Here is a 72,089-nt window from a genome sequence, read left to right as displayed (position 1 = left end):
AAAACTTCAAGAAGTCTGTGTTTTTGACTCTAAGAGGCCTAAGATGGAGTCTTTTACCTGCTGTGTGATGTGACCTTGGATGTCACTTAACATCTCTAATCCTGTCTTCTAATCTGTAAACTGAGAGTAATACTCATTCCTGTCTCACAGGTTTATTGCTAAGAAGGGCATGACTGCAATAACAAAAGCCAGCATCGATGGAACACTTGCAATATGCTGGGGATTATTCAAGGCGTGTTCTGTGGATGGGCTCATGTAATTAACTCAGACATAGGAAAAGTTGTGTACAAACATCCAATGAAAGTGAACTAGGAATAATGGATGATGGACTAAGAGGGGTGGATTTTATCAAAGAAAAACCTTTCTTAAAGCCCAAGCTGGACCAGATGCTGCAGGCTGTTTAGATTCGGAAGTAAGTCGTGGTTTCCCACCTTTACAGGTGTTTGCAAAAATGACTACAGGGATGCATAGAGAGGAGTTAACTTTTCATTGGGAAGTGGGGTAGATATGTACAACTGTAAATTCAAATGCCTATAAGACCACACAACTAATTGAGCAGAGTAGGCTGGGGTGGAACCATAGGGAATGATGGGAACCTGGAGAGCTGGAGGCATGTCCCTACCCCCTGCCTTTGTGTATCTTCAACCTGGAGTTGTCCTCCTCCAGATCTTAGCAGAGCTGCCTTCTGCTCCTTTGGGGCTCACTCACATAAACTGTTGCCCTGCTACTGTAGTCCCCATAGTATTTATCTGAAAGTTCTAAAAGTACACTGTATTCATTTATATGTTTTCTGTTTCTTTTGCTCATCTCTTTGGAATAGGCGTCTAATATACACTCAATAAACAAAGCACTGAGTGAAATCAAATAATGTACCAAACAACCCATTCTAATGGCCCATCAAGAAAAAAAATAACAAAAACCCTGCAAATTAGTTCTTGCTCTTTGAGGTCTGGTTTCAGGGTGTTTCTGTAGCAGTTCTAGCACATTTGCAGAGAATACAGAGACGCTAAAATCATCACTGGAAGGTTGGAAAGCAGTGGAGGTTCTCTATATCCTAGATTTTTCAGGATCCATAGTATAAAATAGGGAGTTCAGAAGGAATAGAGGAGAGAGACAGAGACATTTTTACTAGAGTAAGAATTGTTAAAAGAGTCATTGACACAAACCATTTCAAACTTACCATCGTAGCTCCAACTTATTACCCAAGAATAAATTACCTAAATTGGGGAAGAAATAAAGAGAAAATTAAACATGTAAGCCAAGGAGTTCATGAGATGTTTTTTCCAAACAAATATTTTATTTCTGTTTTTACTTTAATAATAATAAAATCTGTACAGATCTCAAAGCCTGACAAATTAATTAAGAAGAAAGAATATTTTTAAATTTATTTTTAGAAAGAATATTTTTAAAACGAAAGAGAAAGAAAATAATTGTGGATCCTTTTCTTGACAACTCCAGGTAACTTTTTTTTGAATCTAGGAGCCAAATAAGCCCCTTAATGTAAAGCATCACATATTTATAAAAGATTTAGTATATTTAGCCACATGCCATAGGTTACTTTAATGCCATTATATTTCACTGTAAAAAAGGTGGGAGATTGTGTTTCTTTTCATAGATGACAGGTTTTAAACATACACACTCAACTGGTGGAAGGAAACCAGGAGACGTTGGATGAGTGCCTTGCAAAAACCTTCATTCTCCTCCTGGCCCTGATACCATGTACCCTCCCAATAACTCATTGCTTCTTCTGTTAAGTGGGTGTTGTAAAACCCTCAACAATTTCAGTCCCTATAGGGACAAAAATTGGTCTTGAAGGGAGGGGAAAATGAAGAGTGAGCAAATATTATATATTATACTGGCTTGTTGACTTCCAAATTCCAGCTCTAACCAACCAATTCTTAATTCTCCATATTTAATTTCTTCTATGGTCAGGAAGCAACAGTTAGAACTGAACATAGAACAACAGACTGGTTCCAAATAGGAAAAGGAGTATGTCAAGGCTGTATATTGTCACCCTGCTTATTTAACTTATATGCAGAGTACATCATGAGAAATGCTGGACTGGAAGAAACACAAGCTGGAATCAAGATTGCTGGGAGAAATATCAAGAACCTCAGATATGCAGATGACACCACTCTTATGGCAGAAAGTGAAGAGGAACTCAAAAGCCTCTTGATGAAAGTGAAAATGGAGAGTGAAAAAGTTGGCTTAAAGCTCAACATTCAGAAAACGAAGATCATGGCAGCTGGTCCCATCACTTCATGGGAAATAGATGGGGAAACAGTGGAAACAGTGTCAGACTTTATTTTTGGGGGTTCCAAAATCACTGCAGATGGTGATTGCAGCCATGAAATTAAAAGACGCTTACTCTTTGGGAGGAAAGTTATGTCCAACCTAGATAACATATTCAAACATAGATATCACTTTGCCAACAAAGGACCATTTAGTCAAGGCTATGGTTTTTCCAGTGGTCATGTATGGATGTGAGAGTTGGACTGTGAAGAAGGCTTAGCGCCAAAGAATTGATGCTTTTGAACTGTGGTGTTGGAGAAGACTCTTGAGAGTCCCTTGGACTGCAAGGAGATCCAACCAGTCCATTCTGAAGGAGATCAGCCCTGGGTGTTCTTTGGAAGGAATGATGCTAAAGCTGAAACTCCAGTACTTTGGCCACCTCATGTGAAGAGTTGACTCATTGGAAAAGACTCTGATGCTGGGAGGCATTGGGGGCAGGAGGAGAAGGGGACGACAGAGGATGAGATGGCTGGATGGCATCACTGACTCGATGGACATGAGTCTGGGTGAACTCCAGGAGTTGGTGATGGACAGGGAGGCCTGGCGTGCTGCAATTCATGGGGTTGCAAAGAGTCAGACATGACTGAGCGACTGAACTGAACTGATGGAGAATTTAAATAACATGTTTTTCTTTATAGGACAATAATTTAAGAGAAATAAAAAAGAAAAGGACCACTTGTAAAAGAATGAAACTAGAACACTTTCTAACACCATACACAAAAATAAACTCAAAATGGATTAAAGATCTAAACATAAGACCAGAAACTATAAAACTCTTAGAGGAGAACATAGGCAAAACACTCTCTGACATACATCACAACAACTAATCTCAAAAATATACAAGCAACTCCTGCAGCTCAATTCCAGAAAAATAAACAACCCAATCAAAAAATGGGCCAAAGAACTAAATAGACATTTCTCCAAGGAAGACATACAGATGGCTAACAAACACATGAAAAAATGCTCAACATCACTCATTGTCAGAGAAATGCAAATCAAAACCACAATGAGGTACCATTTCACGCCAGTCAGAATGGCTGCTATCTAAAAGTCTAGCAATAAATGCTGGAGAGGATGTGGAGAAAAGGGAACCCTCTTACACTGTTTGTGGGAATGCAAACTAGTACAGCCACTATGGAGAACAGTGTGAAGATTCCTTAAAAACTGGAAATAGAACTGCCATACGACCCAGCAATCCCACTGCTGGGCATACACACCAAGGAAACCAAAATTGAAAGAGACATGTGTACCCCAATGTTCATTGCAGCACTGTTTATAATAGCCAGGACATGGAAGCAACCTAGATGTCCATCAGGAGACGAATGCATAAGAAAGCTGTGGTACATATACACAATGGACTATTATTCAGCCATTAAAAAGAATACATTTGAATCAGTTCTAATGAGGTGGATGAAACTGGAGCCTATTATACGGAGTGAAGTAAGCCAGAAAGAAAAACACCAATACAGAATACTAATGCATATATATGGAATTTAGAAAGATGGTAACGATAACCCTATAAGCGAGACAGCAAAAGAGACACAGATGTATAGAACAGTCTTTTGGACTCTGTGGGAGAGGGAGGGGGGATGATTTGGGAGAATGGCATTAAAACATGTATGCTACTGCTAAGTCACTTCAGTCATGTCCGACTCTGTGTGACCCCATAGACAGCAGCCCACCAGGCTCCCCCATCCCTGGGATTCACCAGGCAAGAACACTGGAGTGGGTTGCCATTTCCTTCTCCAATGCATGAAAGTGAAAAGTGAAAGTGAAGTCGCTCAGTCGTGTCTGACCCTCAGCGACCCCATGGACTGCAGCCTACCAGGCTCCTCTGTCCATAGGATTTTCCAGGCAAGAGTACTGGAGTTGGGTGCCATTGCCTTCTCCATAAAACATGTATAATATCATATAAGAAATGAATCACCAGTCCAGATTCGATGCAGGATACAGGAAGCTTGGGGCTGGTGCACTGGGATGACCCAGAGGGATGGTATGGAGAAGGAGGTGCCGGGGGTGGGGGTTCAGGATGGGGAACACGTGTACACCCATGGCAGATGCATGTTGATGTATGGCAAAACCAATACAATATTGTAAAGTAAAAAAAAAATTAAAAAATAAAATAAAAATAAAACATAAATAAATAAAAATGCACCTGTATATATATATATAAAAAAAGAACCAACCAAGAAAGTTATGTGAAATTGAAATCATGTGGAATGTAGGGTTATAGGCAGGTTAGATCAAGAATACTCTTGTGGGCATAGTCCTGAGGTGACTTACTTTTATTAATCATGAATACCAAAAACATGAGGAATAATACTGAGATTATAACAGATATTCCAATATAGACTCCCTTATTGATGCATATCCAAGTATCTTGTGTCAGTATCACAGCCTAAGGAAACATCAGCAGATTAAAAGAAAAAAAAGATCATGTTAGAATTATGAGTAGAAAACATTTTTGGAAACAATGCACCCTGACATATTTATCTTATTGGCCCTTGGCTAGTTTTGAATTATGAGGGGTGAGACCAAATGATCTGAAGTTATAGCCATATGGTGAAATTCTAAGACAGTTTAAAATTCAAAATGTATTTGGGATGGTGGAAATGTTGTATATTTTGCAACATACACAATACGTATGTTATATATACATATGTAAATGTACTTAAGTGTATGCATTTGTCAAAACTGAACTCTAAGCTTCAATTGAATATGCATTATTATATGTATTTTTAAATGCATGTTTTAAAAAATTGATAAGGTATTTCCATACTTCCCTGGTGTCTCAGACAGTAAAGAATCTGCTTACAATGCAGGAGACCCAGGTTGGAATGCAGGAGATCCCTGGGTTGGGAAGATCCCCTGGAGTAGTACATGACAACAAACTCCAGTATTCTTGCCTAGAGAATTCCATGAACAGAGAAGCCTGGAGGGCTACAGTCCATAAGGTCACAAAGAGTCAGACACAACTAAGCAACCAACAGTAGCCACTTTCATAAATAATCCTCTTATTAGAAAACAACAATTTCTGTTCCTATATAAACTGATGTGGTGTTATTCAATGTTAACTGAATGTGCTCAATTTTGAATTTGGCTCTTGATTCAACACTTTTTCTTTTCAGGAGAACTCAAGGTAATATCTATAGGTTCATAAATGGACTTTAAAGTGGCTGCTCAGATGTATGGCTCTGCTTAACAGTTAAAATGATGAGCAATTGGAGAAAATACAGTTTATTTGAATCTCCTAGTGTGGTCCATAAGTGATCATCACCTCCTGAAATAAACCCAAAATACACCAGGCATCATGCTCTGCCCCTTTATATAGCTTAACTCTAAATCTAAAGAGTTCCCATTAGATAGGATTTTAATAGAAACAAAGTGGATGGTCAGAGAAAAGTTTAAGTCTTGTGTCTCTTCCTGCATAAGAGGTTAAACTCTAGAGTCAGAATCCCAGCTCTTTTACTCAGTTGCTCTGTGACCCTGGACAAGTTATTTAGCCTCTCTGAACTTCTGTTTCTCTGTCTGTCAAATGCAAACTAAAGAAGGTACTTGGGTAAGATACATTAGATATTTCCTGATAAACACTAATAGGAATAGAGAAGAGGGTAACTTAGCATTTGAGCTGTCCTAGCCTAAAGGGGCGGAGAAGGCAATGGCACCCCATTCCAGTACTCTTGCCTGGAAAATCCCATGGAAGGAGGAGCCTGGTAGGCTGCAGTCCATGGGGTCGCTAAGAGTCGGACACGACTGAGTGACTTCACTTTCACTTTTCACTTTCATGCATTGGAGAAGGAAATGGCAACCCACTCCAGTATTCTTGCCTGGAGAATCCCAGGGACAGAGGAGCCTTGTTGGGCTGCTATCTATGGGGCTGCACAGAGTTGGACATGAGTGATGCGACTTAGCAGCAGCAGCAGCAGCAGCAGCAGTCTCAGTCCCTGGGATTCACACAGGCTTTCATACTCCAGCCAGTCATAGGAAGGGGGTAGTTTCTAGTTTTAGAGACACTCTTCCCCCATCCCACCCCCAGAACACACAAGAAGGCTCTCAGTTCAGTTCAGTTGCTCGATCATGTCCAAGTCTTTGTGACCCTATGGACTGCAGCTTGCCACATCTACATGCATATCCCCTTCCCTCTTGAGCCTCATCCATCCCCATCCCACCCCTCTAGGTCATCACACAATGCAAGACTGGGCTCCCTGTGTTATACAGCAACTTCTCACCAGGTCTCGATTCTCCACATGATAGTGTACATATGTTAACACTACTTTATCCATTCGTCCCACTCTCTTCCTCCCCAACTTGTGCCACAAGTCCATTCTCTACTTCTGCATCTCCTTTCCTTCCCTGCAAATAGGTTCATCAGTACTATATTTCTAGATCCCATATATATGTGTAAATATTCAATATTTGTTTTTCTCTTTCTGACTTACTTCACTCTGTATAATAGGCTCTAGGTTCATCCACCTCACTAGAACTGACTCAAATTCATTTTTTTTATGACTGAGTAATATTCCATCGTATATATGTATAACATCTTTATCTATTCATCTGTTGATGGACATCTAGGTTGCTTCCATGTCCTGGCTACCATAAATAGTGCTGCAATGAACAATGGGGTACACATTTCTTTTGCAACTGTGGTTTTCCTCAGAGTATATTCTCAGTAGTGGGGTTGCTGGGTTATATGGTAGATTTATTCCTAGTTTTTAAAGGAATCTCCAAGGTAGTGGCTTTTTAACTTTGTTTTTGCTTCCCCCTAATTCTCAAATTTATAACAGGATATAACTCTCTTTAGGAACTAAGAACAGGACAATAAAAGAAAATCAGATGATCAGAGTCTTCATTCCTCTTAAATCTGTGCAAAAGAATTCTTGAGCTTAACTTCTTTCCCTAGTTTGGGTCTTTGTGGGCATTTTTTTCCCTTCCCTGTTCCTATGACTTTACTTCCAACTATTACAGAAATATTTTAGGTAATTAGTATTGACAGATATACAGAGAGGAAATGCATGTAAACATAAATGACTCTGCACTGGATCTGATAAAATTCAAATCTAATTTCAAACTCTTCAGGAAACCATCGGTTCGGTTCAGTTCAGTCACTCAGTCATGTCAAACTCTTTGTGACCCCGTGAACCACAGCATGCCAGGCCTCCCTGTCCATCACCAACTCCCAGAGTTTACCCAAACTCATGTCCATTGAGTCAGTGATGCCATCCAACCATCTCCATCAGGATACATATAATATTCAATGAATTATATCCCCTAGGAGGTCACATGGACAAATACACTAACACTTTACTTCTGAAACTCTGCTTTAAACAAAGGCCATAGCTTACACATGTTCCCCAAACCAGGAGCACTAATCCATCCACTTCTGTCAGCACAAACTATTAAGAAGCTAAATCAATACTGAGAAAGTCAGCAGATGCTGTAGTGTGTTTGCTGCCTGGAACTAAGCTTTTGCCTTTTTTTTTTTTTTTACAAACTTTTATGACTCTAAAATCCCAGTTTTAACCTAAAGATCTTTCTTCCAAACTCTGTCCAAAATCTAATCCTTCAGATTTCTCAAGTTGAATACACACATGGTTGAACGGGAGTGAGAGGAAATCAATATATTCCATCAGACGTTTTTAGCTAAGAGGTTGTGACATTTCTGTTATTCCTCAGGATCTAGAGCCATGTCAAAGAGAGAGAATGTTCACTAAAACATTATCTTTTTAATACTAAAAATAGAATGATTGAATGTAAACATGTCCTCAGAATGAGACACTATTTTCCAACCCATAAGGGAAATTAATCTCCATTTATATTAAATTAAAACTTTTATCTAACTAAAATTTGAAGTATGAATCATGTAGCCTGAATTGAAAAAACAAACACATGGATTCTAAATTTCTAAAGTCCTTAAAACCGATGTTTACATTCTCATCAGTATAAATAATATTTCTATGCTACATAAATAAATTAAAGGATGCTAGCAGCCAAACTATATAAGTCAATGACACCCTGGAAAGACAGGGCTTTTCAGTGATGAAGTATGTAAAACTATGTAAGTTACTGACAACCTGAAAAGACAGGGCTTTTCAATATGAAGGCTTTTCCAGTGATGATGTCAGATCAGAAGTTCACTCAAATACAAGCTCTATGTTCATAATAGAAGGCAGAAAAGGCCCAACATTCAAACTAATGGGGACATCTAGACTCAACCATTTTTTAGTCACATGACTGTCAACAACGTGCTTACATTTCATTCCTCGGGACTCAGGGATACATAATAGGATTGAATCACACCTACAATTCATAAAGTTGTCCTAAGAATTAAGTGGCTTAATACTTGTAAAGCAGTTAGCATGGTTCCTGATACAGGAAACAAAGTAAAATTAACTTCATTGAAATTTTATCCTCAAGTGTTGGCTTCGGTTTCAAAATAAATTACCTGATCTCTATTCAGAACTCCTTGTAAGGACAGAGTCTCATTTACCTGAGCCTGTTCTGGGATTCCATATATTTTCCTCTGAAATCTATATTCAACTGGGCCAAATTCACTATCATACATAGATATCCAAATCAGTGGTCTGGCTTTCTTTAACTATTGACGAATTCCTTTGAGAATCAGATAATAGCCATGAGTCCCCTTCATTCTGAAAGAGCTTAGACATAAAAAACTGTGAATGTAAGAAGGGGCAGGGAGTTTTGGATTTTTGTGAAACCAGGTTTGGAAATGTGTTGAGCATCCTACCCTAGATTGTATTTCTGCCTTAACACAGTGCCCTTGCATGGTTTATATCTTCGCCTGTAAAGCCTTCTGGGCTGAGAAGCATAGCTGTTACCTGGTTGGAAGTCCTTTGTGGGTGATGGCATTAAAAAAGCAGAAGTAGAGGGCCTCATTTTCTCTGAAGCAGTGGTGACCACCGTGGTTGTTACAGCAGTGGTGTTCTTTGTTGGAGTTGTGGTGGTTGTCAGTTTTTGGAGTAATTGTGGTAGTTGTTGAAGTACTCCAGGTTGCAGTTGGAGTAATAGTGGTGGTCGTTGTTGGAATGATTGTGGTTGTTATTGGAGTAGTAGTGGTCATCGTTGCTGAAATAGCGGTGGTTCTTCTTGGAGTAGAGGTAGACATTGTTATTGGAATACTGCTGGTCATTGTTGGAGTAGTCATGGTTGCTTGAGTAGTAGGGGTCATTTGCTGTTGAGATCTTCATGGTAGCTACTGCTGTTGGAGTAGTAGTAGTGGTACTTGTTGCTGGAGTAGTGGTGCTGGTCATTGTTGGAGTAGTGGTGGTGGTTGTTGTTGGAGTAGTGGTTGTTGTATTCAGTGGTGGTATCTTTTGTTGGAGTAGTGATAGTGCTTATTTTTGGAGTAGTGGTGGTGGTTGTTGGAGTGGTGGTAATGGTGGTGGTTGAAGTAGGGATGGTTGTTGTCAGAGTAGTGGTTGTTCAACTAGTGGTGGTTGTTTTGGGGGTAGTGGTGTTTGCTACTGGAGTAGTGGTGGTGGTAGCTGGAGTAGTGGTGATGGTGGTTGGAGTGGTGGTGGCAGTTATTGGAATAGTGGTGGTTGTTGTGGGAGTAGTGGTGGTGGTTGTTGGAGTAGTAGCAGTCATTGTTGGAATAGTGGTGGTGGTTGTTGGAGTAGTGTTGGTGGTTATTGGAATAGTGGTGGTTGTTGTGGGAGTAGTGGTGGTGGTTGTTGGAGTAGTGGTAGTAGTGGTGGTTGTTGAAGTAGTGGTGGTTGCTGGAGTAGTAGTCGTCATTGCTGTTGGACTAGTAGTAGTTGTTGTGGGAGTAGTAGTGGTTGTTGTTGGAGTAGTAGTAGTGTTGGTCGTTGTTGTTGTAGGTGGAGCTAGAAATCAACATGAAAGCTGGGATTGATTAAGCTGCAGGAAACAAGAGACTTGTGCTGGGCCAGTAAACCAACACAACCAAGGAGACTGTCCCCAGGCAGAACTCGGACTCATCTCCCATGAACTCTGAGTTCTTGTCATTGGTGAGCTAGAATCTGTGACAGAGGAGGGAATGAAGACATGGTCATAACAAGGAAACACCTGCATTGAGAGGATGATATTTGGGGGAGGTGTTAATATAGAAAATGACATTTGGGATTTGTATTGAAGCACTTCATAAAGATTAGTTATGCATATCAGATTTATGTATCTTCATAAACATCTGTGAGATAGGGAAAAATGTCTAGAGCTTGAAACTGTCTTTGTCCTTTCAGTGGTGCATGACTAGGGCTTAAATAGTAATTCCCAAGAACTGGAATATTTATCAAATAAATAGCATTTACTTCAGTCAGTCCTCAGTTCAGTTCAGTTCAGTCGCTCAGTCGTGTCCAACTCTTTGCGACCCCATGAATCGCAGCACGCCAGGCCTCCCTGTCCATCAAAAACTCCTGGAGTTCACTCAGATTCAAGTCCATCGAGTCAGTCATGTCATCCAGCCACCTCATCCTCTGGCGTCCCCTTCTCCTCCTGCCCCCAATCCCTCCCAGCATCAGTCTTCTCCAGTGACTCAACTCTTCACATGAGGTGGCCAAAGTACTAGAGTTTCAGCTTTTAACATCATTCCCTCCAAAGAAATCCCAGGGCTGATCTTCAAAATGGACTGGTTGGATCTTCTTGCAGTCCAAGGGACTCTCAAGAGTCTTCTCCAACACCACAGTTCAAAAGCATCAGTTCTTCGGCGCTCAGCCTTCTTCACAGTCCAGCTCTCACATCCATACATGACCACAGGAAAAACCATAGCCTTGACTAGACGGACCTTTGTTGGCAAAGTAATGTCTCTGCTTTTGAATATGCTATCTAGGTTGGTCATAACTTTCCTTCCAAGGAGCAAGCGTCTTTTAATTTCATGGCTGCAGTCACCAACTGCAATGATTTTGGAGCCCAGAAAAATAAAGTCCTGACATTGTTTCCACTGTTTCCCCATCTATTTCCCATGAAGTGATGGGACTGGATGTCATGATCTTCATTTTCTGAATGTTGAGCTTTAAGTCAACTTTTTCACTCTCCACTTCCACTTTCATCAAGAGGCTTTTGAGTTCCTCTTCACTTTCTGCCATAAGGGTGGTATCATCTGCATATCTGAGGTGATTGATATCTCTCCCAGCAATCTTGATTCCAGCTTGTATTTCTTCCAGTCCAGCGTTTCTCATGATGTACCCTGCATATAAGTTAAATAAGCAGGGTGACAATATACAGCCTTGACGTACTCCTTTTCCTATTTGGAACCAGTCTATTGTTCCATGTCCATTTCTAACTGTTGCTTCCTGACCTGAATATAGGTTTCTCAAGAGGCAGGTCAGGTGGTCTGGTATTCCCATCTCTTTCAGAATTTTCCACAGTTTATTGTGATCCACTCAGTCAAAGCTTGGCATAGTCAATAAAGCAGAAATAGATGTTTTTCTGGAACTTTCTTGCTTTTTTCATGATCCAGTGGATGTTGGCAATTTGATCTCTGGTTCCTCTGCCTTTTCTAAAACCAGCTTGAACATCAAGAAGTTCACGGTTCATGTATTGCTGAAGCCTGGCTTGGAGAATTTTGAGCATTACTTTACCAGCATGTGAGATGAGTGCAATTGTGCAGTAGTTTGAGCATTCTTTGGCATTGCCTTTCTTTGGGATTGGAAGGAAAACTGACCTTTTCCAGTCCTGTGGCCACTGCTGAGTTTTCCAAAGTTGCTGGCATATTGAGTGCAGCACTTTCACAGCATCATCTTTCAGGATTTGAAAGAGCTCAACTGGAATTGGAGAAGGGAATGGCAAACCACTTCAGTATTCTTGCCTTGAGAACCCCATGAACAGTATGAAAAGGCAAAATGATAGGATACTGAAAGAGGAACTCCCCAGGTCAGTAGGTGCTCAATATGCTACTGGAGATCAGTGGAGAAATAACTCCAGAAAGAATGAAGGGATGGAGCCAAAGCAAAAACAATACCCAGCTGTGGATGTGACTGGTGATAGAAGCAAGGTCCAATGCTGTAAACAGCAATATTGCATAGGAACCTGGAATGTCAGGTCCATGAATCAAGGCAAATTGGAAGTGGTCAAACAGGAGATGGCAAGAGTGAATGTCAACATTCTAGGAATCAGCGAACTAAAATGGACTGGAATGGGTGAATTTAACTCAGATGACCATTATATCTACTACTGCAGGCAGGAATCCCTCAGAAGAAATGGAGTGGCCATCATGGCCAACAAAAGAGTCCAAAATGCAGTACTTGGATGCAATCTCAAAAACGACAGAATGATCTCTGTTCGTTTCCAAGGCAAACCATTCAATATCACAGTAATCCAAGTCTATGCCCCAACCAGTAATGCTGAAGAAGCTGAAGTTGAATGGTTCTATGAAGACCTACAAGATCTTTTAGAACTAACACCCAAAAAGATGTCCTTTTCATTATAGGGGACTGGAATGCAAAAGTAGGAAGTGAAGAAACACCTGGAGTAACAGGCAAATTTGGCCTTGGAATACGGAATGAAGCAGGGCAAAGACTAATAGAGTTTTGCCAAGAAAATGCACTGGCCATAGCAAACACCCTCTTTCCAACAACACAAGAAAAGACTTTACACATGGACATCACCAGATGGTCAACACTGAAATCAGATTGATTATGTTCTTTGCAGACAAAGATGGAGAAGCTCTATACAGTCAACAAAAACAAGACCAGGAGCTGACTGTGGCTCAGACCATGAACTCCTTATTACCAAATTCAGACTTAAATTGAAGAAAGTAGGGAAAATCACTAGACCATTTAGGTATGACCTAAATCAAATCGCTTATGATTATACAGTGCAAGTGAGAAATAGATTTAAGGGCCTAGATCTGATAGATAGAGTGCCTGATGAACTATGGAATGAGGTTCGTGGCATTGTACAGGAGACAGGGATCAAGACCATCCCCATGGAAAAGAAATGCAGAAAAGCAAAATGGCTGTCTGGGGAGGTCTTACAAATAGCTGTGAAAAGAAGAGAAGTGAAAAGCAAAGGAGAAAAGGAAAGATATAAACATCTGAATGCAGAGTTCCAAAGAATAGCAAGAAGAGATAAGAAAGCCTTCTTCAGCGATCAATGCAAAGAAATAGAGGAAAACAACAGAATGGGAAAGACTAGAGATCTCTTCAAGAAAATTAGAGATCCCAAGGGAACATTTCATGCAAAGATGGGCTCGATAAAGGACAGAAATGGTATAGACCTAACAGAAGCAGAAGATATTAAGAAGAGATAGCAAGAATACACAGAAGAACTGTACAAAAAAGATCTTCACGACCCAGATAATCACGATGGTGTGATCACTGACCTAGAGCCAGACAGTCAGTCCTAGGAGTACCCTTTCAACATACCTGAATCCTAAATGCAGATTAATTCACACCATTGCCATTTGTAGAAAGGTGGATGAATCTAGAGTCTGTCAGATGGAGTAAGTAAGTCAGAAAAACAAATATTAATATAATATATTAAAACATATATGGAATCTAGAAAAATGGTCCAGATGAACTTATTTGCAGGATAGGATTAGAGATGCAGACGTAGAGAGTGGACAAGTGGACAGAGAGAGGGATGGAGGTTGGTGGAATGGATTGGGAGATTAAGGTCAACATATACACACTACCTTGTGGATAATAGATAGCTAGTGGGAACCTGCTATGTAGCACAGGGAGCTCAGCTTGGTGACATAGAGAGGTAAGATGGAAGGGTAGATGGGAGGGAGGACGAGGAAGGATGGGTTATATGTATACATAGAGTTGACTCATTTCTCTGTACAGTAGAAACAAATACAACATTGTAAATCAACTATACCACAATTTAAAAGAAAAACAACACAACACACACACACACACCATATGCTAGATAATAGATGCCTTAGGCTTTTGGATAGAAAATGAGCCAGACATTTTAAGGTTCTTTTCTACTGGAGAGATAATAACAATAGGCAATAATTTAGACTCTTTTCAGAGTTAGAAATGGTATAGGATTCCAAACCACTTACTGCAGTCCTCAGAGCTGCCCAGGGAAAATTGAAACTGGGATTAAGCCAAAAACATTGTGCCCGCTGCCATAAAGGCAAAATTGCAGGACTGAATCAAGAACGTGTAGCTTTTACTCACCAGACATCGTTTGTTGCCTACAAGAAGTATTTTTTAATTTCAACCCTATAAACTATAAATGAGAATCCCAAGTTTATTGAACAGGGGACAATGGGTATGAACAGCTTTTGAGGGATCAAGTCAAATTAATTTGGAAACTAGCTAATTTTTGCCTTAAAGAAGAAAAACTTTTTTTCAACAATTATTTGTGCCTGTCTGTTGTGTACAAGGCATTAGTAAATGCTTTAGGCTTTGGGGGTCCTGTGATCTCAGTGGTAATTGCTCAAATCTGTCAGCGTGAAAACAGCCATAGACAGAATATAAACAAATGAGTGTGGCTGTCTTCCAATTAATAAAACTGTGGGTGGAAGTGTTTTGTAATATGATATGGTCCTGGGGCTACCGTTTGCTGAGCCTGTTCTAATAGTGTAATCAAAAGTTTTTTAAAAAGTGTGAAATCCAACCCCCTCAGTTTGAAATAAAATACAGAGAAAAAAAGGAACCAAGCAAAAATCTTATTAAAGGACTATAACAATGAAAAAACCTAATCAGCTTCTTTAATTTGTCTTCCTAGGTGGTAAGTATTTCCTGAGAAAGAAGCTAGAAAGCTAAGGGTAGAAAAAACTGCTGAGGAAGAGCCCTAACATAAGGTTGAAAAGAAAGCTCATTCTGTGAAAAGTGCAAGAAAACTTTAGCAAAGAATTGGGTTGGAGTTAGAGAGTCACTTTGACTCAGCTATGTACCTGTTTCCTGAACAGAGCAGTGGCTTTATAAATATTCATCTACTAAAGAATTTCTGAGCACTAAAAGCCTCCTCTTAATTTCTTTCTATATTATTTTTTAAATATTCAGCCACAGCAATCATATAATTTCACAGTTTCAAAAATATTCTCCTCTTCACATGTGGCCTCCTCCTGCCAGCCTTTTTTGGCTTCCTTAAAATGCCCCCTAGATGTAGTTTCCCCAGAGTCAGTTATTTCCTGCATCAGAATTGACATTTTACTTGCCTTCATCAAGGGCACAAGCCAAGTACAAAAGTTGGGAGATCACAATATCAAGTTCATTAAATTAAAATTGAAACAGATTATGAAGGCCAAAAATATCATGTTCTGTTGTTAATAGAAGACTTTAGGGAGAGAACGTTTATTAGGAAAGAGCACCAGAAACCAGGAAATCCTGAAGAACCTGCACCTTTCATCAAGTGGTAAGGATAATTATGCTGTCTACATTAGGATGGAAAAATGTAAACTTCACTGATTTTTTTATTTCACAAAATTATTAAAAGCTACAAGTGAACAATTATTGAGATGCAAATGCTTTAATACTGCAATAAAGCTATTTTGATTTTTAAACAAGCAATTTAGTGACGTGGTGTGACATCTGCTTCAAAAAATCGAAGACAGGGCAGAGGAAAGGTTGAAACTATATAGGCTCATACAAAGTATATGCAACAAGATGGAATTGACAATTGTTAAGCAGATGATACATATACTTGCTGTTGCTCTTTAGTTGCTAAGTTGTATCCCACTCTTTGCCACCCCATGGACTGTAGCCTGTGGGATTTCCCAGGCAAGAATACTGGAGTGGGTTGCCATTCCTGAACCAGGGATCCAACTCTCATCTCCTGAGTCCCCTGCATTAGTGGGTAGATTCTTTACTTGACAGGGCTTTATATTATCTATCTATCTATAAGTTGTAAAATGTTAAGAAAGGACATATAAAAATTCTCCTAAGACATAATCTCAGAGAAAAGGACAATTCTTCAAGTGGAATATATTAAGTTCCATGAAAATATTCACTATATTTCAGTGTGGAACAGTGAATGCTTTTTCATGAACCATACAGCACTCCTGAAGATAGTTTGCTGACTGGAAATATTCTCTTGACTTTGGTTTCGAGTCAAGGTTCATCTTAACACTTCATTCTACACAAATACAAGTTATTCTACTGAACAGTTATTAGAAAACAAGATTATAGGAACCTCCTCTTTCCCTATTAAAAAAAGAAAAAGTTAATATCAAGCAGGAAACTCTTATCTCTGGAAACTCATAGGAAGTAATCAAAGGAAGTAAGAAGACAACTCACCTGGTGTTATACGCAGCTCTAGGGTGACTCTTGTGTCATTGTCCCACCCTCTCTGCTCAACACGGCAGCAATACAAGCCACCGTCAGATTGGACAGCATTGTCTATGGTCAAAGAGGCATCCCTTTCATGGTTATTTCCCTTTAGATGAAAACGTCTGTCTCTCCGATCAATGACTCTGTATCCATCAGTCCAGATATGTCTGCACGGAGTCCAATTACATGACCCTCAGCCCCAACACATGGGCATGACATCTCCAGTATAGGTACAGGGTAGAGTGAGACTGACCCACCACTCCAGTCACTTGTTCGTAAGACGTTACATCATCTATAGATAAAAAGAAACCAGAGCATGAGGTCTCAATATTTTACCTTTAATTTATTTTCATTTTGTTCTTTATGTAGCTTATGTGGTTTGAAATCATCTGATTATCTTGAACTTTTAAAATTTAGTATAAGCATTTTTCTATGCTAATATATTATTTGGTGGCATTACTATTTACTTGATATATATTAGTATACTATTTACTTTATATATGTGTGTGTGTGTGTGTGTGTATATATATATATATATATTTATAGATCGCAGAAGGCAATGGCACCCCACTTCAGTACTCTTGCCTGGAAAATCCCATGGATGGAGGAGCCTATTAGGCTGTAATTCATGGGGTCGCTAAGAGTTGGACATGACTGAGCCACTTGACTTTCACTTTTCACTTTCATGCATTGGAGAAGGAAATGGCAACCAACTCCAATGTTCTTGCCTGGAGAATCCCAGGGACAGGGGAGCCTGGTGGGCTGCCATCTATGGGGTCGCACATAGTTGGACACAACTGAAGTGACTTAGCATAGCATAGCATATTTATAGATGAAACTTCTTATAAATGTTTTTCTGTATTCAGGATTACTTTCTAATATGATAGATTTCCAACTGAGAAACTATCAGCATAAATGGCAGAAATATGCTCAGTCTCTTGGTATATATGATCAGACTTCTCTCCAAAAGATTTGAAACAAATGACACTGCAGCAATGCATGAGTGTGTGTATATTTCATCCTGTATTTGACAGGTATCTACTTATTAAATACGTAATACTTATACGTGGTTTTTCCTTTTCCCTTGATTCAATCACTGTCTCAGTTGAAATCTGCTTATAAACTATTGAATTTAAAGTTTTGATTTTCAATTTTTATTGCAATTTTTAAAATAGCTATTGCAAATAATGTCACCTCACAACCCCTCTCTTATTTAAAAAAAAAAAAAAAAAAGCCGAGCTAATGTTTTACTTGGATGCTTCCCTGATAGCTCAGTTGGTAAAGAATTGCCTGCCAAGCAGGAGATGTAGGTTTGTTCCCTGGGTCGGGAAGATACTCTGGAGGAAATGACAACCCACTCCAGTATTCTTCCATGGGAAATCCCATGGACAGAGAAGCCTGGAGGGCTACTGTGCTTAGTCACTCAGTAGTGTCTGACTCTTTGCAACCCTATAGACGATTCTCCATGGGGAAGAATACTGGAGTGGGTTGCCATGCCTTCCTCCAGGGCATCTTCCCAACCCAGTGATCAAACCCATGTCTCCCGACCCCATGGGGGATTCTCCAGGCAAGAATATTGGACTGGGTTGCCATGCCTTCCTCCAGGGCATCTTCCCAACCCAGTGATCAAACCCATGTCTCCCGCATTGCAGGTTTCTTTACCATGTGAATCACCAGGGAAGCCCAAGAATACTGAAGTGGGTAGCCTATCCTGTCTCCAAAGGATCTTCCCAACCCAGAATTCGAACCAGGGTCTCCTGCACTGCAGGTGGATTCTTTACCAGCTGAGCTACTAGGGAAGCTCATGAGAGTCAGACAGGACAAAACAAAACAACAGTGCTTTACTTTAAGCATCATTGGCTAGAAGGCAGAAGCAAGGAACCCTTTTAGAAATCAGTTCTAAAAAAAAAAAAAATGAGTCTATAATACTTTCAGGAGAAACTGAAGCTTATAATGAGTTTTAGGATCAATCCAAGAAATTCAAACAGGGATCCCGACTCGTGAGTTGATGACAGCTCCGGAATGGGCACAGTCCACTTACCCAGGTAAAACCAAAAATTAGAGAATATTCAGTCAAATACTAAACTTCACCTCTTAAAAACAAACAGGCAGGAAAACTCTCTCCTGTGGTAGTGGCTTATAAAACACTGCATTGCCAAATGTAGTCTGAGTGGTTCTTAAAAGAAATCTGAGATTCAACAACTAATCATACTTATAATTGGGCTGTGCATCTGGGAAATGCTCTGGGAATAAAATGCTCATTATTACATAAAGTAAGAGTCTATTTTTTTCCCTGTAATTCTGATAATATTTAATTTTACTAAATATCATTTTTGTACTACAAAGGTAAAACATACTATTTATAAAACTTTAAGTAACAGAAGTTAATAATTCTAAAATGTACTTTTCCTAATTCCCACTTCTAGAGATTGTTTTGGAAATTTATGGGATGTCTATCCCTAAAATTTCCCTTGTTACACCAAATGCTTTTAATTAAATTTTTTCTTTCGATTTACTTATTTTTTTAATAAACAATTTTGACCATGCTGCAGACATGTGGGATCTTAATTCCCTAATGAGGGATTGAACCCACACTCCCTATATTGGAAGCACGGAGTCTTAACCACTAGAAAACCAGGGAAGTTTTCTTATGCCAAGAAAACCCAAGAACATCTACTCTCCACCATCACATCCACACATCCCCTACACCCTCCCAAGCTCAAGGCTTCCAAATCATAGACCACATGCTCACTTACCTGGCAGAAGGAGTAGGAGGCCCAGGATGGCTACCCAAGGATACATGATGCTATTGAACTAAAGGAAAGAGAAAGCAGACTGGTTAGTGTGCCCTCCAACTGTATGGTATCAGAATCAATACAGCTAGGTGGTATTGTGGGGGCTCCGAGGAGCTCAGGTCACTTATGTCTCAGTACAGAGAGAATTCAGCAGGAGGTTGAAAATGGATAGGTAAGAAGATTTATTAGAATAGGATGTGTGTGAGACCTACAGCTGGTAGGTGAGTGTTGTGCTGCCCCAGGTACTTAGTAGGTTACATTTTTATAATCAAAGGAAGAGAGAGGGGGGAGAAGACCACCTTCTTTGTCTGAGTTTTCCATCACTAGCTCCTCCTACAAGTCAGGTGGGGAAGTTTTTGATCCTATATCGTGCATCTGGGACCATCATGGCGCTATGGAGAAATTATTTCAGGTTTCACACATAGAGGGTCGTTCATTTTGAAATGTCACGTTTCTAACTCTGGCAATTGTCTTAACCTCTGCAAACTTCAGTTTCTACTCCTTTATAATGAATGTTGAGAAATCTGTATGCAGGTCAGGAAGCAACAGTTAGAAATGGACATGGGACAACAGACTGGTTCCAAATTGGGAAAGGAGTACGTCAAGGCTGTATATTGTCACCCTGCTTATTTAACTTATATGCAGAGTGCATCATGAGAAATGCTGGGCTAGAGGAAGCACAAGCTGGAATCAAGATTGCTGGGAGAAATATCAATCACCTCAGAGATGCAGATGACACCACCCTTATGGCAGAAAGTGAAGAGGAACTCAAAAGCCTCTTGATGAAAGTGAAAGTGGAGAGTGAAAAAGTTGGCTTAAAGCTCAACATTCAGAAAACGAAGATCATGGCATCTAGTCCCATCACTTCATGGGAAATAGATGGGGAAACAGTGGAAACAGTGTCAGACTTTATTTTTGGGGGTTCCAAAATCACTGCAGATGGTGACTGCAGCCATGAAATTAAAAGATGCTTACTCCTTGGAAGAAAGTTATGACCAACCTAGACCACATATTTAGAAAGCAGAGACATTACTTTGCCAACAAAGGTCTGTCTAGTAAAAGCTATGGTTTTTCCAGTGGTCATGTATGGATGTGAGAGTTGGACTGTGAAGAAAGCTGAGCGCTGAAGAATTGATGCTTTTGAACTGTAGTGTTGGCCAAGACTCTTGAGAGTCCCTTGGACTGCAAGGAGATCCAGTCCTTCGTAAAGGAGATCAGTCCTGGGTGTTCTTTGGAAGGACTGATGCTAATGCTGAAACTCCAGTACTTTGGCCACCTGATGTGAAGAGCTGACTCGTTGGAAAATACCCTGATGCTGGGAAAGATTGAGGGCAGGAGGAGAAGGGGATGACAGAGGATGAGATGGTTGGATGGCATCACCGACTCAATGGACATGGGTTTGGATGGACTCCAGGAGTTGGTGATGAACAGGGAGGCCTGGTGTGCTGTGGTTCATGCAGTCGCAAACAGACACGACTGAGCAACTGAACTGAACTGAAAATGAATGTAATAATGGAATCTTCCTCAAACATATGGACGATGACTCATAATGAGATAATGCACTGAGAGCATCAAGCCCAGCCCTTTCTCATAATAAGCACTCAGTAACTGTTATTTATTATTATCAATGACTCCCAGAATAATAGTGATAGCCTTGAACACTCCCCTATGAGATGATACCTATGAAAGTTTTGGTATAGTGGCAAGTCTCTATTCAACACAATACACTGTATCATCATAGTAATGATTATTTGATCAGAGGGAGGTGACAATTGTCAGACACCAATCACCACCGAGGCATCTGTACATCCTTCTAGTCCCACATTTCCAATTGCGGTACATCCTTCTAGTCCCACATTTCCAATTGCCTGTTAGACATCTCCTAGGGAGCACTTCAAACTCAAGATCACCCAAATAAATTTCATTCTTCTTCCTGGGGTTCCTTTACCAGTGAACCCACATCAGCTAATCTCCTAAGTACAGAGAATCAGTCATCCTTCCTTCTTACTCCAGCCACCATGTCCTCTCAATTCCAAGTCCTAATGGCTCTGACTCCTTGCTGCCACTGCTACCATTTTCCTAGTTAAGATGCTCCTCTCCAGCTGAATTATTGCAGGAGCCTCCTGGGGAGGCTCTCTGCCTCCCGGCTTATTCACCTTCTAGTCATCTGAAACACTTTTTACAGAGCATTTTCCTAGAACAAAGCAAAAAGTGCCATTTCCTACTATTAACACATGAAAGCTTCCTATGACCCTGTAATGAAATCTGAATTCTTCATTCCATTAACCAGTCTATTAAGAACCTAGGCCACTCCTAGCTTCCTGCCTCCATTAGATTAATCTAGGCTCTTAAACAATTGCCAATGATTTCATGCTTTTATAAGTCCCCTTGTCTTTAATCATGCTGTTCTCCCTGACTGTTCACTCTGCTCAATAAAATATTCTCATCCATGAAGAACCAATTCAAGGATAATTGAGAGAAATCATCCTGGCCCTCCTTTCCCAGTTAGAACTCTTCTCTCCCTTCTTTGGATACCCAAAGAAGGCACCTCTTCATACTTCTACCCCAAAACAAATCTCACTGGATGCTTGTTTGTTCTGCACAAATCTGTCTCTCCAGCCCCCAACTTCAAGGACAGAGGTCAAGACTTCCTCATTTTGATATGCTCTGGGCCCTGCACAGAGAAGCAACTAGCCATGTTTAATGAATCGTAGATTTGAAAGGCCTTTACCAAGTATCATGTGACCTATTTCCATGTATCCATATGAAATGCCAATAGAAAGATACAAAATCTCATCTCCAGCCACTTTTCCCTCTGAGAATGCTTTGATTCTATGGAAAGGCCAGCTTGCTCTGAACAATAAAGATTGGGCTGGTTTTGTAAAACAGAGACATAAGTAAGAGAACAAATGCTCCTAAAAGCTCCTGTTGGGAAGCATAGTGCAAAATAGCCGTAAAAGGAGAAAGTCCTTGGGAAAATGGCGAAGGGCCAGAAATACCCGGTTTTGCACTGCAGACAGAAAAACATCTCCTGCCTTTGGTTATGCTCAGCGCCAAGAGTTAATAATGAATAGGGATGTTACTTGTGAGAGCGGGTTGTGGGAGAAGCCCATGAGCCATTTAGAGTGCGCTGTCCTTGAAATCTTTTTACTGATTATGTGTTAACTCCGTATGCGCTCTGCTGGCCGCGTACTTTAAGCTCTTTGTTCCTGATTCTATAAAAAAGCTTGACTGCAGAAATAAACTTGTCAGTCCTTGCAAGAAACTGTCCGAGTGTCATTCTTTCAGGTTCGTCGTTTCCAAGTCCCGGGGAGAAAAATCCCCAACAAGTGGCACCCGAACAGGGACTTGAGAGGAAGGCTAAACAAAGCGACCAGCCCCTGCAGAAAGAGGCAAGCAGGATGGGACAACATAGCAGTAAAATTTCTTTCATTTCTATAATGCATCATTTTTTGAAACAAAACGGTGTTAATGTTTCAAGAGATCAGTTGAATGACTGCTATCATATTGTACTGGAACAATTCATGTTTCCCAGAAGAGGGGACACTCAATCTAGACATATAGAAAAGGGTTAAAAATAATGTCTTGAGAGCATGTTAGCAAGGGTTACCTGGTCACTCATATGGGCTGTCATAAAACAAATTGAAGGGCATAACATTGATTTGGAAGTAAAAACTATTCAATCTTTACATGAATATGAGCTTAAGGAATAAGATATGCAAGGTACTTTGAAATATAAGAATGTTATGCTCAATCAGACACAATCCTTAGAAAAACAACTTAGAGACATATATATACAAGATATGTCAAAACTGAAGCCACTTAGAACGGAGGTCATTTCATTCAACGGACAGCCCAAATCTGAGGCTTTTCCTTCTGCTCCATCTGTAACAGCAATTGCTAACTTTGCTCATACTAATCATTTCACTCCTCCTCGGGAGATGCCTGCTTGCACTTTCGCTTTCCCAATGCAATTTGATCAACCTGCCCAAGGCCAAAATACTTGGGCTAATCTAGATTTTAGCATGTTGTCTAATTTTAAGAAAGCATGTACTCTGTATGGACCTACTTCTCCTACTATATAGAATTTCTCAGAGGATGGGCTGGCCATTGGATGCCATATGATTTTTTTCAAGTAGCAAAGATGGTTTTAAATCCTCAACAATTACTGCAATGGCAAATGTGGGTTAATTATGAGGCCCGACAGCTGATGATTGACCAGCAATCTCATGATAACCCTGCCAATGTAACCTATGATATACTCACTGGAACAAGAGCCATGGCCGATATGATTGCACAATTAGCTAGTATTACCCCTCAGATGTTACATTTCAGTAACGAAACTACCTGCAGGGCATAAGCAAAGGTTGATAGCAGTAACTCTGATGGTTCATTTATTAAGATTATTCAAGGACATAAAGAGGAATATTCTCAATTTATAGGAAAATTAAAAGATGCAACTGAAAAATCTATTAAGGATGTGACTTTACAAAATATTATTTTAAAACAACTTGCTTTTGAAAATGCTAATGAGGAATGTCGATCCATGTTCAGACCTATTTGAGAGACTGGCTCTCTTATGGAATATTTGAAAACATATAGAGATATCAGATCTAGTTCCCATAGAGCAAAATTGGCAACATTAGAAACCTTTAATGTACAAAAAGCTGCTAATGCCAAATGTTTTAACTGTGGAAAGCCCAACCATATGAAAAAACAATGTCACCTGCCAACACAGGCCAGAAAAAATAATACTACTTCTAATAGGAAGAGACCCCCAGGAGTATGTCCAAGATGTAAAAGGGGGTTTCATTGGCTGAGTGAATGTCATTCTAAATTTGATAAGGATGGAAACACCTTGAACCCCAATGCACAACAAAAACAACAGGGAAACTAATAAAGGGGCCATCCTCTAGCCCCACTACAAAAGGAGGACCTAGCGTTATGACGCTACAAGCAGCTACATCTAAGAATGCTTGCATTGATATACCTAGTCCTTATGATATGGAACTAAAAGAATTATACAACCCCCACAAAATTCCCACTGGATATTATGGCCCGATTCCACCCGGGACAATGGGACTGATTTTGGAACGTAGTAGCTGCACAATGAGAGGTTTAATGGTTTTGACCGGTGTTATGGATGAAGATTATGAAGGGAAAATACATGTTATGGTAAATGTTGTGAAAATGAGAAATATATACTTACAAAAAGGGGGACATTTTGCACAATTTTTACTTTTGCCATAAGTTAAACCAATGAAGGCATCTGATAAAGTTCGGCAAGGAGGCTTTGGCAGTACCAACCTTACTGCTGCACTATCCACCTTATTAAAGGAACATCAGAAATCCATGCTTACTTTACACATAGGGGGAAAGAATTTCACAGGCATGTTAGATACTGGAGCTGACATTTCAATCATTAGAGCTGCAGAATGGCCCCTCGATTGGGGTAAGGTTGTGGCTCCTTCTAGACTATAAGGAGTGGATAAAGCTGATACCACACAAACTTTTGTCAATGCATCCTATTTACAAATGTATGGCCCTGATCAAATTGTAGCTTATCTTAAACCATATATTACTAATATCCCTATCAATTTATGGGGACTGAATTTTCTTGAGCAATCAAAAGCCACAATTTCTTTAAATGAACCTTTTTAATGGGGGCCATTGAGTTAACACCGCTGCCCCTCGATTGGGAATCTGATACCCCAGTATGGACACCTCAATGGCCCCTAACTAAAGAAAAATTGGCAACTCTTACACAATTAGTTAATGAACAATTACAAAAAGCTCATATAGAACCTTCATTTTCCCCATGGAATTCCCCTGTTTTTGTAATAAAAAAGAAATCAGGAAAATGGCGATTGTTGATAGATTTAAGAAATGTTAATAATACCATGTTACCTATGGGGCCCTTACAACTCGGATTGCCCTCCCCTTCTATGGTACCAAAAGGATGGTCTGTAGTTATTATTGACTTCCAAGACTGCTTTTTTACTATACCGTTGCACCCTAAAGATAGAAAATGTTCTGCCTTTTCAGTTCCTTCTATAAATCACATGGCTCCTGTTAAAAGATTTCAATGGAAGGTGCTACCTCAGAGAATGATGAACTCCCCTACCATTTGCCAATATCTCATATCTATTTTATTACAACCCATTAGAGATAAGTATCCTACTGCATTTTTAATTCATTATATGGATGATATACTTCTCTCTGTGGAATCTTAACTCTGTTTACAACAGTTATATAATTAAGTTATTACTACTCTTCAAAATCATGGCCTGCTTGTAGCACCAGATAAAATTCAATGGAAAGCACCCTTTAATTATTTAGGACATGTTATGAAAGAATCTAAAATCAAACCTCAAAAAACTCAAATTTCTATGCAATCTCTATGCACACTGAATGATTTTCAAAAATTGCTAGGAGATATTAATTGGCTGCAGCCATCTATTGGCATCCCCACCTATGCCTTACAAAATCTATTTAAAATTTTAGAGGGATCCCCGACCCTAATAGCCCTAAGCGGCTAACAAAAGAGGCCAAAGAAGAACTGGCCTTAATGGAGAAACACATTCAACAATCTTTTTCAACTCGGCTAGATTATGATCAACCAGTTTCTTTATATATATTTCCCACAGAACATTCACCCACAGCAATTATAACTCAACATAGCCCAATAGAATGGGTATATTTACACACTGAACAGTCTAAAAAAATTGTATCATATATTGAGAAAATAGGGCATTTAATTATGTCAGGAAGAAGCCATGTACAGACATTGACTGGATTTGATCCATATGCAACACACGTTCCCTTGACAAAAAAGGAATTGCAAATTGCCTTATAGTATAACCTGACCATGCAAATGGCATTAAGTGATTTTCAGAATGTTATCTCATTTCATTTGCCAAAAGGAAAATTATGGGACTTTCTACAATGTACTAAATTCATTGTAACTAATATCATTGCATCCCAGCCTATTATCAATGCACCCACCTATTTCATTGATGGCAACAAGAAAGGCATAGCAGGGATTGTTGGCCCTGATATCAAAGAGAAATTACCCACTACCTATTCTTCAGTGCAAAGAGTGGAGTTGTATGCTTTATATGCTCTTTTGTTGCTTCAACCATTATCCTTCAACATATATACTGATTCCAAATACCTTGCTTCCCTTTTTCCTGATTTTGTTACTGCCTTTTTATACAACCTAGATGAAGAATTATATATTCTCTCTTCACAGACTCAAGCTTTAATTCGTTCACGTATGGAACCTTTCTTTATTGCACGTATACGTGCTCATTCAGGTTTACCTGGCCCTCTGCTCGCAAAAAATGATGCTGTTGACAGGCTCGTAGCTCCCATTTTTACATCTGCCAATGACGAACATGCTAATCTTCATACCAGTGCTAACAGATTGCACTCTAAATACCATATTCCTCTCACTGAAGCGTAGTATATTATTAAAACCTATGATGTCTGCGCCCCTCTGCACATACGTACTACGATTTCAGGAATTAATCCCCGAGGGCAACAGCCTAACTCCCTTTGGCAATCTGATTTCACTCACTGCTCCTTAGGAAAGTTTTCTTTGCTTTTTGTCTCAATTGATACATTTTCAGGCTTTATCTAGGCAGTACCTATCTCTTCAGAATCCAATAAACACTTCATTTCCGCATTCTTACTCACCTTCCCCATTATAGGGATTCCTTCTGTCTTGATAACAGACAATGGACCTACATTCACCTCGCATTCTTTTCATTCATTTTTATCAGAATGGAACATCACACACATTACAAGAATACCCTATCATCCTCAAAGTCAAGCCATTATTGAAAGAGCCCACCGCACCCTAAAAACTCATTTACTAAAACAGAAAGGGGGAATATGGAGGAGGAGATACACTTCTTATCCCATGAACCCTCAATTACTATTATCTTTAACTCTTTATTCCCTGAATTTTTTAAACTTAACAAAAAATAATTCTGATACTCATGCAGATAGACATTTTGCAGAAGACAAAAAGAGCAAATTAGAAACCAATACACCAATATGGTATAAGCAATTTAATCAGTGGCTTCCAGGAATCTTACGACTCCTAGGCAAGGGTTATGGTCTTGTCATTGCAGATGGAAGGGAAATCTGGGTTCCCTTTCGCCATGTCCGTTGCCAAGAGGGACCCCAAGACCGGAGTCCCTCGGGAAGTGACAAAGTTGACGCAAAGGGTCTCATCAATGACCCTGGAGGAGCCAATGAGGAAATGCCATCATCTGAATCCTTACCCGACATGGGCTCAAGTGAAAAACATGACTCATCAGGCTGAGCAAACACTGAAGAGCAAGAGTAACATCATAACTGCTCCTGGTTTAATAGATCAAGCATTGTAGGCTTTCATAAATCTAAGACAAGTTTCTGGACTGATAAGGACATACTGCTGAATTGGTATAACGGGGGCTTATCACCCCCACGATCCAGGATTGTTGTCCCCATTGTGGGGCTGGAGCAATGGCACATTTGGAAAATTCCAGCAGCTTTAGAGCACTTCGCTAGTGTTTATGGGACTGTAGGTATGTTTCGTCCTTCTAATTATACCTTCCTATATAATAGTACTGGCTATATTCAGTCATGTGTTCACCTTCCGTACTTGTTTACTGTAGGGCATTTTGATATTGACTTATCAGCCAAGATTGTCAATTGTACTGAATGTGTATTGTATACCTGCCTTAATCACACCATTTCATATCACAATGTTAGCATTGCGCTAGTTAAACAAAGTTTATGGCTTCCTGTAAACTTAACTGAGCCTTAGACTGATTCTGTATTTCTTTCTGTATTGTTGAAAACTGGGCTTAGGTGATCTAAGCGCATCATTGGGTGGATTATCACAGGCATCTTAAGTCTTATCTCCATTATGACTGTAGGAACTTTGTCTGATATGGCTTTACATAATTCTATACAAAATCATGATTTTATCACTGCTTGGCACAAAGACTCTCATGATCTGTGGACTCTACAAGCTCAAATAGATCAGCAATTACAAACATGAATTAATGAGTTACAAACTGTGGTTATCTATTTAGGAGATCAAATGCAGCAACTGACTTTCCGAACACGTATACGCTGTCACTGGAATTTTACTTCTTTTTGTCTGACTAACATGCCCTATGATAGCACTGAATATCCTTGGAATAAGGTCAAGGCGCATTTGCAGGATCTCACAAATAACTCAAGTTTAGACATCAATTTGTTGAAACAAGTTGCTAATTTTCAAGTTAGGTAGGTTAGTCACACACTTAACTTCAACAGGTTCTTAAGCTCTCTCTAGAACAACTGCACTGTTTTACTCCTACCTGCTGTGCTTCAGAGTTCTGTTTCCCCACAACCTTGCTAACAATATGATCCCTCTAGAATTTTTGCTATGCTGACAGATGCAATGTGCTACTGTGTTCCCTTTGGATTTCTCTGACTTCTGTTGACTTTAATCATCTCTTCACTTAATGGTAACATAAGTGAACATATTAAACTTATGTTTTCCCTTCAGTGAATTGACTTATCTTTGCCCATTATTCTAATTGTTCCTTTTCTCTCTCTCAAAGTGTGTGTGTGTGTGTGTGTGCAATGTGATCTCTGAACATTTCAGTAATTCCTTTTGCTCTGTTATCTCTCTTCCAGCCTTTTCATTGAATACTTCATTGAACTGAAATACTTAATAATGACCTATTAAAGCCTAGTGGAGGTGATGGAATGCCAGTTGAGCTTTTTCAAATCCTAAAAGATGATGCTGTGAAAGTGCTGCACTCAATATGCCAGCAAATTTGGAGAATTCAGCAGTGGCCACAGGACTGGAAAAGGTCAGTTTTCCTTCCAATCCCAAAGAAAGGCAATACCAAAGAATGCTCAAACTACTGCATAATTACACTCATCTCACACACTAGTAAAGTAATGCTCAAAATTCTCCAAGCCAGCCTTCAGCAATATGTAAACCATGAACTTCTAGATGTTCAAGCTGGTTTTACAAAAGGCAGAGGAACCAGAGATCAAATTGCCAACATCCACTGGATCATGGAAAAAGCAAAAGAGTTCCAGAAAAGCATCTATTTCTACTTTATTGACTATGCCAAAGCCTTTGACTGAGTGGATCACAGTAAACTGTGGAAAATTCTTAATGAGATGGGAATTCCAGACCACCTGACCTGCTTCTTGAGAAACCTGTATGCAGGTCAGGAAGCAACAGTTAGAACTGGACATGGAACAACAGACTGGTTCCAAATAGGAAAAGGAGTACATCAAGGTTGTATATTGTCACCCTGTTTATTTAACTTATATGCAGAGTACATCATGAGAAATGCTGGGCTGGAAGAAGCACAAGCTGGAATCAAGCTTGCCGGGAGAAATATTAGTAACCTCAGATATGCAGATGACACCACCCTTATGGCAGAAAGTGAAGAAGAACTAAAGAGCCTCTTGATAAAAGTAAAAGAGGAGAGTGAAAAAGTTGGCTTAAAGCTTAACATTCAGAACACTAAGATCATGGCATCTGGTCCCGTCACTTCATGGCAGATAGATGGGGAAACAGTGGCTGACTTTATTTTTGGAGCTTCCAAAATCACTGCAGATGGTGATTTAAGCCATGAAATTAAAAGATGCTTGCTCCTCTTTGAAGGAAAGTTATGACCAACCTAGACAGCATATGAAAAAGCAGAGACATTACTTGTCAACAAAGGTCCGTCTAGTCAAGGCTATGGTTTTTCCAGTAGTCATATATGGATGTGAGAGTTGGACTATTGTGAAAGCTGAGCGCTGAAGAATTGATGCTTTTGAACTGTGGTGTTGGACAAGACTCTTGAGAGTCCCTTGAACTGCAAGAAGATCAAACCTGTCCATCCTAAAGGAGATCAGTCCTGAATATTCATTGGAAGGACTGATGCTGAAGCAGAGACTCCGATACTTTGGCCACCTGATGCGAAGAGCTGACTCATTTGAAAAGACCTTGATGCTGGGAAAGATTGAAGGCAGGAGGGGAAGGGGATGACAGAGGATGAGATGGTTGGATGGCATCACCGACTCAATGGACATGAGTTTGCATAAACTCCTGGCATTGGTGATGGACAGGGAGGCCTGGCATACTGTAGTCCATGGGGTCGCAAAGAATTGGACACAACTGAGAGACTGGACTGAACTGAACTGATTGATTTTCCTATTCTATTGGTTTTTCTAGCAAAGAGGCTTTGAGAAGAGTTATTCTTTGTGAGAACTCAAAAGGAGAAAGTTTAGTGCATATGACAGCACAGAGACAATTTGAAAATGGACTCTGACAGAAGAAGAGGACTAAATTTTTATCATTGTCATTGTGGATGGTTACTGAACTGGCTCTTTCCCTGTCAATAGATCTACCCCCACTCTAATATAAAAGGTCTTTTCAACAGGGTCCAAGTATTTTAAGAGATTTCTAGCTAGGAAAGAGAAAAGGAAGAGGAAGAAGTGAAACTTCTGGAGCTGCATTGCTAAAGAAAGCTTATTCTTTCAGGCTCTTTGCTGTTAAATTATTACTTAAAGTTATCTTCTATAATTTAAACAATAAGAAATAAATTCCCAGATGCCACCTTTATTACTGAATCAGAATCTCCAGGAGCAGACCCCAGGAATCTGTATTCTAATGAGTGCCCAGTTGATCTAACTCAAGAATCCCCAACCTTTGGCACCAGGGACCTGTTTCCTGGAAGACAATTTTTCTGTGGAGGAGGGGCAGGGGATGGTTTAGTCAGTAATGAAAGCAATGGTTTAGGTGGCAATACAATTCATGGGGAGCAATAGGGAACAGCAAATGAACCTTGCTGCCAATCACCTCCTGCTGGGTGGCCAGTTTCCTAACAGGACTCCTACTGGTGCCAGTGCAAGGTCCAGAGGTTGGGGATCCCAATCTAACTCATTGTCTCCTAGGCTTCAGGCATCGGCATAACCTTTGCCAAACTCACATTGTCCTTTTGCCATTATTCACTCAAGTTGTTCTAGGTTGACTAAAATTGTAGTCATCCTAAATAATATCCATTAAATCATAGTTTTAATGCATTGTTTTCTAAAAATGCAATTAAAACACATAACTATTTTAAAAATCCATCATGAACTAGCTGAAGGCAGCACCTACTCCACTCTACTGATTCAAAGGTGTAAGTTTGGGAAGACTGGGTCAGCTGCTTCCAGGTCCATGTGATTCAAACTTTGGAGTCAAACTTTGGCCCTCTTATTCCAGGACCCACCTTCCTAGGCCTGGGCATCCTCACACAGTCCTATGGAAAGGCCCACACTTCCAGGACTCTACCCTGTCTTTCCCTATGTACCCTCTCCTGTCATGCCAATCAAACTGGATTTTTACTTCTGAACTTAGGACAGTATCACCTAAAGCATGTTAATAAATGTTAATATATACTCTGCAGGTTTAACCCTTGATAGCAAAAGTGCTTTCTATTCCAAGAATGGGTTTCTCCTCAAACAGATACATTCATACAGCCCTTTGCATCAGTATCTGAAATGGTACATGATTCTCCAGCTTCATTTCTTTTCAGTCTTCCTCAGTCACTCTGCCTCAGCCACACTAGAACACACCTTACTTTCTCCCTCTTAATATACAAGCTCTTCCTACCTCAGTACCTTTGCACTTGCTGGATTTCTTCCACATGTCTGCCATCTACACATTCCTTGGGTTTCAACTCAAACTCCCCACTTTCCCAGAGGCAGCTCCTAACCAATCCAGCTAAAGCTACACCAATTCTCCACATCCCCATGCCCTCCAGGTATCCTCTATCACAGCAGTTTTTAACCAAGGGTGATATTTCCTCTAAGGGAGACATCGGTAATGTCTACAGACTTTTGCAGTTGTCACTACCTAGGGCTGGGTGTGGGGTAGGGGGGAAACAAGTGCCCTGTAGCGAACAGAGGCCATGTATGCTGATAAACAATCCTATGATGCATAGTACAGTCCCCTCCTACAATGCATTATCTGGACCCAAATGCCATGTTTGAGAAGTTCAGCTCTATCAGTGTATTGTGTTTTTTGCTTCTCATCATCAGCACCAGAACTGATGGTGTTGGGGTTTCTTTCCTACTGAACAGAGTTCCTAGGGAACTGGAGTTCACGGTTGTTCTCCACTTCACTTCAGCACCTAGAGGAGTGCCAGGCACCTTGACTGTCAAATCTGGTCCCATTTATCCTTGTCCTGAGATCCCACAGCAAGTTGAGGATAACTGACCTCAAGTAAATGATGAGCATAAGAAAATATGTCACTTTAGAAAATGAAAACAAAAATGTGTTCAATTAATAAGTGTGCATACAAATGAAACTCATGATTGGGAGTTCTTCATGCTTTCATGCACTCACAACATTATCTTTATAGCCATCAGTGAAAGATTGGTTCCTCTACTTTTAAAAATGTGCAAAATTTCTAAGTCCAAATATATGGTTTTAATTATGTTGTTGTTGTTGCTTACTCACTAGGTTGTGTCTGACTCTTTTGTAACCCCAGGAACTGTAACCCCCTAGGCTCCTGTCCATGGGATTGCTCAGGCAAGAATACTACTGTGGGTGCCATTTCCTTCTCCAGAGGATCTTCCCAACTCAGGGATAGAACACACATTTCTTCCATTGGCAGATGGATTCTTTTACTACTGAGCCACCAGGATAGCCCTGGTTTTAATTATACCAGGATCCTAATGTCATAAGCAGATTGTAGAAATGTAATCTCAATGATCTCAAAAGACAAAAATGAAGGTCAATACATTCTATATTATTGGCATATCCACAGAAAATAATTTAATATTAACTAAATACCTTGCCTTCCTTCCTTCTAACCCATTCTTCCCCTTGCGTGTGTGTGCTCAGTCAGTGAGTTGTGTTCAACTCTTTGCAACCCCATGGACTGTAGCCCGCCAGGCTCCTCTGTCCATGGGATTTCCCAGGCAAGAATACTGGAGCAGGTTGCCATTTCCTACAACAGGGGATCTTCACAACCCAGGGATGGAACCTGTGTCTCTTGAGTCTCATGCATTGGCAGGCAGATTCTTTACCACTAACACTACCTGAAAAGCCATTCTTCCCCTCAGTTATCAAAAACATTTTTCTACACTATGATAGCCACATTAGCCATTATCAACTTTTCTAAAACAGATACAGTTTTTCAGAAAAATAATAAGGGACCATATAGCAAGAGACCTCTGAATGCAATACCACAGAAATTATATACTGACCCCTGATGATAGATCTCCTATCACTACAAACTACACACACACAGACACAATCTGAATTTCTGCAGTGTTTTTCTTTCTTTTTTTTTTTTTTACTTCTATTTTTCTCTCAAATAACATGTCACTGGAATTACTACTACACCAATGTATGTGTGGAAATATTTCTAATAGGTTTAAAAAAGAATCAGGACAACATTGTAAATCAACTATACTTCATTTAAAAATATATTAAAAATTAGGCATAAAGAATGACCTACTCTAATGTCCATGGGGTCGTGAAGAGTCAGACACAACCGAGTGACCTCATTTTCACTTTTCACTTTCATACACTGGAGAAGGAAATGGCAACGACTCCAGTGTTCTTGCTTGGAGAATCCCAGGGATGGGAAAGCCTGGTGAGCTGCCATCTATGGGGTCACACAGAGTCGGACACGACTGAAGCGACTTAGCAGCAGCAGCAGCAGCTCTCTAATGTCATCTAACATTCGTGGTAAGACTTAGAATTAGAGCTCAGGGACAGTCTCTAATTCTGTGTACCACCTGCTTTCTCCTGGTAAACACTCTTTAGCAATCTTCTTTGACCATATAACCTTTATTCAGAGGTCCTGTTTTAATTGCCAAGAATTTAACAAAAGTGTCAAAAAACATTGCCTTCAAAAACAAGCATCCAGCCCTCATGGACCACTTTGGTGTGAGTAGCTCTGAATGTCCCCCAAATTACTCAAGCATGAGTTATTTCAGGGTTTACTCAAAGTGAAATTAATCTCCAGTATTTTAACTGTTCATGTAGAAATGCTTCTAAATGATTAAAATTATCCTTACATTTAGCCTTTGTCTAGTTCTTCTGGGAAAACCAAAATGTAATTGAGTTGTGAAAAACAAATATAACACAGGTATTGATTCAATATGAAAAAGACCTTTTATCCTTCCAAAACAATTCTAAAAATCAAAGTGGTTTGAGGACAATTTAGCATTTTGTAGAAACTGGTAACACTGTCAAACAATATTATTATATTTGCAAACTCTGTTTTCTAAAACAGAAAGCCTCTTTTGCTACTCCATCCTTCTCTTTTTTCCTTGTATTTATTTCTGCCCTGACTCATTCTAAAAATCAGAGCCTGCCAGTTGTCAATATAAGTACCTAGAACTGTGGCACTGAGGTAGCAAAAATATCACAAATTATATGGCTATTGATTTTCTTCTGGTGCCTTCATAGTCTACTCAATACCATTGCTTCTTCTAACTGCTAAAATACCATCCTCCTCCCAAAGAAAGCATTTAATTCCTTGATGTTCCAGAACCCTGAAAAACCAAATTTGTCTATAATGGAAAAATCACACTCACCTCCATTTTTCTATTGGATAAATAAAACCTGTACACACCATGATTTGAAACCTTGAGGACCCTACGCAATATCACATTTGGAGTCACTTTATTTTAAAAAAAAAGGGGGGGGGGGACATTCATGAAATGCTTCCATGTTAAGTCCTCTAAGTCCCAGACTAGATGTCCTAATTCTAAGTTGTTTTCAAGTATTCTTGACAGCCTTGGTAACTGAGGTATAGGTGTTTTTTTTCTATCTTGCCAATGAGAATTCTTGATGGAAAACAGGATTCACGAGGTCTAAAGAGAATGTACAATTCTAGGAAGTATGTTTCACGTTTTGAAGAGACCTCTGCAATGTTCCGGCAATAGCACCCCACTCCAGTACTCTTGCCTGGAAAATCCCATGGATGAAGGAGCCTGGTGGTCTGCAGTCCATGGGGTCGCTAAGAGTCAGACACAACTGAGCGACTTCACTTTCACTTTTCACTTTCATGCATTGGAGAAGGAAATGGCAACCCGCTCCGGTGTTCTTGCCTGGTGAATCCCAGGGATGGGGGAGCCTGGTGGGCTGCGGGCTATGGGGTTGCACAGAGTCGGACACGACTGAAGCGACTTAGCAGCAGCAGCAGCAGCTGCAATGATCAGAAAGTTTGAGCCAATTTAGTATAAAAAATTAGGACTCTGTGACAGAGGTTGACTTTACACAGTTGAGCTAGCATCACTCTACCCAGTGGCCCTGACTCATAGGAATGCCATGGGAAACTGACTGAAAAATTTTGCAGCTGATTGAAAGCACTCTGACACAGTATCTGGTCACTGTCTGCTACAGTCAAGGGCATAACACTTTAGAATCTGGATCCAGGACTTAGTGATTGTCATCAATAATGTAGACATTGTCTTCTGCTTGGATAGGCTTCAGAGCTGCATTTTTCAAAGCTCCAATGCGAGTATCTTTCAATGGAATCATACTGTGGAAACAATAACATGAGTAAGAGAAAAGAAGATCACTTCTCAAGTATGAGCAGCATATTTGTTTATGTTCATTCAAGCCTGGGTATTTGCATTTCTCTGAGCCCCATTCAAACATCCTATGAAATGAATAGAAGCTTCCAGAATTGTGAATATGAAGTTACAGGAAATTATTTTTAATAAGGAGGTAGAAAGTCACACGTTCTAGTTTCAAAAAACTCACACTGGTCTCTTTCAAGACACTCATGCAATAGAACACAAAAATTTATAATCTAAGAAGACAAATATCACACATCAAATTGAAGTATTAAACCAGTATGCACAGTCTCAAAGATGGCCAGGAAATGGTTTGGCTGGTGTTTTTCTAGCTGAGGACTGTGACCTTTTAGCGAATGTTATTTAGTGGTATGTATCCTATATTTTGAAAGAGGAGAGTGAAAAAGCTGGCTTAAAGCTCAACATTCAAAAAACTAAGATCATGGCATCTGGTTCTATCACTTCATGGGAAATAGATGGGGAAACAGTGGAAACAGTGACAGACTTAATTTTTTTGGGGCTCCAAAATCACTGCAGAAGGTGACTGCAGCCATGTAATTAAAAGATGCTTACTTCTTGGAAGGAAAGTTATGACCAACCTAGACAGCATATTAAAAAGCAGAGACATTACTTTGCCAACAAAGGTCCATCTAGTCAAGGCTATGGTTTTTCCGGTAGTCATGAATGAATGTGAGAGTTGGTCTGTGAAGAAAGCTGAGCACTGAAGAGCTGATGCTTTTGAACTGTGGTGTTGGAGAAGATTCTTGAGAGTCCCTTGGAGTGCAAGGAGATCCAAACAGACTGATCCTAAATGAGATCAGTCCTGGGTGTTCATTAGAAGGACTGATGCTGAAGTTGAAACTCCAATACTTTAGGCTACCTCATGCTAAGAGCTGACTCATTGGAAAAGACCCTGATGCTGGGAAAGATTGAAGGCAGGAGGAGAAGAGGACAACAGAGTATGTTATGGTTGGATGGCATCATTGACTTGATGGACATGGGTTTGGGTGGACTCCAGGAGTTGGTGATGGACAGGGAGGCCTGGTGTGCTGCAATTCATGGGGTCGCAAAGAGTCGGACACGACTGAGTGACTGAACTGAACTGATAAAAAATATCAGAGTATATCAGATGCAATAAAATAGTATTGCTTCACCTAAGAGTGTTCTAGATCACAGAGTCAAAAATCACACCCTGCCTTAACAGTCAAAATTAGAAAGTCATGGGTTAGATGAGTTTTATAACATGAATGCTCACACATCAGGTGTACACAAAGGTCATTTGTGGAGTTTTGATATCAATGCTTTTTTACGAGTTGTCTGTAGGCACTATTTTTATTACCTAAGCCCGCCCAGAAGTGATATGAAATGCAATGAATCATCACTCTGCTCTGATCCTTAAACAGATTAGTTATACATGCATGGAAACAGGTTAGGTATCAGTAGCTCAAAATGAGTCAACGTGATATAGCTGCCTCCAAAAATAACATCATGAGGAAATACATCTTTTATTTTTGTTTTGTTTGCTTTTCTATATTATACAGCATCTTCTACAATAAATATTTTCTTTTCTAATTAGATGATTGAAAACTGAAACTTTAAAGAAGTAAACATTGAAAGAACAAAAATGAACTAAAAGGATGTTATCATTCATGCTTTTTTGTCTGTAGGGAGCACTTATTTTTTTTTCCACTCTTGGAAGCTGACAGTCAAAAACTCCTAAAGGCCTGGTTTTTGGACTCTAAGAGACCTGCTGTGTGGTGTGACGATGGATGGCACTTAACATCTCTAAACCTGTTTTATAATTTGTAAACTGAGAATAATACTACTGCCTGTCTCACAGGTTTATTGCTGTGAAGGGCATGTCTGCAATAATAAAATCCAGCATCTATGGAACACTTGCAATATGCTGGAGATTATTCAAGGCGTATTTTGTGGACTGGCTCATGTGATTAACTCAGATGTAGGAAAGACTGGCTACAAACATCCAATGAAAGAGAACTAAGAATAATGGATGGCAGTTAAAGAGGGATGAATTCAGAACAAAGAAAGACTTTGCTTAAAACCCAAGCTGGACCAGATGAAGAAGTTTATTTTGTTGGAAGTAGGTAGTGGTTTCCTACCTTTACAGATGCTTGGGGAAATGAATGCAGTGATGCATACAAAGATTTAAGTTTTTACTGGATGAAGGGGTAAACTTGCAAAAACTGTAAATTGAAATGCCTGTGAGGCCAGACAACTAATGTAAATGAACAGAGCAGTCTGGGTATGGAATAATAGGGGATGGTGGGAACTGTGGGGAGCTGGAGGTATGTCCCTACCCACTGCCTTTGCGGGTCTTCAGCCTGGAGGTGTCTTCCTGCAGATTTTTGCAGAGCTGCCTTCTGCTTCTTTGAGGCTCACTCACATAGCCTACTGCCCTGCTCCAGTATTCCCCATGGTATTTCTCTGGAAGTTCTATAAGGCCCTGCTTATTCATTTATATGTTTTCTGTCTGTTCTCATCTTTTCAGAATATAATAGAGATTCCATAGGCATGCAATAAATAAAGCGCTGAATGAAATCAAATAACAAACTAAACAACCCATTCAAATGATCCCTGAAACAATATTTGCAATTTAGTTCTCTTGCTCTAAGAGATAAGGTTTGAGGTGTTGTTTTTATAGCAGTTATGACACAATTCCAGAGAAATATAGAGATGCTTGGAGAAGGAAATAACAACCCACTCCAGTGTTCTTGCCTGGAGAATCCCAGGGACGGAGGAGCCTGGTGGGCTGCCTTCTATGGGGTCGCACAGATTTGGACACGATTGAAGTGACTTAGCAGCAGCAGCAGCAGCATAGAGATGCTAAAGTCATCACTGGAAGGTTGAACAGCAATGGAGGTGTTCTATATAGTAGATTTTTCAGGATCCAGAGTATAAAATGGAGAACTCGGAAGGAAAAGAGGAGAAGGACAGAGAAATTTTCCTTATGTTTACTAGAGTAAGAACATCAAAAGGCATTATTAACACAAACCATTTCAAACTTACCGTAGTAGCTCCGCCTTGCTACCCAGGCAAAAATATCCTAAATTGAGGAAAAAATGAAGAGAAAATTAAACATGCAAGCCAAAGAGTTTTTATTTTTTTCCACACCCATATATTATTATGATTATTACTTTAATATAAGCAAAATCAGTACAGCTCTCAGAGTCTAAAAAAAATTAATTTAGAAGAAAGAATGTTTTTAAAAAGAAGGAGAAAAAAAAAATCAATCTGGACCCTAACCTGATAACTCCAGGTAACTTCTCTTGAATCTCTAGGAGCCAAGTAAGCCCCTTGGTATAGTGTATCTTGTGATTTGTAGGTTTAGTGTATTGACCTACATGCCCTAGCTTACTTTAATGCCATTACATTTCACTGAAAAGAAACCCTGAATATTGCACTTCTCCCATAGAAGACAGGCTTTACACACACATACACACACAACTGGTGGAAGGAGACTAGAAGGTATGGATGACTGTTATGTGAAACCCTATGTTCTTCTCCTAGCTCTGAAATCATGTACCCACCTAATGTCTCTTGTGCTTCTTCTATTAAGTGGGTGTTATAAAACCATCAACAGTTTTACTCCCAATAGGGATAAAATATTGTTATTGAGGGAATGCAAAAAGAACAAAATGGGAGGGAACAAATCTTGTATATTACAGTGGCTTTTGACTTCCAAATCTCAACTTTACACAACCAGTGCTTATTTCTCCATATTTAAATTCTCAGAATTTAAATATCATGTTTGTAGAACAATAAATTTAAGATAAATTAAAAAAAAAAAGAACAAGGTAAAAACCAAGAAAGTTATATGAAACTGAAAACATGTGGCTCAAGAATACTTCTGTGGGCTCAAGAATATTTCTGAATATTTCAGTCCTGAGGTGACTTACTTCTCCTAACCAAGAATACCACAAACATGACCAACAATGCCAAAATAGTAACCAAGATTCCAATGTAGACTCCCTTGTTGGTGCTCATCCATGTTTCCTGTGCCAGCACCGCAACCTACAGAAACATCAGCAGATCAAACACAAAACAGAAAAATAAAGCGATCTTGTTAGAGTTACAGGCAGAAAACATTTCAGAAAATAACATACCCAGACAAATTATTGTTTATTGGCCCCTGGCTAGTTCTGGATCATGAAGAGTAAGACCAAATGATGTAAAGTTATAGCCTTATGATGAAATTCTAAAACAACACAAAGTTCAAAATGTATTTGGGAGTGGTGGAAATGTTTACATCTTACTTGCAGTGATATTTAGAGAAGGGTACAGACTTGTTAAAACTCAAACTCTACGCTTCAAATGAGTGTGCTTTATTAATTTATATATTTTATAAAAAATAATCTCTTTTCATAAATAATCCTCTTATGATACTACTCAAAAACAATTTTGGTTCCTATATGAGTTGCCTTGGTGGTGCTATTTGAATGTGTTCAGTTCCTGAAACTGGCCATTAATTAAAACACTTTTTTGAACTAGAATTCAAGATTCTATATCTCTATAAATGGGCATGAAAGTAGCTGCTCAGATTCATGGCTCTGCTTAACAATTAAAATGCTGTGCAATTGGGAAAAAAATTCCTAGTGTGACAGATCATCACTTCCTAGAGTAAACCCAAAATATACCCAGTCATCATGCTTGCCTCCTTTACGTAGCTCAATTCTAATTCTAAAGATGTCCTACCAGGTAGGTATTTTAACAGAAAGGAAGTGAAAATCAGAGAAAAAGATTAAGTCTCAAGTCTCCTCTTGCATAAGAGTTTAATCTCTGGAGTCAGAATCCCAGACTAACTTTTATTTAGTTGCTCTGTGACCCTAACAAGTTATTTAGCCTCTCCAAACCTCTTTTTCTGTCAAATGCAGATTAAATAGGGTTCTTGGGAAAGGTACTTCAGGTACCTCCTGATAAATACTATGAGGAATACACAGGAGGGTGACTAGCTCTGAAGTGTCCTTGCCTAAACGGAAAACAGTCACTGCCTTGGGAGGGAAAAGCTGTATCACCTTACTTGTGGGAGGGAAAGCAGTTAGATGGACCACAGGGTTACAGGAAGCCATCTTTCCTTGCTTTTTAAAAAATATTATGTTACATAAAAACTGAAAGTTCATTTTAGAGTGTGCAGCTCAGGATAAAGAGAGGAAAACAAAAATCAACCATGATTTCAACATCCAGAAAGAGTTACTATTACCATTTTTCTTTACATACTCTTTTAGAATTTTATCTTTCTAGTAGTTTTCTTAACAGACACAGTTACCGTATCCAATGTATACTACAGTATATACATCATTTTACCTTGTATCTATAACCTATATATAATAAATATATATATATATTTTTTTTTTTTTTCATTTTTGGCAATGCTACATGGCATGTGGGATCTTAGTTCCCTAATCAGCCATCAAACCTATACTTACTTCATTGGAGGCATGAAGTCTTAATCATTGGACTGTCAGGGAGGTCCCAATGCTATCTGAAAAGTTAGTTTTTTCATTTAACAATTGACACTGTCTTCTCATGGCAGTAAGTACACTGCTGTGACAACACTTTTAGTGGCAATAAATGGGCATGCTTAATTGATAAGTTATTAATCTCTTATTATTGAACATTGAGGTTGTTTATAACATTTTCATGATTATAAACAGCAGCAATGTATATCTTGTTTTATACATCGTCATGTATATGTTCATCCTCTCCTTAAGATGCAGCTCGAGAAGTTGACCTACTGGGTGGAAATATATGCTGCTTGGTTTCAAGATACTTGAGAGACACTTGATATCTTCACGGTCAAGACACAAAAAGCCCACAATTGTGCTACCACCTATTGTGAACTTGCTTCTATATTGCTTACATTATATAGAAGAGATTAATTGCTACTGAATATACCTGTCCTGCAGGTAACTGAGGTCAAAACAATCTTCTCATTCAGAGTGTTTGTTTCTTTTTTTTTAAACTATCACAAGTCTGACTGACATGACATTTACATGGTGGCAGTTCTGCTATTTAACAAGCACAACAAATTCAGCCCATATCCATCAGATCAATCAGTACCCATATCATAAGAGTGATTAAAATCTTTCATATCATTCCTATGTGGTAGTGTTCTCATTGTCCCTAAGTTATGCGGCATAAGGCCATTTGATGTCACATTAACCCCACTTTGCTTGAACTTGAATTTCTCTTATAATGTCCATGCTGCAATTTCTCACCACTTGAAATCAAGATTATTCTCATACCTGAATCTGTTCATGTTTTTTTCTTCTATGAGTCATTTGCACATAGTGAAAGGAAAGTTGTTTCACCCAAGGGAGCCAAAAGTGAAAAATCTCACGGATAAATTCTTCTAATTTACACACAAAGATAAGGCTTTGATGAACATCATGAGACTTTAGTCCCTTGGATTTTTTCCCAAGCCAATTGTGGGAAAAGTGCAAGAACAAATTACAGAAGCAAAGAGTTTGAAGACCTTAGGACCTTAATATGTCATCATATGGGGAGGATTATATATAGAAAGAGTAAGCAGTGGCCTCAAAATTTCTCTATAGGAGGAAAATTAGATTGGAAAAGGATATCAGGGGGCCTATGTTTAAGGAACCACACTTTCATTGACATAATATTTTTGATGGGGATGGCCCCCATTCCACTACATCAATTCAAGTCATGTTATTTCTCTAACAAAGATCTAAGTCTTTCTTGGTATATAATGTTAAGTCACTATGCCTGAATTAATTCACTCTTTTGTTCTTATTTTCTAGTCAGGAGAAATTCTGTCCTGGGTGTATATGTGTGTTTAAAGTAAAATATAACTTTTCAGCTATTTCTAACAAGGTAGTGTATTTATATAGACTTTTAAAATTAATTAAACTATCCCTATTTAAGAGTCAAAGTGTTTCTTCCTTTATTTTTTTTCAATTAGAAAGAATCAATCTGTGGACTAGTCTGACAATAATAATCTCTAAATGTAACTTGATTCCAGAAGAGACATATAAGTGAATCAGGCTAATAAAATAGGAAGGAATATGCTTACAGTTTGATTGTTATGCCAATGGGGATCTGGAAACTGGGTCACAGTGCCATTTGCATCTGCTCAACAAGAAAGAAAATTAATAAGAATTACAAAAAGATATTGAACTTTCCTGCAAACACCAAATATATTCACACTGCCTTCTGGTAATGAAGGGAACATTGAATAATCATATGGCCTAATGCTGTAGGCATCCCAGGAATAATACCAAGTTAATAAAATTTATTAATTTAAGTCGTAAGGTTATGTTTCTTAACCATTTTGTCATGGACCCTTTGAAAATGAACACTTTTTTCTTCTCCCTTGAGAAAAAAAAAAATGCATGCTCACAGAAAATTTACTGACAACTTTAGACAAGTCAGAGTGGCCCATTGTCAGAACTAGGTTAAAAATTACCACTTACAGATAAATAATCAGTATTTTCATGGCAGCTCAGAAACTTCCAGTGAGTGCTCAGAGGTCATTACACATCCAAAGAGCAGAACCACTCTGTTCAAAATGAACATTACATTGGTTTTACATTCAAAATGTGAGTGAAATGCACTAAGATACCTCAAACAGGTGGCATCCAACTCCTACATTATATGCCAGTGTGCCCAGACACTGATCCAAATGTGCTTTAGAAAATATGTTACATCACTCCCAAGACCAGTATACCTTATACTACCTAAACTCCCAATATAAAAGGATACATTGCCTTAAAGTTTTCAATGTCCAAATTTTAATAGTGTTTTGAAATATCTCTTTTGTCCCACAGAACATATACTGTTGGCCCTTCTAAGCAACTATAGGTCAAATACAGGATTCTCTCTTTACTGAATATTACACACAAGTACTTTACATCCTTATACCAATTTTCTTGATCCAAAATTTTAGATGAGGTGCTGAAATGGTTGAAGTTTCCAACTCTACTAAAGGACAACAGCCTCAGCTCATAACCACCGCACACACTATATTCCCATCCAATGTAAATTCTGCAGGTCTCAGAGATTCCCGTACTACTGACAGAGCTATAAAACCATCATTTTCTAATGGTAGTGAACATGAACTAACCATATCCCCCTAAATTTTAACCATTTACATAACTGTATCTACAATTTAAACATTCCAAGACTACTTCTTCCAGAGACAAAGACAGTGTCTACAATCTAGTCTCTGAGTATGACTTATGTTATAACCTTAAATGCTTAAGCTATAGAATGAGTGATTTTTTTAAAAAAATAAAAAGGACTTGAGTCAGATGAAACTTGACTTCAGTGCTGACATGTCACTTACCAATGTGACCTCGATCAATGTCCTTTACATACACATTACATATATATGCATGTAAATGTATGTATTTATATTTCTAGCTGGGGTAACCTTGAACTACAAGCTCTTGATAGCACCCGTCTCATAAAGTTATCACATTAGATGATGCATGTAAGGTGCTTAACACCATATTAAACAAATATCAGGTATCACAATTATGTTGCTATTATAACAATAGGAGCAAAGGGGAAGGGACATCATAAAATGGATCTTCCAAATACCATGTCCTTCATTCCTTACAAACATGTAGTGAGGAATGAAACAACTTGCCCATGGGCGTGCAGCTTGAAACTGCCATTGGCGGGGAGTTGAATTGGAAGCTGTTTGTCTCCAAAGTAGAACTAAATGTCCTCCTCAGTCTGGCAATGGCAAGAAATAAATCTGCCCTGAAAGAATTAAATAAGATAATGCACAACAATTTGCTGGCACATGCATCTGAAAAGGTAGGTGCAGGCCCTGTGAAAATCAAAATTCCTCCTGGACTAACATTCTTGGCTTTGTGAGGCTTTAACCCACTGAAATGTGACTCGGGCACTGTGAGGATTTGGCTTAAGGGCCTCAGAGATGCTGCCAAGACGGCAGCAGTCACAGAAGTCGTGGGGACACAGCTGCTGCAATGTCTGTTCCATGCTGCCAAGTCTACTTGACCAGGTTTTAGTGACATATTTTAGAGAACAATTTCCCATTTTCTACTTTGTTCTTCCTCTTAGCCTAAAAGTGTGGGGTGCAGTTGCCCCAACTGCTCTTATTTGTATTTTTATCTGCCTTCTCTTTGTTTCTGTGCCAAGAAACATTTCACACCAAGGATTCCACTTTCAAAATCAAATGTCACTATTAGCTAATTTGAATTAAATTGGTCCCTCTCTGAGTCCTGCTGCATGTCCATTTTCAATTAAGAGCTTCCTTGAATGATTGGCAAAGTAGGCCACCCTGGGTGTCTGCTGCTGCTGCTGAGTCACTTCAGTCGTGTCCGACTCTGTGAGACCCCATAGACGGCAGCCCACCAGGCTCCCCCGTCCCTGGGATTCTCCAGGCAAGAACACTGGAGTGGGTTGCCATTTCCTTCTCCAATGCATGAAAGTGAAAAGTGAAAGTGAAGTCGCTCAGTCGTGTCCGACTCTTAACGACCCCATGGACTGCAGCCTACTAGGCTCCTCTGTCTGTGGGATTTTCCAGGCAAGAGTACTGGAGTGGGTTGCCATTGCCTTCTCTGTGGGTGTCTGCTACAGATTAGCAACTCCTGAGCATGATGAATCATACACACAAGTCTTACAAAATCTTACAAAATCTGACCTTGTTGGATTCTTCACAGGCACATGGACAAAGAAGCCAGTTGTGCATTACAAAGGGGTTCACATATGGCACTCTCCAAATTTACCACCATGAGTAACAGAGTTAGTTGGGAAAGAGGACAATTCAATATCATCTTTCTCCATTATAAGAAAAACAGACTAATCTTACATCTCAAAAGAATATGGGCTTTCCCAAACTAGGGAGAACTGGAGTCTTTGGGAGTGGAATAGCACAATCCTAGTGGGACCTGCCTCTTTGGCTCTGGTGTCCATGTCCTCAACCCAACTCAAAGTGTCCATGTGAAATGAAAGCTCGACAAGGCAGCAGGGGAGCCTCCTAGCTCTGTGTAGTGTCTGGGGCTTAGAGGAAGCATAAACAGGTGACCAGTTCCATCTGAACTAGTTTGGATTTAATTGTTTTAAGGCTCTGTCCAGGGAAGTATGCCTAGAAATAAGTTTAAAGACAAGGCTGATTCACTGTATTTAGAAAAATGTGGATATGTATGTGGATGGTCCCAAATCATACAAGCTGCCTGTGTCACTCAAATGTACATATTTCTGGACATTCTAAGTAACAGTCATAGTTGCCACTCTATCACTTACCTTGTAACTGTGTCCCCAGATCTTTATCTCAAATAATGCTTGTAAGAATATTTCCTTCATTTTCCAAAGAATAAAAACAGATTCAAAGAGGGTAATAAGACATTTGTTCAAACTGCATAGCTGAGTGGAATAGCCATTGTTGGCATTCAAGTCACGCTTGTCTTATTTCAGAATATGTGCTCTGAACAATGTGCTAATATTATCAAAATTTGAATGCTCCCAGGTGTTGAGGAAAGAAACTGAAGTTACCTGTTGAACAAGAGTGCCATGGTGAGCTGGTTATGTTTGTTTCATACAGGGTAGTAGGCTGGCTTTCTGCTGTCTGAGTTGGAGAAGATAAAGAAGCTATAGGAATGACAAGAATGGAAAAGTAGTGTTCAATTAGTGGAGGAAAATTTATACCCCAAGCAGAAAGAACAAACAAAACTAAATCAGAAATTATCCTTTGACTCTTTCTTAGAAATATATTAATAGATGTCCTTGAGGTATTACCCTGCTATGAAGGCATTTCATTATCATGAATAAATCTGATCTAGATAATGATCTGAGAGCTTAACAACAGAATTATTTCACTTTTTATACTTCTTTTGTTGTTCAGTTGCTAAGTCATGTCTGACTCTTTGTAACTCCATGACCACAGCATGCCATGCTTCCCTGTCCATCTCTGTCTCCTGGAGTTCGCTCAAACTTATGTCCATTGAGTCAGCAATGCTGTCTACCCATCTCATTCTCTGCCACCCTCTTTTCCTTTTGCCTTCCATCTTTCCCAGCAGCAGGGTCTTTTCCAATGAGTCAGTTGTTTGCACAAGGTGGCCAAAGCATTGGAGATTCAGCTTTAGCATCAGTCCTAGGGTTGTGATAAGAATTAAGGGGCTTAATACTTATAAAGCAGTTAGCATGTTTCCTGACACAGGAAACAGAGTAAGCATTAACTTCACCGAAATCATATCCTCAAGTGTTGGATTAGGCTTCAAAATGGATTAGATGATCTCTATTCAAAGCTCCTTGTAAGACAGAGTCTCATTCACTTGGCCCTGTTCTGGCACTCTTATTTTTTCCTCATAATTCTATGTTAAACAGGGCCGAATGCATCATCCTTCTTAGATGTCCACAAGCAGTGGTCTGGCTTTTTTTTTTTTTTTGCTATTAATGATTCCTTTGAGAATCTAATAAAAATCTTAGGTCCCTCTCACTCTGAAAATGCTTAAAGATACAACAGATGAATATAAGAGGGTGCAGGTGGTTCACAGATTCTGTGAAGCCAAGTTTGGAAACCTGTTAAGAATCCCTACCCTAGATTGTCCATATGCCTTAACACAGTGCCCTGGATGGTGTGTCCTTACTTTAAAAACTTCTGCACTTAGACATAGTTTTGTTTACCTGGCTGGAGGTCCTTTGTGGGTGCTGGCATTGGAAGAGCAGAAGTAGAGGACCTCATTGTCACCGGAGCAGTGGTGACTGTCATGGTTGGAGTAGTGGTGTTGATTGTTATTGGCACAGCAGTGGTGGTGGTTGTTGGAGCAGGGGTGACCATTGTGGTTGGAGTAGTGGTGGTGGTGGTTGTTGGAGTTGTGGTGGGTGTTGTTTTGGGGGTAGTAGCAGTGGATCTTGAAATAGTGGTAGTCATTGTTGAAGTAGTAGTAATGGTTGTCTTTCTTGTAGTTATGGTTGTTCTTGGAGTAGTGGTGGTGGTGGTGGTTGTGGTTGTTGGAGTCATGGTGGTTGTTTTTGGGGTAGTAGTGGTGGTTGTTGGAATAGTGGCAGTCATTGCTGGAGTAGTGGTAATGGTTGTCCTTCTTGTACTGGTGGTTGTTCTTGGAGTAGTGTTGGGGGGGGTTGATTGAGTCATGGTGGTTGTTGTTTTAGGGGTAGTAGTGGCGGTTGTTGGAATAGTGATAGTGGTTCTTAGGGTAGTAGTAATGGTTGTCTTTCTCGTAGTGGTGGTTGTTCTTGGAGTAGTGCTGGTGGTGGTAGTGGTTCTTGGAGTAGTGGTGGCAGTTGTCTTTCTTCTATTGCTTCTTCTTCGAGTAGTGGTGGCAGTTGTCTTTCTTCTATTGCTTCTTCTTAGAGTAGTGATGGGAGTTGTCTTTCTTCTATTGCTTCTTCTTCGAGTAGTGGTGGCAGCTCTCTTTCTTCTATTGGTTCTTCTTGGCGTAGTGGTGGTAGTTGTCCTTCTTGTAGTGGGGGTTGTTCTTGGAGTAATGGTGGTAGTTGTCCTTCTTGTAGTGGTGGTTGTTCTTGGAGTAGTGGTGGTGGTTGTTGGAGTAGTGGTGGTAGTTGTTGTTGTAGTAGCAGTGGTGGTGGTCGTTGTCGTTGTAGGTGGAGCTAGAAATCAACATGAAAGCAGGTATTCATCAAGCAGCAGGAAACAAGAGACTCGTGCTGGGCCTGTGCACCAACACAACCACGGAGACTGTCCCCAGGCAGAACTCGGCACTTATTTCCCATGAACTCCAAGTTCTTGTCATGGGTCAACTAGAATCTGTGACTGAGGAGGGAGTGAAGACATGGTCACAACAAGGCAACAGTGGCATTTAAAGGATGATATTGTGGGAGGTGTTGCTATTCAAAAATGACACATGGGATTTGTGTTGAAGCAGTTTGTAAAGACTAGTCATACATATCAGATTTACATATCTTCATAAGCATCTGTGAAGGAGGGGAAAGTGTCTAGAGCCTGAAGCTGTCTTGTCCTCTGAGCAGTACATGACTAGAACCCAAATAGTAGTTCCAAAGAGCCAGAATATTGACCAAATAAATAGCATTCACTTCTGTCAGTTCTAAGGGCACCCTCCCAACATATCTGCATCCTAAATGTGGATTAATCCACATCATTAACATACGCTGGATAACACAGATGCCATATGCCACCTGGGAAGCCCTGAAAACAGTCATAGATAGTATATACATGAATGGATGAGGCTGTGTTCTAATAAACCTTTATTCATTGAAAAAAAAAAACTGTTGGTGAGCTTATTTTATAATCTGATCTGGTCCTATGGCTACAGTTTGTCAACCTGGGTCTAATAGTGTAGTTAAAGATTTTGAAGAACAGTGCTGTCTCAATCCCCTCCCTTCAGTTTGAAACGAAACCTAAGGAAAAGAGGAAGCAAGAAAAACATCTGATCAAAGGAGTATAACAAGGAGGAAATTTAATCAGCTTGTTTCACTAATGTGTCTTGCTCAGGAGTAAATACTTCCTAAGGAAGAAGCTAGGACACTAAGGCTAGGAAAAACTGCTGAGAAAGAGTCCTGAGAGAGGTTGAAAGTAAGCTCATTCTCTGAAAAGTTTAAGAAAGCTCAAGTAAAGTATTGGGTTGGAGGCAGAGAGTCACTTTGACTCAGTTATGAACCCGTTTCCCACTGGACAGAGCAGTGACTTTGCAAATACTCATCTATTAAAGAATTTATAAGCACTATAAATGTCCCCATTAATTTCTTTCTTCCTCCAGACCAATCATATAATTTCACAACTCCAAAAATAATCTCTTCCCCACACACAGCCTCCTGCCTCCACACACATGTATATAGCACCAGCATCTTTTGGCTTTCTTAAATTGCCTCCTAGATGTTTTCCTGGAGTCAGCTATTTTCTGCATCACAATTGACCTGATTTTACTTGCTTTCATCAAATAAGCTAAGTGTCCTTGATGAAGTTAGGAAAAATTATCAAATTAAAATATCAAGTTCATTTAAACTAAAAAAGAGATTTATATAGGCTCTGATTTGGGTTCTGTTTTCATTGGAAACTTTAGTTGGAGAATACTTACTATGAAAGAGCACCAGAAACCAGGAAATCCTTTAGAACCTGCTCCTTTCACCAAGTGGTAAGAAAAATTAAAATGTTTACATCAAGATAAAAACACATAAACTTCCCAGACTTTTGGATTTCACAAAATTCTTAAAAGCCAAAAGTGAACAGTTATTGAGATGAAAATGTTCTCATCTTGCAATAGGGCAATTTTAATTTTTAAACAAGCAATTTAGTGATATGTGAGTGAAAGTGAAAGTCACTCAGTTGTGTGCAACTCTTTGTGACTCCATGGACTATAGAGTTCATGGAATTCTCCAGGCCATAATACTGGACTGGGTAGCCATTCCCTTCTCTAGGGGATCTTCCCAACTCAGGGATCAAAGCCAGGTATCCCACATTGCAGACTGATTCTTTACCAGCTGAGCCATGATATGGTGTGAATTGTGCTTCAAAAATTCCAAGGGTAGAGGGAGGGGATGAAACTACATAGACTCTTTCAACGTATATGCAACAAAATTGAGTTGACAATTGTCAAAACCAAATAATACATCTATTTGACAGGACCTTATATTACCTGTTTTATATGTGTGAAACTCTCTATGAGTCTTAAAATGTTAAGAAAGAACATTTGAAAATTCTCCAAATAAATGACCTCAGAGAAAAGGTCAGATATTCAAGAAGAAGAAATTCAGCTCCATAAAAATACTCACTATATTTCAGTGTGGAACAGTGAATGCTTTTTCATGAACCAACTAGTGTTCCTGAAGCACTGCTTCAGGAGACAGTTTGCTGACTGGGAAGATCCTCTAGCCTACGGTCTTGAATCAAGGTTAGTCTTAACACTTCACTCTACACAAAAACATGGAGAAGGCAATGACATCCCACTCCAGTACTCTTGCCTGGAAAATCCCATGGACAGAGGAACCTGGTGGGCTACAGTGCATGGGGTCGCACAGTTGGACACGACTGAAGCGACTTAGAGCAGCAGCAACAGCAGCATCTACACAAATACAAGATATTCTGTTGAAGAGTTATTTGAAAACAAGATCATAGGAAACTTTTCTTTCCCTACTAAAGGAAAAGAAAGTTAATATCAAACAGAAAACTCTTATCTCTGGGAACCCACAGGAAGTGATCAAAGAAGTAGGAAGATAAGCTCACCTGGATTGATCCTCAACTCTAGGGTGGTTTTTATGTCATTGAACCACCCTCTCACCTCAATTCGGCAACAATACAAGCCACTGTCAGACACGGCAGCATTGTTTATGGTCAAAGACACATCCCTTCCACGAATATTTCCATTTAGCTGATAACGTCCATCTCTCCGATAGGTGACTCTGTATCCATCAGTCCAGATGATGTTAGTTCCGCAATCAAACCAAGGACATGCCCCTCGGCCCCAACACATGCTTGTGACTTCTCCATTATAGTAGCAGGGTAGAGTGACACTCTGACCCGCCACTCCAGTCACTTGATGGTAAGAGGTTACACCATCTGTAAATAAAGAGAAACCAGAGCATAAGGTCTCAAAATTTTAGCTTTTATTTTATTTTCATTTTGTTCTTTATATAGTTTATGCTGTGTGAAATTATCTAACTATATCTTGAGTTTGTAAATTTAACATATGCATTTTTCTGGTAAACATATTCTTTAGCAGTATTATTATTAACCAGATATATTTGAGGATGAAACATCAGATAAATGTCTTTCTGTATTCAGGATTACTTCCTAATAGGACAGATTTATGAGAGAAAGTATCAGGATGTTAGGTAGGTAGAATAGGGAAAAGGAGTCCAAAATGGCGGTGACTAAAAGACAAGGAAGGTCAAAGGAAGGTCCGAGGACCAGAGTGAAGACTTCAGGCAAAACAAACAGCACTCCTGGCTAAGCCCAATTTGCATAGGGCAGGTATATGTTTTTTCCTCCCAGGTAGAGGAAAAAACATATAAAAAGAAGAGCCAAAGCGCTTTCTCACGGACTCTCTCTCCCATGTGCGTGCGCTCTTTTCTTTCTCTCTCACTGTCCTGCTATCTTCTAAATAAAATAGAGCTGTAACACTGATTTGCCTAAGAGCTGTAGCACGGTTTTTCCAAGACCCAAGAGCTGTGATGCAATGAGGGCTTTAATGTCCATTGCTCCAAATCTTTGCTGTGATGAGACAAAGAACCGAGGAACATACACTCGCGTGACATCTATGGTGCCATGACTCGGTTTTAACCTAGCTGAAACAACCTCTGCATGGAAGAGGCCAAGCACAACAGGAGCCCAACTCAGCAAAGCTCCTGAGCTAGAAGTGGAAGGCGAAGAAACCCAGCACAGGAGAAGGCCCATCGTGCTGGAAACCAGGACAGTGAAAAACGAACTCAGCAGAAAGCTCACGAGGTCCAGTCTCAGATTCCAGAAGACCTCCGGTTAAGGTAAGAGGTCCTCACTCCTATGGCTGGAGGGACTTTTACAATCTCTCATTTCTTGTTTCCTCAAACCTCCCGAGAATAGGCGGGCAGCAGGAGACACAATTGAGGGACTCTGGAGAAGCTACTCCTCAGCATGTCCCAAAGGCGCTATCTGCTGAGCCCCAGTAGCTGTTACACAAGCCGGTGGGGGTTCTTCTGTCCTTCCTCTTCTCTGTGCCAAGGATCAGACCAATGAAAGTGTGAGCACAGGTCAGATATTTAGCAAATCTTCCGGTGGGCTATGAAGGGGATTCCTTGGCACGTTTTTCCCACTGCTTTTTCCTCCTGTCCTTCAGCTCTCTACCGGGACTCAAGCCCAGCCAAAACTAATGAAACTCAGGCTCTGATGTCTCATTGCAAAAATTCATTGAGAAACAAAGCGATAAGAGATGGATTTGTTAGGATCCAGAGAAAAGCCACTCTTCAGGGTGTGAACCATTGCGGAGGGCAAGGGCTGGGGCCATGGAATTAGGCCTGGCTAGGTTTTGTGAAGGGATGGAATTCATATGCTAATAAGTGAGAGAATCATCCCAGCCATTGGGGAACAGCTCTGTCCTCCCTTGTGACTTGGAGCTGTCCTGCCACCTCTGGGTGTGTCTGTTGGCTTATAGATTGAGGAGTAAGGTTTACTTGAATTTGATTTGTCATCTTGGACCCAACTGATTTTAATTGGTTTACATTATACCCTTGTGCTATGTCATTCTTTCAAAGGTTGTGCTCTGCCCCCTTCCCTCCTGTTTCATGCTCTTTTCCTGAGCCCCATCCAGACCCACAAGGTTGCCTCTACAATCTTCTGGAGAGACAACCAGAAAATAGCTGGCCTTAGGAGGGAAATACTCTGTAATATTCAACCCCCTAATCCTACCCAATACTGGTCACACTGGAGATCTTGGGGATGCCCAAACTCCAGTCTGGGGTATCCCAGGAGGTCATCACACCTTGACCTGCCTAGGGATTGGTCTTCGAAAGGTTGTCATGCCTCAACCTGTTTGGGGATCCTCTAGTCCCAGGGGTCCCAGGAGGTCGTCACCCCTCGACCTGCCCGGGGATCCGATCTCTAGGAGGCTGTCACGCCTCAGCCTGCCTGGGGATCTGCACCCTGACCCGGGGACGCCTGGCTCTCAGGTTGCAACAGTTCTGGGTAGGAAAAGCTTCAGAAAAACTCACCCCTAAGGAAGTCCACCCATGGAAACATAAAGAAGCCTATTACTTGTGGGACTGTGCCCAGTCTCAGCAATAACTCAGGAGCCCAATGAGAACCCCATTGTCTTTCTGGAAAGGCTAAAAGAGGCATTCCAAAAGTTTACCAACCTGAACTTAGACTCTTACGAGGGACGGGTGATTTTAAAGGACAAATTCCTGTCCTAATGTTCATCAGATATCAGAATTAAGTTACAGCAGCTACAACAGCAGGACCCTGCTGCCTCTTTAGATGAGATGGTCCAGACGGCCACCAATACCTTTTATAACAGAGAACAGGAGAAGGAGGCCAAGGCCCAGGAGAAGGAGAGAAAGAAAGAGACAAGCCATGCCCAGATGCTGGCCGCCCTCCAGAGAAGCCCTATGGCAAACCCTGAGTCCTTGAGGGACAAGGCACGAGACAGATGCCTGATCTGTAGACAGGCGGGGCATTGGGCCAAAGAGTGTCCAAACCGTGACAAGTCTCCTAGAATGGCTTGCCACAAATGCCATCAACTGGGACATTGGGCAGCACTCTGACCTGGGAACCCAAGAGCCTCAAACCAAGCAACAAGCCTACCCTCACGATGGTTCAAGAGGACTGAAGCAGCCCGCTCCAGCCAGCCTGTCACAGATAACCATCATGGGGCTGGAGCCAAGGGTGCAACTGGATGTGGCAGGTAGGTCCGAGAATTTCTTGGTTGACACATATTTTCCCACCAGTTTCTGGTGGTCCCTGAGTGTTCTACTCCCTTATTGGGAAGAGATATACTCACTAAACTGGGGACCACCCTTGTGATGGGAAGTTTTTCAGCCCCTAGAGCTCTACAGCTCCTGGTTACTGCTGAAGAACCCATTACACCTTCAATAGAGAGGGACCAAAAACTATGGGAAGACAAGATTAACCCCCAGGTGTGGGACCAGGGGATTCCTGGACGAGCCCACCAAGCTGAACCGGTCATCATTGTCCTCCAAGATCCCACTCGGTTTCCTAACTGGAAACAATATCCTCTCAAAAGAGAGGCTCAGGAGGGACTACAGCCTTTAATAAATAAATTCCTTGCTTGTGGGCTATTGGTCCCCACCAGTTCGCCATGTAACACCCCAGTCCTCTCAGTAAAGAAAAAAGACGGAACCTGGTGACTGGTTCAAGGTCTCTGGATCATAAATGAAGCTGTAGTCCCCCTCCATCCCACAGTACCCAATCCCTATGTAATCTTGGGAGAAATCCCACCCAGTGCCAAGTGGTTTACAGTCTTGGATCTCAAAGATGCATTTTTTTTGCATACCACTGGCTAAAGAATCCCAATATCTTTTTGCCTTTGAGTGGGAGGCCCCAGGAGAAAAACACCAACAGATGACTTGGAAAGTATTACCTCAGGGGTTCAGAGATAACCCCCACCTGTTTGGACAGGCCCTTAGCCAGGATCTCCTAGATCTGGACCTGGGACCTAATGGGAAAATATTACAATACATAGATGATCTACTAATTTGTTCTCCAGATGAGAAAAGTGCCCAACAACATGCAATTCAGGTTCTAAACTTCTTGGCAGAAAGGGGATATAAAGTTTCCCGTGCTAAGGCACAGATGGTCGAGACAAAGGTCACTTACCTGGAAGTTCAGATTACACACGGGTCCAGGAGGCTGTCCTCTGATCGGGTACAAGGAATGCTCCAGTTGCCCTCCCCCATAACTCGAAAACAATTGCGAGCTTTCCTGGGGCTAACTGGTTATTGTAGAATCTGGATACCCAATTATGGTCTAATTGCCCAGCCCTTATATGAAAGCTTAAAGGGATGAGATGATTCAATCCCACTGATGTGGGGAACTCCTCAAAAGAAGGCAGAGGCTACACTAAAACAGGCCTTAGCTCAGGCACCTGCCTTGAGGTTGCCAGACCCAGAAAAAGCATCCAACTTTATGTCCATGAAAGAGAGGGAATATCCTTGGGGGTGTTAACTCAAAGGTTGGAATCTGAGCCCCAACCTGCAGCTTACTTATCCAAGAGGCTCGATCCAACTACCTGAGGTTGGCCCCCCTGCCTTCGAAATCTTGCAGCTATTGCAATCATGATAGAAGATGCTTTAAAACTCTCCTTTGTGGGCAAACTATTTTTATCAGCCACCAAGTAAAACAACTCCTAAATGGGAGAGGCCATTTATGGATGTCTGATCAAAGAATCCTCAGATATCAAGTAATGCTGGTGGAAAATCCAGGCCTCACTATATCCCCTTGTGAGGTTCTTAACCCAGCCACCCTCCTCCCTACCCCCGAGGGCTCTCTCCCCTTTCACTGTTGTCTAGAAACCTTGGAACACTGGACAAAACCCCGAGAGGGATTGTCAGAAGATCCTCTGACCAATCCTGAGGAAATCTGGTACACTGATGGAAGCAGCTTTGTCTTGGATGGAAAAAGAAGAGCCAAATATGCAGTAGTCTCCAATTTTGAGACCATAGAGGCTAAGCCTCTGCCACCAGGTACTTCAGCCCAATTAGCTGAGCTCATAGTCCTGACTCAAGTTTTAGAGCTGGGAAAAGGAAAAAGAATAGCCATTTACACTGACTCCAAGTTTGCCTTTCTGGTGCTACATGCACATACGGCTGTTTGGAAAGAAAGGGGCCACTTGACCACCCGAGGGTCCCCAATCAAATATGGTGATCAGATTCTTCGACTCTTGGAGGCAGTCCACCTGCCCACTGAGGTTTCAGTCTCCCACTGTAAAGGACACCAAAAAGGGAACACGGAAGTGGCACGAGGGAACCCAGCAGCTGATCAGGCAGCTAGGAGAGCAGCATTACAGAACCATGACCTAATAGGGATTGCCACCTTAGTTCCACAGACTAATTTGCCAGAAACTCCTTCATGTACTGAAGGTGAGACTCTTAAAGCTAAGAGCAAGGGCTTCCAAGAAGATCATATGGGGTGGTTCCAAAAGGAGGGACTCCTTTTTCTGCCTGGAACCTCCAATGGAAGTTAGTTAACTCCCTACATGCAACTACTCATTTAGGAGAAAAGGCCCTCCACAGATTACTAGAAAGGTCCTTCAGAGGAACAGGCTTCCAAACAACTATAAGACAGGTGGTCTCCTCTTGTCCCACTTGCCAATTAAACAACCCCCAAGGAGCTCGAAGACCCCAGCTGGCCCAGCCATCCAACGACATGGGGACTACCCAGGAGAGGACTGGCAGATGGACTTCACTCAGAAGCCAGTTTCTCAAGGGTATGAATACCTATTAGTTATGATAGATACATTCACAGGATGGATTGAAGGCTTTCCCACCCGAACTGAGAAGGCTGAGGAGGTGGTAAAAAAAACTGATCCATGAAATCATTTCAAGATTTGGTCTGTCCAGGTCATTACAAAGTGACAATGGGACATCATTTACTTCTAAGGTTACCCAAGCGGTCTCGAAAGCATTGGGCATTACTTATTGTGCCTGGAGGCCTCAATCTTCAGGAAAAGTAGAAAGAGCCAATCAATTCTTAAAATCAGTGATAAAAAAGATAACCCAGGAGACCTCCCTGGGATGGAAGGAGGCTTTACCAATAGCTCTCCTCCACACCTGCATTGCCCCTAAGGAACAGGTTGGTCTTAGTCCTTATGAGATGCTATATGGGAGACCTTTTGTTTATGTCAATGACCTCTTCCTAGATCCAGAGGTTCAGACCCTCCAGTCTTATACCATGGCCAGTGGGCAAGTCCAACAGGATATATGCTTGTGGGGTATGAACCAGGACCCAAAAGATTCTAAAGAGTCACCACTATATGCTCCAGGGACTCAAGTCCTAATTAAAGTCTGGAAAGATGGGTCCCCAAAGGCTCAACTCCAGCCCACATGAAAGGGCCCCTACCCTGTAATACTTTCTACCCCCACAGCAGTCAAGGTACCAGGACATGACTCCTGAATTCACTACTCACGAGTCAAGCCATGGAAGAAAACAGAAGAGGACACTCAATACACCTGTGAGCCCCTGGGACATCTCAGATACCTATTCAGAACTATAAATGAGTGTCATTCTAATGAAAACCCCCAAAATCTGGTTTCTGGGGATAAAATTTCTCAGGATAACTCTAAAGAGCCAACACAGCTTGACAGAGACTGTACTCCAAAACAGACAGGAGATATATCTTCTGATCCCTGAACAAGGAGGGACTTGAGCCATCCTGGACATGTGAATTTAAAATTGACTAATGTCCCTACTAGTCCTTGTTATGCTATATTCATGATGCTTATGATTATTCCATGTACTGTCAATTGGCTAACCTGTTTTGTCTCTGCCGAAGTCAACGAGCTACAACATGCAGTGCCAGTTCAACAAAGCTATAAAACTACAGCCGACCATGGAAAATATCACACACCCTTGGACACCGCTATAAGGACTCTGAGGCTTGAGACTAGCAAGAGGGGGAGGTGCAATACCCCTCACTGTCCCAGTTCAGCAGGAAGTAGCCAGAAAGACCTCGACACCCCTATTCCCAAAGAATTGGGCCTCCCATGTCTTGAGGGGGGAATGTTAGGTAGGTAGAATAGGGAAAAGGAGTCCAAAATGGCAGTGGTTAAAAGACAAGGAAGGTCAAAGGAAGGTCTGAGGACCAGAGTGAAGACTTCAGACAGAACAAACAGCACTCCTGGCTAAGCCCAATTTGCATAGGGCAGGCCCAGGTGGAGGAAAAACATATAAAAGGAGGAGCCAAAGCACTTTCTCAAGGACTCTCTCCCGCATGCATGAGCTCTTTTCTTTCTCTCTCTCTCTCACTCTCTCTCTCTCTTGCTATCTTCTAAATAAAATAGAGGTGTAACACTGATTTGCCTAAGAGCTGTAGCACGGTTTGTCCAAGACCTGAGAGCTGTGACACGCCGAGGGCTTTAATGTCCGTTGCTCCAAATCTTTGTTGTGACGAGACAAAGAACCGAGGAACATACACTCACGTGACAAGGATCAAGGGCAGAAATATGTTCAGTCTTTTGGTGAATATGATTCAAATTCCTCTCCAAAAGGTTTGAAACAAGTGACACTCCAGTAATCCATCAATGTGTGTGCATTTTATCCTGTGTTTGACAAGTATCTGCTTACTAAATGTTAATACACACAGGTGGCTTTTCCTCTCCCCTAGATTCAGTCACTGTCTCTGTTGAAATCTGATTTTAAAACAGAGTTGCATTTAAAATTTTGATTTTCAATTTTATTGCAATTTTTAAAATGACGATACAAAAAATTTCACTTCACAAATCTTCTCTAAGTTAAAGAAAAAACAGCTAATACCCTACTTTCAGCATCATTGGCTAGAAGGCAGAAGTCTAGTAAAGTCTTTAGAAATCAGTTTTTAGAAAAAAGGGTTTATAGTACTCTCAGAAGGAACTGAGACTTATAATGGGCTTTGTTGTTTTTGTTTAGTTGCTTAGTTGTATTGGACTCTTTGCCACCCCATGGACTGTAGCCCACCAGACTCCTCTGTTCATGGAATTTCACAGGCAAGAATTCTGGAGTGGGTTGCCATTTCCTTCTCCAGGGGATCTTCCCGACTCTGGGATCAAACCCATGTCTCCTGCATTGGTAGGTGGATTCTTTACCACTGAGCCACCTGGGAAGCCCATCCTGGAATTTAGGATCGATTAAAAAAATTCAAGCAGGGATCCCTTCTTGTGAGTTGATGACTGTCCTGCAATGGAGCACTGTCCAGTTGGCCAGGTGAAACCAAAAAATTGGACAATATTCAATCAAATGTTAAACTTTACCTCTTAAAAACAAACATGCAGGAAAACTGTCTCCTGCAGCAGTGGTTTAAAAAACTGTATTGCCAAATGAAGTCTGAGTGGTCCTTAAAAAAATCAAAAATTTTTGATTCAAAAACCAGTCATAGTTAGAACTGGCCTGTAAGTCTGGGAAATGCTCTGGGAATAAAACACTCATTGTTATATAAAACAAGTCTAGTTTTTATTACCAAAATTCTGATTATATTTAATTTTGCTTAATATCATTTTTGAATTATAAAGGTAATTTATGCTGATTATATAAATTTGTTACAGAATATAATTTAAAACTGTACTTTTCCTCATATCCCTACTTCGAGAGTTTTGTTTTTTTTAAATTTAGGATTATGTCAGTTCCTAAAAATTTCCCTTATCTCATAGAATGTTAAAATATGAGATAAATTAAATAATTTTGTCTATTAAACATTAAATTTTTTGTTTATTGATTAAAACAAAAATTTTGGCCACATGGCACCGCATGTGGTATCTTAGTTCCCCAACCAGCGATAGAACTCATGCTTCCTGCATTGGAAACACAAAGTTTTTACCATTGGAAAACCAGGGAAGTTATAATATTTTCTTCTTAAAAGAAACAGTTACACATGGTTAAAAAAATCAAAAAGCACAAAATGGTACAATAAAGGACTTATCTCCTTCCTACTCATCCCCATTGCTTCCTCCCACCCTCGTCCACGGTTACTCTTTCTTACATATACTTGAGTAGTTCATGCATACACAACCATCTACCTACTATTTTTTTTTTTTTAATTTAAACACAAAAGGCAGCATAAGCTGTACTGTACTGCAGCATGCCTTATAAACCTACCCATAGATTTTTTAATTCTTAGAATTTAAGCAATTCCTTTGGCTTAAGTTTTCAGCTTGGTTCTTTGCTCACTAGTTGATCCCATTACCTTTGACAAAGCCCCCCTCTACCATGCCCACACACCCCCTACATCCTTGGGGTTCCAAAGCACAATCCACCTATTCACTTACCTGGCAGGAGTAGGAGGCCCAGGATGGCTACCCAAGGATGCATGATGCTATTGGCCTGAAGGAAAGAGAAAGCAGACTGCTTGGTGTGGTCCTCAATCAGATGGTATCAGAACAAGTCTTAATTCTCAGATTTCAACTTCTCCTTTCACCCTTACAGGGTGAATCACATAAGCCTGCCTGCAGGAAGCAGGAGCACACTTGCAAATGCTTCAGCTCTCTGTCTGCTCCAGGTGACTGAGAGCTCTGCCCCTTCCAACAGACAGGCAAAGCTGTCCTCTGAAACAGTGCCTACTTACCTAGCTCCTTTCCTACACCTAGAGTCCAAACTAACTCTAGGTGCTGACAGAGGAGATGAGGGAGCAAACACAAAGGAAATAAGAGGAAGGCTTAGCAGGGAAAGCCAGAGCAAAGGCCAGACTTCCCATGGCAAAGGCACACTTATCCTTAGCCTTGAAGAGGAGTCACCTGGCTTTCTGGTGAGAGGAGGGTACTTCTTCCTTTGTGGTCAGAACGGCTAGTCCCCAGCCTTAGTCAAATTATCAAATGTCCACTGAACTAAGAACTGAGAGTTGTGAGTTTTATTTATGGCTCAGGAGACTGCCTCTCAGATAGCTCTGATGAACCACACCCAAGAGGGTTGGAGAGATAAGCTTATATGTGATTTTGGAGAAGTACAATCAAATGTCTCAGTAGAGGTTGCCACTAGGTACAAGAAACAAATAGCTCAATTAATGCCTTTAGCGTTTTTCTAAGTACAAGAAGATGAAACTTGGATTCATAAAATTTTCTCCTGTAAACATCTATCTGAAGGCTTGTTTTACCAGTTTTCCCAGAGCACAGAGTGCTTCATTTTGGATCACTGCACTGAATTCCTTTCAGGGTATATTGAGTATCAGTGACTACAATGGCTAGTGACTTAATTCTTACAGAACAAGATGGCTAGGGACACTCCTTAGCTGGCAGTGCCCCCTAATGGTTGTAAATTCAGTCATGATTTAGGAGGCAGTTCATGGCCACTTTATCCCATAGTGTACTGCTAAGTCACTTCAGTCATGTGCAACTCTGTGCGACCCCATAGATGGCAGCCCACCAGGCTACCTGTCCCTGGAATTCTCCAGGCAGGAACACTGGAGTGGGTTGCCATTTCCTTCTCCAATGCATGAAAGTGAAAAGTGAAGGGGTAGTCGCTCAGTCGTGTCCGACTGTTAGCGACCCCATGGACTGCAGCCTACCAAGCTCCTCTGTCCATGGGATTTTCCAGGCAAGAGTACTGGAGTGGGGGGTGCCATCGCCTTCTCCGATCCCATAATGTAGAGAATACCTTTTTCTCAGTCGGGCCAGTATTTTGATAATCTTCAGTGTGTTCTTACTGGACTCTGCTCAGTTCAGTCACTCAGTCATGTCCGATTCTTTGCAACCCCATGAATTGTAGCACGCCAGGCCTCCCTGTCCATCACCAACTCCCGGAGTTCACTCAGACTCACATCCATCGAGTCAGTGATGCCATTCAGCCATCTCATCCTCTGTCATCCCCTTCTCCTCCTGTCCCCAATCCCTCCCAGCATCAGAGTCTTTGCCAATGAGTCAACTCTTCGCATGAGGTGGCCAAAGTACTGGAGTTTCAGCTTTAGCATTATTGCTTCCAAAGAACACCCAGGACTGATCTCCTTCAGAACGGACTGGTTGGATCTCCTTGCAGTCCAAGGGATTCTCAAGAATCTTCTCCAACACCACAGTTCAAAAGCATCAATTCTTCGGCGCTCAGCATTCTTCACAGACCAACTCTCACATTCTTACATGACTACTGGAAAAACCATAGCCTTGACTAGAAAGACCTTTGTTGGCAAAGTAATGTCTTGGCTTTTCAATATGCTATCTAGATTGGTCATAACTTTCCTTCCAAGGAGTAAGCGTCTTTTAATTTCATGGCTGCAATCACCACCTGCATTGATTTTGGAGCTCCCCAAAATAAGGTCAGCCACTGTTTCCACTGTTGCCCCATCTATTTGCCATGAAGTAATGGGACCAGATGTCATGATCTTAGTTTTCTGAATGTTGAGCTTTAAACCAACTTTTCCCTTTCCTTTTTCACTTTCATCCAGAGGCTTTTTAGTTCCTCTTCACCTTCTGTCATAAGGGTGGTGTCATCTGCATATCTGAGATTATTGATATTTCTCCCCACAATCTTGATTCCAGCTTGTGGTTCTTCCAGCCCATCGTTTCTCATGATGTACTCTGCATATAAGTTCAATTAGCAGGGTGACAATATACAGCCTTGATGTACTCCTTTTCCTATTTAGAACCAGTCTGTTTTTCCACATCCTAGGCACTGCTAATAGTAGCCAAAAGTCTTGGACCACATGTCTTTCAAATCTGTTTTGACCCAAGCAAAATACTCTGTGCTATTTCTTCCCATATGTAGAGCTACACTATTACAATCTTGAGTTCATAAATAAATATATACATGTACAGCTCTTAAATAAATATATATGTGCAAGTTGCTTAGTCATCATTTTTATCAGAGGCTTAGTCACACACTTAGTAATGCCAGAAATCACAATCTTGTAAAATAGGTCAAATGCAAGTAACATAGCTAGTAGCATTAATAGGGTCATAAGTAAATATTTAGGCCAAGAGTTTTAATTAGATGTGATCCAGTATATTACCAGCTCATCTGACTCAATCTGTCCTGTACAAATCACTATCTCAAAGGTAATGAAATACTTGTATTGTTCACAAAGGAATCCAGCCTAATTCTCTAGTGTTATTAGGCTGATAATCCTTAGCTTAACTGTTCCCAATGTAAGGGAGCTTTTAAACTTAAATGATTCAAATAATCTGGTGGGAGTCATATAAATCCACCCTGTAACTGAAGGAGGCTCCCTCCTAATAATCAGGAAGTTAGATTTGCTGACTGAAATTTTGTTTGTTATCATCGAGCTTGAGTAACTTTAAAAGAAAATTCATGCTATAGCCATGGGCAGAGAAAGCACCATTAATTGGCCAAGTGAGGGAGTCAAGACTAATAATATCAATAGTTGCTCAAACAGAACTATAGCTCTCTTCTGGAATAAATTTCCTAAGGGTCATCCAATTAGACCCGTGGAGAGGAGAAATCCACCAAGGTAACCCAGAAGTACTAGATGTAGGTAACTAATCATATGCCTAACAATTGGATTAATTTTTAAATTCTGTGTAAGATTTACACCATGACAGAAAAACTTGGATTTATGAAAAAGTCCAAGAAATTATCAAAAATAATTATAATTATATCCATATTTCTATAATTATAATTATATAATATGACATTATTATCTAATGTAACTATTATACTGAAAGTAGTATAACTAATCATACAGGTCACATCGAGAATCTAGGGATAGCTGTCCACTTCTGATGTTGTCTTCTCTTTGTCTTGGTGGGAGTGTAGTTTCTCCTCTGTTTGAACTTTGTTTTAAGGTGAGGCTAAGGGCTCCAGTGCAAGAATTCTTTCTAAGTGGAAAATACAAATCCGAAAGTCAATTTCTTTTGTTTGTTCTGTGCATGAGCTAATCAAGATTATCTGACAAGTGCCCTTTGATGTAGGTTGGAGACAGTTCTTTAAATGATGTCTTTCCAAAATGCATAATCTTCTGGTTATAGGTCATGGGGCATCGAATATACAGAAATAAGCTTCACAGACAAACTTAGAGTGTCCTTTTAGTAATTCAATTAAACTCTACAATAATGTAACCTAACAACAGGGGTCTATCTCAGAAGTGAGTCTTGGGCAGTAAATACAGACCTAAATTAACAATACTAGAATTTAATATCCATATATATAATTTTTCTCTCTAAAATTATGCTGACTTCTATCAAATTAAGAGTAATTTGTTTGCAAAAATAAGTCTGCTTTCAGTAAACTTGGCCTGATTACTTATATAAGTGTAATTGAACATACAATCCTTTAAAATATTGGTTTAGGTAGACCTTTTTATAAAGAATCTCAGATTGAATTTTTAAAAGGCTTCTTTCTGAAAGTGAGAAAAGTCATCCCAAGGGCATGCCATCAGATCCCACCTGTGATACCTAAAGATCTGGATTAATTTCTCTCTTCTCAGTGTTCCAAAGTGTCTTCAGATTCCCACAACTGTCAAGATGTGGACTTTCTTATTTACTTGATAAGTCTGCTAGCAACCTAAGGGTTTACAATATTGGAGGGATCAGGTAGAAAGAAAAGATACATGTTTCAATTTTGCTTACAATTGTAGCACTATCCAAATTGCTGTAAGTCATAATTAGTTTAAGGGGAAAGGTTTCCTTATATCTGGAAAACAGATTAAAAAGCAGTAATATTTCAAACCAGAAAAACCATAAAATCTATAACCATGTTCATCAGTTCACTCATTCCTATGTAACTAATCTTTGATCTTTTGTAACAGTTTTATAAAGCTTTTAAAAACCTGCACTTGTCAAAAATCCTTTCTGTGAAACTTCTTGATAATGAAGCATTTTTGCAAAGGCATCAGGATCAAACAATAACTGTCTGTGAACAACAAAGATTATTAAAGACATGATTAAAGATCCGATTGTGATGCAATTGACAAAGAAACTTCTTTACTGCTGTGACAGAACATTTTAAGATAATCAGAATTAAGACTGATAACATTTTACTATGACATACCAGATTCTTAGGAATTCCAATAATTTCTAGAGTATCTAAAACGATATAGCCTAAGGATGTTTATCACCATCCCTTTGAAATGTTTCCCATGCAGTTTAACATAAGCCTAGTTAGTTTAATATTTTTATCTTTGATAAAGAGAGAAAATGATTCCCTTAGGTGTTTCAGGACCTTTTGGAAAATCTCAAAGTAAGCTAAAGGTCAAATGAACTTCAAGTAGAATTTGGTCTCTGGCAAGTTTGCCAAAAATATCAAAAGGCTTTAAAAAAACACTTGGTCAGGTGGCATTACAGGTCACTGTGAAACAATACTTATTGACTTAACCAAGAAACAATAAAGTATTTCAAAGGCAAATACAGAAAGTTATAAAAAATTACTTAAAATACAAAAAAAATTAACAATCTGTTACAAAAAGTTGATCAATATTCTTAAGAAAACTCTCCCCTCTTAATAGAGAGAAACCAAATTCAGGTTTTGTACCATTTTACCTTTATAAAAGGTAAAATATTGGAATTCATTTGCTCAATTAAATTAATTCTAACCTTAGTTCTGCCCAAACATAAAATCCTTTCTAAAGATTCTTTTTCCTCTCAAACCTACAGTTTTCTATACTTATAATAATCTGTCTCTTCTTTCATATTTAGAAATAACTAGCATCAGAACAAAATTATTTTCTTTTTCCTTAAAAAATGCATTTTTATTTCTTATATCTTCTTCTTACTTGCATACAAATATATTTTCCATATTAACTTTATAGTCTAACTACTTAGAATTATCAATTTTTAAAAAATATTTATTTATTTGACAGCATTGTGTCTTCATTGGGGCATGCAGGATCTTTAGTCACAGCATGTAAACTCTTAGTTGGGGCACATGGGGTCTAGTTTCCTGACCAGGGATCAAACCCAGGCCCCGGCATTGAAACCTCAGAGTCTTAATCACTGAACTACCAGAGAAGTCCTGAATTATCAACTTTCAAAAATCTTAATCTCTAGTGAAAACTGAGAAGCAAGCAATTACATACTGTCTTTTACATTAGCATCCCATAGATTGGCAAACTTAAAATACTATTAATAAAAACTCAACATGAAAAAACTAAGATTGTCAAAATTGGGAAAGGAGTACATCAAGGCTGTATATTGTCACCCTGCTTATTTAACTTACATGCAGAGTACATCATGTGAAATGCTGGGCTGGATGAAGCACAAGCTGGAATCCAGATTGCTGGGAGAAATATCAATAACCTCAGATATGCAGACACCACCACCCTTATGGCAGAAAGCAAAGAGAAACTAAAGAGCCTCTTGATGAAAGTGAAAGAGGAGAGTGAAAAAGCTGGCTTAAAACTGAATGTTCAAAAAATGAAGATCATGGCATCCAGTCCAATCACTTCCTGGCAAATAGTTGGGGGAAACAATGGAAACAGTGACAGACTTTATTTTCTTAGGCTCCAAAATCACTGCAGATGGTGACTGCAGCCATGAAATTATAAGACACTGGTTCCTTGGAAGAAAAGCTATAACCAACCTAGACAGCATATTAAAAAACAGAGACATTACTTTGCCAACAAAGGACCAACTAGTCAAAGCTATGGTTTTTCCAGTAGTAATGTATGGATGTGACAGTTGGGCCATAAAGAAAGTTGAGTGCAGAAGAATTGATGCTTTTTAAATGTAGTGTTGGAGAAGACACTTGAGAGTCCCTTGAACTTCAAGGAGATCCAACCAGTCCATCCTAAAGAAATGAATATTCAGTCCTGAATATTCAATCGAGGGACTCATGCTGAAGCTAAATCTCCAATACTTTGGCCACCTGATGTAAAGAACTGACTCAATAGAAAAGACTGATGATAGGAAAGATTGAGGACTGGAGGAGAAGGGGACAACAGAGGATGAGATGGTTGGATGGTATCACAGACTTGATGGACATGCATTTGAGCAAGCTTTGGGAATTGGTGATGGACAGGGAAGCCTGGTGTGCTGCAGTCCATGGGGTTTCAAGGAGTCAGACACAACTGAGACACTGAACCGAAGATCGTGGCATCCAGTCCCGTCACTTTATGGCAAATAGAAGGGGGCAAAGTGGAAGCAGTGATAGATTTTCTTTTCTTGAGTACCAAAATCATTGTGGACGGTGACTGCAGCCATGAAATTAAAAGACACTTGCTCTTTGGAAGAAAAGCTATGACCAACCTAGACAGTGTATTAAAAAGCAGAGACATCCCTTTGCTACCATAGGTCCATAGAGTCAAAGCTGTGGTTTTTCCAGTAGTCCTGTGAGAGTTGGACCATAAAGGTGGAGATGCCACCAACTGAGAAAGGGGTAGCTGTGTGTAACAGTTTTGGAGGAAATATTGTGGACTTCAGACACATTGAGTTTCAGATTTCTCAGACACCCAAGTGAAAATTTTTCAGGAGAGGGGATCTGCACTGAAAATACTTATTTCAGAGACATCAGCATACAAATGGGATTTTAAAGCCATGAACTAGAGTTGATGCTCAGGGAATGTCCTTGGTTTATAGACTAGGCCCTGGGGCCTTGTGCAAATGTAGGAGGTGGAAGAGGCACCATCACACACATAGAAACAAGCCAATGAAGCAGGAGGAAAGGTAAAAGTAAATGGGATCCTACTGCAGCCAAGTGAAACAAATGCATTAACAAAGAGGCAATGATCATGAATCAAACGCCACAAAGGCAAGGAATGAGATTTGCCTGTAGGACAGAGCAACCTGCAGATCATTAATGACCTTAATAAAAGCAGCTTCAGTAAAGAATAGTTGAATGACTGTTCACTTTCCCAATCTATGTTACATCTCAAGAAAAGGGTTTACAAGGAAAGGGAAAATCAAAAGAGAATTAAAAATTGAAGTCAGAGAACTCTTTCAAGGAATTTTGTAACAAAAAATAAAATGAAGGGAGAGTTTGGAAGTAGGGTTAAGAGACAGATGATAAAATAACAGCATGTTTGTATGATCTGGAGATGACTGAGTGGAAGAATTGATTTGGGCAAGGAAAAAATGCATGGAGCAATAGAGGGACAGAATTCACTGTCCAATTAGGGGATTCTACCGAGACATGACTGGGGATAGCACATCTTGGAGAGCAAACGGACGAGGGACTCAAACATGACCATTTGGAAGTGCTGAGGTGCCACTGGAAACCAAGGGGTCATGAAAGCAAAGCCCAGGAGGCCAATGCTCTCCAGCTGTCTGCAATTGCCAACTATGAGGAAGAACCCACATCAGAGGATAGCTATTTTTTAAATCTTCTCCAGTATTTAAATAATCCCATCAATTATCTTCCCCTTCTTAAAGCATTCAGGCATTTTCTAAGACCAAAGTTGAAACTCTAAAAACTGCCCAAAAGAGACTTCCCAAGATAGCCACACCCTTCCTTCTATCCCAAGCCAATATTGTATTGGTTTTGCCATACATCAACATGAATCCACCACGGATGTACACATGTTCCCCATCCTGAACCCCCATCCCGCCTCCCTCCCCATACCACCCCTCTGGGTCATCCCAGTGCATCAGCCCCAAGCATCTTGTATCCTGCATCAAACCTGGACTGGCAATTCATTTCTTATATGATATTATACATGTTTCAATGCCATTCTCCCAAATCATCCCACCTTCTCCCTCTCCCACAGAATCCAAAAGACTGTTCTGTACATCTGTGTCTCTTTAAACTTCTCTAGTCTGCCAGTCTTTTTGCTGGGTTTAATCCAGTCACTAAATAGATTACCGGGAGATTTTAGTGAGCTGGAATAGAATTTGCTCTCTGAAGGCAATGGCACCCCACTCCAGTACTCTTGCCTGGAAAATCCCATGGACAGAGGAGCTTGGTAGGCTGCAGTCCATGGGGTCGCTAAGAGTCGGACACGACTGAGTGGCTTCACTTTCACTTTTCACTTTCATGCATTGGTGAAGGAAATGGCAACCCATTCCAGTGTTCTTGCCTGGAGAATCCCAGGGATGGTGGAGCCTGATGGGCTGCCATCTAGGGGTCGCACAGAGTCGGACACGACTGAAGCGACTTAGCAGCAGCAGCAGGCTGCTTTTACTTTTTAATTGAAGTACAGTGGATGTACAATATTATAGAAGTTACAAAAAAAACAAAAAAAGAAGTTACAGGTGTATAATGTAGTGATTCACAATTTTTAACGGCTATGCTCCATTTACAGCTATTATAAAGTTTGGCTGTTGTACAATATGTGTTGTACAGTATATCCTTGTAGCTTATTTTATACCTAGTGGTTAATACCTTTTAACCCCCTACCATTGTTTCCTTTCCCCCATTCCCTCTCCCACTGGTAATCACTAGCTTGTTCTCTATATTTGTGAGTCTATTTCCTCATCAATTATACTGACTAGTCTGTTTTATCTTTTAGATTCCACATATAAGTGATTTGAGTAATGCAGGATTTGTCTTTCTCTGACTTATTTCACTAAGCATAATACCCTACAGACCCACCCAAGCTGTTGCAAATGGCAACATTGTGCATGTATGTATACACACTGTAACTTCTTTATCCATTCATGTTTATGGACAATTAGGTTGCTTTCCTATCTTGACAACTGTAAATAAGGCTTCTGTGAGTATTGGGGTGCATGTATCTTTTTGAATTATTGCTTTTGGCGGGGGGCGGGGGGGGGATATATAACCAGGAGTGGAATTGTTGAGTCATAGTCCCATTTTTAGTTTTCTTATGAACCTCCATACTGTTCTCCACTAAGGCTGCACTAAATTAAATTCCCACCAACAGTGTACAAGGGTTCTCTTTTCTCCATTTCCTTGCCAACAATTGGTTTTGTGTTCTTTTTTATGAAAGCCATTCTGACAGCTGTGAGGTGATACCTCATTGTGGTTTTGACATTTTGATTTGCATTTCCCTGAAGAGAAGCAATGTCAAACATGTGCCTGTTGGCCATCTGCATGACCCCTTTGGAAAAATGTCTACTCATGTCTTCTGTCCATCTTGTAACATGGTTGTTTTTTTAACATTGAGTTGTATGAACTATTTGTATATTTGAGATATTAGCCTTTTATTAGTCATATCATTTGCAAGTAATTTCTACCTTTCATTATGTTGCCTTTTTGTTTTGTGATGGTTTCCTTTGTTGTGCAAAAGCTTTTAAGTTTAATTAGTTCCCATTTACTTTTGTTTTTATTTCTCTTGCTTTAAAAGGAGCAGATGCCAGAAAACATAGCTACTTTTTTTTTTTTTTTTAATGTACAGGTTTTGTAATTCAACATGTATTCTCTTGCTGGCTGACTGCAACATGGTAAAACCCAACCTCCAGACCCTCTGGTCACTGCATCCTGATGCCAACCAGGCCATTGGGTGTGACCTGAGACCTCAACACTGCCAGGTGCCTGAACAAAGTAAGCAGGAGTCCATTGTTCCCCTAAAAAATGAACAATGGCCCCCAGATGTTCCCTTGCTGCAAGGGGCCAGCATGCTGTTGGGGAGCCAGACTGAAGCCTCTGAAAGGTTGGTGGCAGGTCAGGGAGTGGGGAGGAGTGTGGTCATGACTACTCCTGGACCTCTACAGCTGAGAGCTCAGCCTGAGGCAGGGTGTGGGGGATGGTGGGCATGGTGAGGGGGAATAAATGAGATAAACTTACACTCATGACCAGGAGCCCTAGGCCCCCAAAGCTCCCAGAGGCACAGCCCTGAAGACAGAACAGGAAGTCACTTGGGCCCTGGGTGGAACCATCCTGCAACCCCTCCATAGGATGGACCCAGGGCCTCTCTCTGGGTGAGGTCGATGTGTCACTCCAACCTCAGCCATGGACAGCATGTGGTGAATCAAGAGGATGGTGGTTGTGGGTGTGTAGTAGTGAGCATAGGGGTGCTGAAACATAGCAGGTGTGTGGTGATGGCCTAGACAGACTTTAGCTCCTCATGACTGAACCCTGGGCATTCACTCTCCCAACGTGGGCCATCAGCCAGATCCCCGTCCTCAGACACTGCCAGGAAGCCAGGCACAGCTGAACCCTCCCAGCCCCTGGGCATAGTCCTGTCCTTGGCAAACTGGTCTCTCCCTTCCAGAGGGTCCAGCCTCACCTCCAGGGCCTTAACAGTCACCTTATTGTCCCAAGAAGGACCCTGATCATACCTGGATTCCCCAACTCCATGGCAAGCAATTCTGGGCATGAAGGGTGCTTCAGGCATTGTCTCATCCACACCAATTAAGAACTGGCACCTTGGTAGGCTCCAAGGGGAAGGTTAGTGCCAAGCAGACAGGGACTGGACACATGGCCCCCAGCAAAGGGCACCTGGCACAGTTCGGACCAAGCCTCTTCTACAGATCTCCCAGCTCTGGCTGCTAAATAAGGGCCGGCCCCAAATTCACTCAAGTCCCCCTGGTCAGATGGTCATAGGCCAATGACTCAGCTACTCAGGGGTATGGTGTGTACTACTCGCTCCAGCTTGCTCCAAAGCAGCTGCCACCAGGTCTGCTTATCCTTCTCCAGGGCTGTGTTGGGGCCTCTCCCTTGTACTTGGTGATGTAAGAGTAGATCTCATGCAGGACACTCGTGCTATTGAATTGACTCAGGTCCAACATGAGATATGCACTTGTGTCCTGGTAGCTGATGGCAGGCCATCTTGGTGATGTAGGCATAGTTAATCTCCACCTAGTTCTTGTAGCTAAGGATGTCCTTGGTGTAGAGCAGCTTCTGGGAGGAAAAGTCCTTGCCCAGCTTGTGCTCAGATGTAGAGCAGGAATCCATGAAGGCCTAGGCTACCACTGACAGCCAGACATCAGTGCTGCTGCTCTTGTAGATGTTGAATAGAACCTGTCAGTTCTTGATCATGTTCAACCAGGAGCACGGGAACAGGGAGTTTTTCTTCCAGGTGTGATGCATATCTGCATCATGTACCTGGTGCCGATCGGCCTGCTCATCCAGGAAATCAAACATGTACTCGATGGCCATCAGCAGGGCTGAGCCCCAGTGATGCTGAAGATGGTTTGGAAGAAGGCATCCATGAACTTCTGTAGCATGCCCTTGATGGCCAGAAGCTGCATCAGGAACTTTTCGTAGACTGTCTTGCAACCTCAGTCATCACTCAGCTGTTCTAGGTGGTCATGGTTCTTGAACAAGAACACTGCTACTTTTTATATCAAAGAGTGCTCTGCCCATGTTTTCCTCCGG

At 40.5% G+C, this 72,089-nt stretch overlaps 1 protein-coding gene across 2 annotated transcripts; it reads right to left on the bottom strand.

Moving 5' to 3' along the window:
- Window positions 1-35,433: 35,433 nt before the first annotated feature.
- LOC113895105 (hepatitis A virus cellular receptor 1-like) lies at window positions 35,434-60,969 on the bottom strand. 2 transcript variants are annotated; one of them, XM_027545841.1, is made up of 9 exons: window positions 60,562-60,969; window positions 60,266-60,320; window positions 51,045-51,377; window positions 47,510-48,454; window positions 46,379-46,474; window positions 42,927-42,982; window positions 39,790-39,904; window positions 38,900-38,936; window positions 35,434-35,835 (listed from the first exon to the last, which is right to left on the bottom strand). In XM_027545841.1, exons 2-9 carry the CDS (start codon window positions 60,306-60,308, stop codon window positions 35,733-35,735), a joined length of 1,728 nt encoding a protein of 575 aa, XP_027401642.1. In that variant the 5' UTR covers window positions 60,309-60,320; window positions 60,562-60,969; the 3' UTR covers window positions 35,434-35,732. The 2 variants fall into 2 exon arrangements, with proteins under 2 accessions (XP_027401642.1, XP_027401641.1); XM_027545840.1 differs by having other exon boundaries at window positions 60,731-60,969.
- Between the last annotated feature and the right edge of the window lie 11,120 nt (window positions 60,970-72,089).

The sequence above is a fragment of the Bos indicus x Bos taurus genome, chromosome 7 (assembly GCF_003369695.1).
Source record: "Bos indicus x Bos taurus breed Angus x Brahman F1 hybrid chromosome 7, Bos_hybrid_MaternalHap_v2.0, whole genome shotgun sequence".
NCBI classification, from domain to species: domain Eukaryota; kingdom Metazoa; phylum Chordata; class Mammalia; order Artiodactyla; family Bovidae; genus Bos; species Bos indicus x Bos taurus.
The sequence above is the reverse complement of the archived record's forward strand: the minus strand, read 5'-3'. Positions and strand labels throughout refer to the sequence as shown.

Bases quoted from the DNA above. Each gene is read 5' to 3' on its own strand.
- LOC113895105 (XM_027545841.1), bottom strand. From the start codon at position 60,308: ATGCATCCTTGGGTAGCCATCCTGGGCCTCCTACTCCTGCCAG. The intron at 39,905-42,926 runs GTAAGCATATTC...ATGTTTCTGTAG, and splicing joins ATTGGCATAACAATCAAACT to GTTGCGGTGCTGGCACAGGA. The intron at 38,937-39,789 runs GTAAGTCACCTC...TCCTCAATTTAG, and splicing joins GGTATTCTTGGTTAGGAGAA to GATATTTTTGCCTGGGTAGC.